General features: G+C 46.5%; 3 protein-coding genes across 4 annotated transcripts; 2 read left to right on the top strand and 1 right to left on the bottom strand.

The window, feature by feature from the left end:
* Positions 1-5,674: 5,674 nt before the first annotated feature.
* Positions 5,675-29,979, top strand: GNL2 (G protein nucleolar 2). The gene is made up of 16 exons (XM_036119067.2): positions 5,675-5,874; positions 7,561-7,645; positions 8,612-8,706; positions 10,515-10,654; positions 13,253-13,437; positions 17,093-17,159; positions 18,223-18,381; positions 18,911-19,024; positions 22,245-22,373; positions 23,065-23,169; positions 23,946-24,104; positions 24,641-24,754; positions 27,642-28,093; positions 28,395-28,474; positions 29,048-29,133; positions 29,782-29,979. The coding sequence occupies exons 1-16, from the start codon at positions 5,811-5,813 to the stop codon at positions 29,932-29,934; spliced, it is 2,187 nt and encodes a 728-aa protein (XP_035974960.1). The 5' UTR covers positions 5,675-5,810; the 3' UTR covers positions 29,935-29,979.
* Positions 29,723-38,036, bottom strand: DNALI1 (dynein axonemal light intermediate chain 1). 2 transcript variants are annotated; one of them, XM_036119070.2, is made up of 6 exons: positions 37,882-38,036; positions 37,210-37,355; positions 35,234-35,403; positions 34,090-34,268; positions 33,614-33,778; positions 29,723-31,746 (listed from the first exon to the last, which is right to left on the bottom strand). In XM_036119070.2, exons 1-6 carry the CDS (start codon positions 37,960-37,962, stop codon positions 31,711-31,713), a joined length of 777 nt encoding a protein of 258 aa, XP_035974963.1. In that variant the 5' UTR covers positions 37,963-38,036; the 3' UTR covers positions 29,723-31,710. The 2 variants fall into 2 exon arrangements, with proteins under 2 accessions (XP_035974963.1, XP_077929522.1); XM_078073396.1 differs by having other exon boundaries at positions 34,090-34,346.
* Positions 38,037-39,181: 1,145 nt separating this feature from the next.
* Positions 39,182-50,590, top strand: SNIP1 (Smad nuclear interacting protein 1). The gene is made up of 4 exons (XM_036119068.2): positions 39,182-39,496; positions 40,743-40,845; positions 47,920-48,518; positions 49,117-50,590. The coding sequence occupies exons 1-4, from the start codon at positions 39,270-39,272 to the stop codon at positions 49,379-49,381; spliced, it is 1,194 nt and encodes a 397-aa protein (XP_035974961.1). The 5' UTR covers positions 39,182-39,269; the 3' UTR covers positions 49,382-50,590.
* Positions 50,591-51,579: the final 989 nt, after the last annotated feature.

Genomic DNA, 51,579 nt, shown 5'->3' on the forward strand with positions numbered 1-51,579 from the left:
TCTGTGGAGAGCCCCCTGCTAGTCCACTAATGTATCAGCTGCACTCAGGGGTACGGCCAACCCCCTCGTTTGAATCCCCCAGGCAGAAAAAAAAAAGCAAAAACAGAACTAAATGTCCCTCCGTATTGGGACAGACAGGGTCCACTCTCAGAGGGCAGTGGCAACTGCCAGCCAGCTAGAGTCAGTTACATGCCTACTCAATGCATAGAACCTACTCCAGAGCCCTAGCATGGGGTGTGGGCAAGCTTTTTCTGCAAAGAGCCACAGAGCTACTCATCTATGTCATTGCAGTGCAAAAAAGCAGGTGTAGATCATGTGTAAACAAATGGTGGGGCTGTGTTCCAATAAAACTTTATGAGCACTGAAACTTGCATTTCATGTCATCTTCACGTGTCACAAAACATTATTATTATTTTTTAAGTAGGCTCCATACCCAGAGTGGAGCCCAACATGGGGCTTGAACTCATGACCCTGAGAAGGAGATCTGAGCTGAGATCAAGGGTCAGATGCTTAACCCACTGAGCCACCCAGTTGCCCCAACAAAACAATATTCTTACTTTGATTCTTTCAACCATTTAAAAATGCAAAGATCATTTCTAGCTTGTGGGCCATAGAAAAAAGGCAGCTGGTAGGATTTTGTGGGCAGCCTATAGTTTGCCTACCCCTGCCCTTGGAGATGAGCTACTTGGTTTATGCCTGGTGCACCAGTGAGGTGGGACAGGATGGGGGGGTACACAGCAGAAACCTGAGTCCCCACGTCCTGGGCGCCCCACGTCCAGGCATCCTGGGGATTTGCCCAGCTCTGGTTGGAAGCAAAACGATCAACTCTAAAGTCTCTCAAAGAGACCTTTAAAGCGTTTGGAAGATTCCTCCAACCTGGTTGCACACTGAGTCAGAAGGAGTGCTTTGCACCGCAAGCCCCCCCTCCCCGCCCCAATGAGGGAGTGGCAGACTTGTCATTTTCTAATCAAGCCTCTAAAAAGTCACATAAATCAAGATTTTGATCTGTTCTTCCTCTACTGCTTGAAAAGGTATTCATCCGAACTTTCTTCCACACCTCAGCCTTCGTCTCTACTTTGGGAGGCAGATTTTGTTTCCAGTCTAGACTAGACCAAACAAGGGGGCAAGAGGGTTGCAGGAGGCCAAGGAAAACCTTAGCGTCTTGCTGGGCAGAAGCCGCCTCTAGGGCAAGAATGACCTTCTGACAGACAGAGGCCCTCTGACACACTGGTTTCAGGAGTTGACTTTTCAGATTCTTTAATGTGACATTTTTCTTCTGGAAACAATCGAAGGGACCTGGTTAACATTTTTAAAAGTGTTTTCCTAAGGAAAAGGGGGGAGGTAGGCAGGAGAAGAGGGGGTAAAGAATTACACACAGATTTAGTCTAATGGCTTAAAAATCAAAAGGATCATTGGACAGATAGATATCAAGTGTAATAGGAAACACACTGATCCTGGGGAGATGACTTAATATGGGCCCTTCAGTCTCTTTGGAGCTTAAACAATTACCCACGACTTGGAATTATACTTTAAATTCCCACATTGGTGTGTGTTCTGGATCCATTTTTCGGGACGCAGCCAGCAATCTCGAGTTATCTAAACTAGGCTGAAAATTAGAAGCCATTAATAGGCTCTCATAAAATTGCTTCTCAGATTTTCATAAGCAGAATCTGCTGAGGGCCACAGGGATTCAGTGATAGGAAGGAGCAAAATGCTGCTAGTTATTTTTCTGAAGCTTAATCTAGGGATCTTTTTGAAGAGTTCCTTGCCCAGCAAGAAGATGAATGCCAAGACCAATACAGACCATGTTTTTCCCACTTAGAAGTGGTGACCAGATACATCGCTCATGTGGAGAAGCTTCCTGAGGTTCCCAGAGGTGAGCCTCTCAGCCACTTTTCATAGCCACTCAGGCCACCAGCTAGCTATACCCTTGTCCCCAAACTTCCCAGGCATCCTAGAATGAAAATGGCGCATCCCAGGCAATCTAGCCCACAAAACTCCAAGTTAACGCACCTTATTTTTCTTGCATTCCCTTATGAACTGTTGAGGTTATATGAGTGAGGACTCTCTCTTTTTGTTTTGTACAAATGACACAAAACAACAAAACCCTGAAAAATCTCTTTGGAGTGCTTCTCTGTTCTTCCAGGGTCTGAGAGCCTCTGCTTGGGGGCCAGTAAGCGTTTCACATTGAGCAGCACTCAGCCAGGGGCCTGACTCTTGGCCCCAGCTGGCGGGGGTCAATTCATCATGGACTTGCCGGAGGAGAGACACAAGAGACTGAATAGAGAAGCCTCCTCTCTCAGTTCAACTGGGAAGGATAAACCAACAAGCTGGCACTAATTAAGAGCTAATGGCCTTACAATGGAGCATTGCCAAAGGATAACGACCCTCAGGCTACAGCATAAATATCAAGACGTTTGGGGCAGAGCCAAGACATATATTTTCTGAGTACATTAGACACTGCGGCAGCCTTCCTCACCCTGGCTCTGCAAGAAAAAAGAGGATTTAAGGTAGGTGGGGAAGGAGCAGGGTTGCACTAGGGCTGCCTTCCGGTCAGTTGGTCAGAAAGCCTCAGGGTGACTTTGGGGAAAGAAACTGCTTTTCAGATCTGTAACTTTTGAGTGTACCAGCGTTACCTGAGGAGCTCATTAAAATGCATATCCTCCCCCCACCTCCCCCCTCTAGAGGGTTTGATTTCAGTAGCTCTGGGGCAAAGCCCAGGAGTCTGCATTTGTAATCAGTTTCCCCATGTGGTTCTGATGCTGGTGGTCTTCAGACCACACTTTGAAAAATGCTACTGAGGAAGCTGCTGTTACTTGCCCATTAGATCCCAAAGAAAATGTTTTTACAGAACGAAGACGAACATGAGGTCAAGCAAGATTCTCCGCTTCCTGTGAAAACGGCAGCCCCATCTTTCCTATCAGAACTTGGCACAAGGCTGTCTGAGGCTGTCTCAGAAAGGTGGCATCTCCAGCCGGTTCCTGCTGCGATCTTCTCATTCAGACCAACCTGTGGTTATTGGGAGCAAGATTCTAGGAAAGGAGGATCTAACCATAGGTCTGGAGGGAAAAGAGCAAACAGCCCATCTGCATGGTGTGTAGCATGTCTGCGATGTTTTCATATACCGTAATTCATATGACCATACTGTAACCTTTCGGTGTAGTTAACTAAATACATCTGTTTAAAAGCTGAGGAATCACAGGCCTGGAGGTGCGTCTTGCCTCCTCTGGTCACCATGACATGAGGAAGGAGGGTGAAAAATAGTCAATGTATTACAATTGCAGTGATCAGGGCAGGCAAACCAAACCAACAACTTTGGCCTGACCTTCATAGATCAAACATATTATTGGCTGGTTGAACTGAGGTTGGTTGTTGGGATCGGCAAATACTTGTAAAAGGATTGATGGATCAGATTATAAAAATAGATGGAAAGTTCGTACGAGAAACGCAGCTGAGTATGAGAACAGGAGAGAAACAACCCACCATATCATCTGGGAAAATGAAACTCCTTGGCAAGACTTCACAACAGCCTGATTCAAAATTTCATAATGAAATTATGTCTCTGATCAAAGCCTGAATGAGCTCATGGGCTGATTTTTGCCATTTGTGTTTATTCTGGTTCGAACCAAACTGAGGCATCAGAAACACATTATCCTAGGATTTTCTCCAGGAGTGGGCTATTGCAGCCGCTTTGGGGGGCCGAAGGGACAGTGTGAGAAAGAGGGGGACATCTTTGGATCCCCACTGGTCATGAAGTTGTTTCTGACTGGCTCTCAGAGACTCCCTTGGGACACCAGGTCTGGGTCAGGGCCTTTGTAGCAAAGTTGTGTTTAATCTCATGACACTTGTCCTTGGGGCAATAAAAGGGAATCTCAAGGAAGAGAAGGTCTTTCCTGCTGTTGTCCAGGATGTGACCTGCTTTTGCTCTTGAAAGAATGTTTTTTGGTTGGTTTGCTTCAGACTCAGAAAATAAAGACTCAATCATCCTCCCCTCCCCAGCACCCCACAGAGTATTCACTTTATACCAAGTTGTTTGTTTTTAGGGACTGAGCTACACCACAGGTGGGAATCCACCTCCCTCCTGCCTAACCACCTCTTCTCTGGCCTATCCTCAAGGCACAGTGATGGGCACTTCCTGATAACTTGAAGTGCGAAAAACAGAGGGAGACCTTCTTGGTTGAAGCACAGGCATCTAGAGATTTTCCGTATTTTGGCTGTAGAAATAGCAATGGCTGGGTTTTTACCTTAGTCACCCTCAGGGCAAGAAGCATTCCCATCTGCTATTGACTAAATGTTTGTGTTCCCCTAAAATTCACCCACTGAAGCTCTAATTTCCAATGTGATGCTGTGTGGCCTGTGGGAGGTAATTAGATTTAGATGAGGTCGTGAGGGTGGAGCCCCTGTGATGGGATTAGTGCCCTTATAAGAAGAGGAAGAGACCAGAGTCCTCCTTCTCTTTCCACCCTGTGAGGGAGGACATAGTGAGAAGACAGCTGTCTGCAAGCTGGGGAGAGAGTTCTAGGAATGCAACTATGCGGGCACTCTGACTTTGGACTTCCCAACCTCCAGAACTGTGACAAATAAATGTTTGTTGTTTAAGGCACTCAGTCCATGGTATTTTGTTACAACAGGCTGAGCTAAAAACACCATGTATTCATTCTTTCATTCCGTGAATATTTATTGAGTCACTACTGTGTGTCAAGTGCTATTCTAAGTCTTGGAGTTACAGCAGTGAACAAACTTACAAGGTCCCTGCTCTCAAAAAACTTACATTCCAGTTTTGGGGAAGCTCAGATAAACCTGTAAATAACATAATTTCAGCTGGTGATAAATGTCATGAAATAAATAAAACGAATAAATGCAGAAGGGCAGGAGATGGCTGATTTGGAAAGATCAGCCAGGAAAGTCTTCTCCCAGTAGAAGGGATTGCCAGATAAAATCCCGGATGCCCAGTTAAATTTGAATTTCGGATAAACTATTACTTTTTTTTTTAGTAAAGTTATGTCCCAAATATTGCATGGGACATACTTACACTAAAAATTATTGTTTATCTGAAATTCAAATTTAACTGGGTATCCTGTATTTTTATTTGCGAAATCTTGCAACCCTACCAGTAGGTGACATCCCAGCCAAGAACAGAATGACCAGAGGGAACTAGCTATGCAAAGGTTCAAGGAAGAGTGACTCAGGCGGACGGATCCAGTGTAAATGTCAGAATAATCTGAGGGAGGGAGGTACAAGTGAGGACAGATAAATAGGCAGGGGCCAGATCCTGCAGAATTCTGTAGGGATGGCTAGGAGTTTTGAGTTTCTTTCTCTTTCTCTCTTTGTGATGATGTGCGACCGGAGTTTTAAGAAGGGTGGCAAGGTCTGACTGATATTTGGTCAGGCACTTTTGGAAGGGTTAGAGGACAACCTCAGGAGATAAGTGAACTTAAGCTTGTGCCATTGACCTGGGACGTGCGGGTGGACCCACTAGGGGCTCGGGGCCGCGCGTGCCGAGCACCTAGGCGGCTGCTGGGGCGGGGCAGCTTGGCGGTTGCTAGGCAACGAAAGGGGCGGGGGCTCCAACGCTGCGTGACGGCTAAGCGGCCGGGACGGGGGCGGAGTCAGGAGAGCGGCGGCGCGCGCCGCTCGTTCGCAGGAAGTCGCACAGGGGAAGCAGGGGGCGCGAGCGGAAGTGACGTCGCCGGCGCACACGTGGTTGAGCGTGGTTCCGGAGGGTCCCTTCGGCAGGGCTTGGGAAGTTACGAGCTCGTGTACCCGTCCGAGGCCCGGTCTAGCGCTCCGGTTCCCGTCCCGTCGGCAAGATGGTGAAGCCCAAGTACAAAGGACGGAGCACCATCAACCCCTCCAAGGCCAGCACAAACCCTGGTACAGGCGGCGGGGCTCGCGGAGGGTGAAGCTTGAAGGAAGCTTGGTGGGGAGGGCTCCGAGAAGGTCGGGGGGAGGAGGGACACCCGGGCGGCGTTGCTTGGAGTGGCCTCTCGCCGAGTGGCTATTGGGGACGAGAAGGGAGAAGGTGGTTTTTTCATTCGGAGGCACTGAGGAGGGCTGACATCTTGCACGCCTCTCAGGGCCAGGTGCCAGGCCCCCGGTCTAACGTCGGGGAAAGTGAACATTCAGGCCTGGCAGCCTTGGGGCATCTCCAGTTGTGAGATGCGGAGACTGGGAAGCTCTGCGTTGGAAAGGGTAGTGATCTTGACCTCCTCTCGCGTTCCTGTGTATGTCAGCCCCTCCCCCAACGTATTTCAGTCTTGTATGATTCTAGCTTTCCAGCTCAGGGAATTGTTAGAAGTAAATTAGATAAAGTCAGATTACAAGTGGTGTTAGGGCCGACCCAGCTGACGTTTCACACTTGACCACACTTGCCTGCCACTCTTGCTTTGATCATTTAAATGAGAAAGGGTTTGTACACTTGGCTCTCGGAGTCATCCCACCTGGTAAAGGGCACAGAAAACCCTACAGTTAGATAACTAATGATCATTTCAATAAGGATGTTTTTAGAGATGTTTATGAGTTTTGCTGAGTTTCCACCTGCAGGATGAACAAGATAGTCTTTGGGGGTGTCCCTTCTATTGGGTTTAGTTAATAACACTTTGTTTTTAAATATGGTTTAAAGTTTTTGAGGACTTGAACTGATCACATCGAACGTTCTCCCTGGATTGCTGATAAATTATTCAATTTGCGTAGACTGGAATCTTAGACTGTTAGACCCAAAAAGGCCCTTAGAGGTTATGATGTGATAGGTGAAGAGGTGGAGCCAAAATGGGGAAGTGGCTCATCACAGCTGGCACAGTTGGTGAACGGTAGAGCCGCCAGGGCTGGGATTTCAGCCTGTTTTCTACTGCATCACTTCAGGAGTAGACAGGTGACTGGAAGATATCCCCAAAAGGCAAAGCCTAGGCTAGTATTAGCATGCTTATTTGTCCTTCTCTTTCTCTCTGAGATGTAAGGCAAGAATCGCTACCTACTTTGCTGTTGATTAAACAAAAACATTAGGAAATTAAGAAACTGGTACAGAAGGAACACTTAAGTATCAAAATCGTAGTCTCCGTGGTGCCTTGCACGTAGCAGGCACTCGGTATTTGCTCAACTGAGACCCCCAGGTAAGAGCACAGGTGGCGAGCTAATGCTTTTGTTTAAATTCTGGCTCTGCCATTTAGTAGCTGTGTGATCTTGGGCAAGGTGTCTGGCCACCTGTGCCTCAGTTTCTTAGCCTGAGGAATGAGGCTAATGTATCTCTCTTTGTAGGATTATTCTATGGATTACATGAGGTGATGCCTGTAATGTGGATCGCACAGTGCCACAATTAATGCTCAAAATTATTAACTCTTATCAAACTCAGTCATATTGAGAATCCAAGATTAAGTCAGCTTTGTCATACCAGGTAGCTTCCAGTGATAATAATTTTGTTGGGGTGATAGAGGGAGAGAGTAGATGTTTTGCAGCGAGGCGGCAGCTTGCCTACTTTGAGTGAGCGCGTTGGTGAGTTTGAGGCAATGGCCATACTTAAACTTGGTTATCAAATAGTTTGCGGTCTACTTCTGTCTTTCCTAGATCGAGTGCAGGGAGCAGGAGGCCAAAACATGAGGGACCGGGCCACAATCCGGCGCCTGAATATGTACCGGCAAAAGGAGCGCAGGTGAGCATTCCACGTTGTCATCCTCTCCTTTCCTTTGTGCCCTGGACTCCTAGTTGAGACCTAATCACCTTTAACGTTCCCACCCCCACATCCCCCAAATAGGAGTAGCATATTTTCAAATACCATCTGATACGGGTGCTGTTAAGATAAATGGCAAATTTTCGGTTCAAGACATGGATAGCAGGTGGTGAAATGGTGTTTGTGTAACAATACTGTACGGCCAGTGGAGGTTCTATTCCTCACAGCCTCGGCCTTCACGGATAGCACATTAAATCTCAAGTTAAATATCCCGCAAGAGAACTCTGGTTTTCTTTAACAAAACGTATAGGACTGTAGTTATGAAAGCAGCCAGGAAACTTGTTTTTTAATGCGAAACTTTAGATCACAACATTGTGGCACTTGGAAACTCATTACAACTGTGAGTTCTGCTGAGGCAGCCTCTACCACAGGGACTTGCTGAGCGTGGCATTTTGCTAGCTGGTCTTAATTTGTTTGGTAATTAGATTCTTCATCCGTTCTGAAAGATGTGTCTAAAACACAAACGTCAATGAACTTAATCTGCCTTAGTCACCTACTCTGCTGTTTGTTTTAGAATTTTGAGTTCCAGCATAAATCACCGTCTACTTAAAATCCATTTAAACCAGTCTTCAAATAATTACCCAAAAAACTTAAGTATGTGGGTTTTTTTTTTTAAAGCAAACAGTAAACAGATTTTTAAACATCAGCATTATTTGTTATTCATCCAGCAGAAATCATTACGTGCTCTGTTGCAAGAGGTTAAATGACTTTTGGACAATCTGTTTCAAATGTAGAAGTACTTTTTGTTTACTGAAATCTGTATTTCATGATCATTTAAAACCAAAAAAAGAAAAAAGCTCCTTTTGATGGAAAGAGTGTTCTGGAAACCAGGCTTTGCTCTTGCCTTTCTTCTGTCATCAACCAGAATCTGTTACTTCCTCAATTTAGGAACAGTCGTGGTAAAGTGATTAAGCCTCTGCAGTATCAGTCCACGGTGGCTTCTGGCACGGTGGCGAGAGTGGAACCAAATATTAAGTGGTTTGGTGAGTATCGGCCTCTGTCACTTCTGCTCTACCGGACGGGTGCTGTATGGAAAAGGGTAGGCTTAAAAGGTGTCTAAAGGGCAGAAGTTTGGGGGTGAGTCGAACTGTCAAAGATTATATGAGAAATGGCTGAGAAGTACCCATAGTGGGAAAAGTGCTGAGAAAAGTAGTAGTGGTGGTGGATTCCATAAATAAGTTCTTTTTGTAGGGGCACCTGGGTGGCTCAGTCGTTAAGCGTCTGCCTTCGGCTCAGGTCATGATCACGGGGTCCTGGGATTGAGCCCCACATCGGGCTCCCTGCTCCGCGGGAAGCCTGCTTCTCCCTCTCCCCCTGCTTGTATTCCCTCTCTCGCTGTGTCTCTCTCTGTCAAATAAATAAAATCTTAAAAATAAATAAATAAATAAATAAATAAATAAATAAATAAATACTTTTTGTAAAGAGCTCATCGTCGTTAATTGTAAGTGAACCCTCCTAAACAGATAAAGCCATCCTTTACATCTTAGTGAGTGGCCTTCACAGACCTGAGAACTCTCACAGCTCTTCAGTTCTGGTGGCCTGGAGAGATGGCTGTTTGAGAGAGGCCTTGCAGATATGTTGGTACCTTTAACACGAAGTGTAAGTGCAATCGTTGGCCGTTCCTTTGAAACGTTTCTTAATGGGGATTTGCACTGAGTGCCAGTGGAAGGATCTCTTGTTGGTTTTTCCCAAGAATGAATAGAAGGGGATCGGGGCTTCTTTCTTGGAAACTCCACCTTCATTTCAGTCTGGGCTTTCCCTTAGTCCCTGCTAGGTGTGTGGGCCAGTCAGATGGTCAGACCCCATTGTTTGCCCGGTGCTTGACCTCTGTGCTTGGTGGAAGGTGGCAGCTACCTTTCAGCCTGTCTTTTGACAGCATACCCTCTAGGAAGCTGCAACTCGGGGAAAGTGTCAAAGAAAAACCTTTTAGAGAGGTGTTTAGCATGGTGGCCCTATACTGGTCCCGATCACCTGCGTGTGCATTCTCGTTCTGCCATTTCTGTGACCGTGGGCAAGTTATTACGTCTCTCTGTTCATTGGTTTCCGGTCTCTAAAATGAGGCTAAAAGCAGTCCGTATCTCGTAGGACTGCTGTGGGAGTTCGGTGGGTGAACACATGTGTGGCGCTGAGAGTTGTACCCAGCCCGCAGTGAGCCCAGTGTCATCGGCACCGGATTTGTAGCCCTCGCCATCTTGGGTTCTGCATTTGTGCTCCAGCGAGCTGTTCTGTTGAATATGTGTTTCAGGCCCCCTCACTTCCCAGGTGTTCTCCAGGTAGTGTTATATAACTTTATTTGGTTCCCTTGTGTGGATTTATTGGCTAATTTAATAGTCCTTTCAGACACTCATAACCATAAAAAGCGGTAACTCTGACCCGGGTTCTGTGCTTCAGGATTCTCTGTGTAGACTGATAGATCAGCTCTGATTGGCTCCAAATTTCTTTGCCAGATATAGCAGGAAGTGTCGGATGTTTGTCAAATCTCAGTTCCATTCAGTGATGTTGATTTTTCAGTTTCATCCAGTCAGGAAATTGGGCTTGGAAAACTCTTGAAACCCTTTGTGTGTCTGGGTTGGTGGATTAGTTCATAGTCTATGAGTGCAGGAGAGGCAGTTTTTTTGTTCTTGTCCCCCCCCCTTTTAAGTTTGAAAATGGATCCATGGGATGGATGTATCGGGTGTTTGGGTAAAGCCAGGGTAATTCAAAGTCTTGCTTTTCCCTGTGTCATTGGGAAGAAGGATGCAGAAGCAAAAAGGAGTTCTTTATTAAATGGCAACATTCTTCTTTAAAACAGGAAACACACGTGTGATTAAACAGTCATCGTTACAAAAATTTCAAGAGGAAATGGGCACAGTTATGAAGGATCCATACAAAGTTGTCATGAAACAAAGCAAGTTACCCATGTCTCTTCTCCATGATCGGATCCAGCCTCATGTAAGTTGGAGGATATCCCTGGCAGTGGAATTTCTTAGGCACAGTTCATGCCAAGCCTTCTCGACCAGCTTTGTCTTTTGTTCTTCAGTAGAGAAGAGTGGCTCTTCTCATCATGCAGTACTGATGAGCTTTCCCCTTTGTTAGGGGTCTCACCTTGGTATGAAGCACATTGTGTCAGGAAGGTGCAGTACCTAGTGGATCAGAGCACAGGCTTGGGAGTCAGGCCTGACTTAATCTTTGCTCTCCCCTGACGTGTAGAGCCTTAGGTTTCTCCATGAGCTTTCACTTCCCTGGCTGTAAAGTCAAGGAAACCTACCTCCTTTGGTGATCAGATGCAGATGAGGCATTTGGCATATAGTGAGCACATAGCACACCGCCTAATAGCTAAATAGATCATGGCTATTACTAGTACTAGTTGTACATTTTTTTCTTAGGCAAACTAGTTTAAGTGGTGACTCCATCAAACTTTAGGGAAATGTAGAGTCGGGATTGGGTTGATAGGGGGGAGCCCTTTGGTGCTGTGTACTTTCAGCTTCTGTGAGACCCTTGGAATTCTTTCCAGCGAAGGAAAGGGTGCTGGTCAGATTGGTTCTTAATCGTTGGAGTTGAAGGACAGTAAGGATGGAATCGGGCTTGAAGTGGAATGAGTTTCACACATAACCAAAAAAATGGCCTAATGTTTGCACGTTTTTACTTGCATTGAATAATAATTCCCAGAAATGTAGCCAGTACATAAGCCTTGGTTCCAATGTAAGGAGGGGAAGGAAACATTGACATGCATACATGGATTAAACAGTTCAAAGAAAATTGTTTACTCGCAGAACAAAATAAAAACCAAGGCCTGGTTATTGCCTCAGGTTTTGTCAATTATGCTTTGTTTTATGACGGACTAGAAGAATGGCGCCTATTAGTGGAATGACTGTTTTCTTTCAGGGAAACACATGAGTGTAATTCATGAACCACAGACAAGTTGCTCATTTCCCTTGTTCTCTTTTGTCTGTTTTCCCTAAAGCCATCTTTTAACAAACTATTGAATCTTGTTTATGGAAGAACAGAGAGGTTTTTATTATGGATTTATTGCTTTGTTGCCCATTCCAGTTGTTCAGTGCTTCTAAAATTCAGACTTCAATCGCTGATCTGTAGGCCGAAGGGTCCACAGCTGCAGCAGTCAGCTGGGATTTTGATGCAGATTGGTACTCAGAATAAGGGAGGAGTTTTGTGCTTTGGCCTTGAAACCTTACCTGTTTATTTTAGTGCCGTATCTACTACTGGTTATAAAACTTAATTCTGAGATGGCTGCACAGTGGAGTCAAATCAGATATGCTTTAACTTTTAGCTTGTGCACATTAAAATGACTAATTCTGTAGCAATAGAGCAAAAATACTGTAACTGATTTGATTTGTGTCCTTTATTGCCTACTGCCTATAACTGCATGGTACTTGTTAATGTTTAGCTTTCCATGCACACCTCCTTGTGTACTGTGCTTTGTAGGTGATTTATGAGATTTCCAAGGATAACTTTGATCACAGTTTTCCCAGTGACATTAGTACTTAGTTCCCATGTAAAACCCGACCCTTCTGTTTGGGGATGTTCCCTTGTGGGAGGGTAGCAAGTGGGTAAAACTGAACTAAGAGGAGATGGGTTAGAGAATCTGAAAAGGTGACCATAGCTTAAGGATCTTTGGGAATTGGAGGGGAGAATCAAAGTCAGAAGCCACAGGCGTGGCTCCATCATCTGCATTTAGTAGCTGGTGCTTACAGAGGAGCTTTGTACTGCGGGGCAGAGGGCACTTTTTTTTTTTTTTTTTTGAGGGCATTCTCTGCCGGCTGTTAACATCTGTTACGTGATAGATCCTAACTCAAACTTTGACTTTTATCCTGCTTCAAAAATTCCTATGCCCGTAACTCCTTTACAGGCACAGCAAGTTCTAGTTAGTATCAGGTTCCTTTTTATCACATCTAAACTATTATTTTGGACTTTTGCTAGATGTTTTTCATCTGAAGACTTTCCATGTGCATTTAATAAAAATGTTACCTAAATTAGGGAAAATGTTATCTGAAACTAAAATGCATCTTACAAAACAAGCAATTCCTTTTAGCCATGAAAGAAATTAACTTCCAAGAAAAAGTTGGCATTTACAGTTGGTTTAAAAAAAAAACACAAATTTGAGTATGATTGTCCTTGACAAAATCTGTGAATTTGGCGAATTTTATGCACTTGTCTGAAAGCTCAAAAAAAAAAGTCTGAAAAGATAAGTTAACGTTCATCATTGTAGCCTTAATTACATTTGACTGAAGTTTATGATAAATGAAATAAAGCAGAGTTTTTGGCACCTCTTACACAACTATTCGTACTTGCTTTGACTATTTGTATTACTTTGTATTTCTCCAAGGAGGCTTACAGAATTTCAGAATTGGGGAACAAGTGCTTTTGTGATTTCAGGCTGATTTGAAACCAAGCTGCATCCATGTTGTAGTTTTTGGTACGGGTTGAGCTTTGGAAAAATAAAGGAAGAAAACCTTTCCCAGGTCGATTTTTCACTTTCGCTTTTGCTCAGCGCCTTCCTTAGCTTTATGAATAATTCTCTTTTCTCTTTAGAACTCAAAGGTGCACATTCTTGATACTGAAAGCTTTGAAACTACATTCGGCCCGAAGTCACAGAGGAAGCGACCAAACTTATTTGCTAGTGATATGCAGTCTCTTCTAGAAAACGCAGAAATGTCCACTGAGAGCTACGACCAGGGCAAGGATCGTGACCTGGTCACTGAAGACACTGGTGTCAGGTACAGTTTGAACGTTCATACCACTCTCATTTGCTCTTCTGCAACAAAACATTGTCTTTACCTTTATTTTACCCACGTGAAGCTCAGTGCTTTAACTCCTTTTTTTTTTTTTTAAAGATACTATTTATTTGACAGCATATAAGCAGGGGGAGTGGCACGGGGAGAAGGAGAAGCAGGCCCCCCAGCTCAACAGGGAGCCCGACACAGGGCTCGATCCTAGGACCCTGGGGTCATGACCTGAGCCAAAGGCAGACACTTGACTGAGCCACCTAGGCGTCCCCGGTGCTTTAACTCCCAGATTGATAGTGCTCTTCTTCCCTTTGACTAGAAAAATTTGTGAAGCTAGGGCCAGAATGAAAATAATTTGAGGTGGCTTATCTCCTCTGGGTCTCTTTTTTCACTCCCCAAATAAAAATAAATAGCTTTCTTTACTTCATTATAATAGCAGTAAAGTCTAGGAAAAGACAGTTTTGAATATATAGTTAAATTAGAAATGCAACACAAAGAAACTAAGAAGAACTCATAATCCCACTGACCATGTTACTTGTTAAAATTGTGAAGGTCAGGGCTTCCTTAAACAGAGACTCTGGACCACTGGGGATTCACGGATGGCCTTTGAGTTTCCTGTGACCCTCTGAAGATAATATGGAAAATGTACGTACAAGCATAAAGGTGGTGGTGTTTTGTTGGTCTTATATTTGTTTTGGGGAGGGGAGGAGAAGGATCGATAGCTTTGTGTTCTCATAGGAGTTCATACCCAAAGGAAGGTCAAGAATCTAGATTATTCTAGATCTTTTTTACACTCCATGTTCACTTATAAATATAATACCTTAAGACTGTATTTTAATTTGCCCTTTATTTTATTTTTTAAAAATATTTTATTTTTTTAAAGATTTTTATTTGAGAGAGAAAGTGAAAGTGAGAGAGAGAGAGAGAGATCATGAGCAGGGGGGACAGGCAGAGGGAGAAGCAGACTCCCCGCCAAGCAGGGAGCCCGATGCAGGACTTGATCTCAGGACCTTGGGATCATGACCTGAGCCAAAGGCAGATGCTTAACCAACTGAGCCACCCAGGCGCCCTAACTGGCCTTTTATTTTAGATAAATATTTAGAAAAAATATTTTTCTAAATTATTAACAATAGATTTCTGTGTCAGTACTTAATCGACAGTCCGGCTGTGGAACATTTATGCTGTTTGTAGTTTTACCCTGTGGTAAGTAAGGCTAGGGTAAAACATCAGTGTGATGGAATCTTCTTAATTCTTCCCCTAAGATATGTTCTTATGGGGAAATGACTATGTCTGAGAACAGGCGTGTTTTTGGCAGGCAGCTGCCTGGCACCCTCCGAAAGGGTTGACCAGTGTTCCCTATTCACCCTCGTGAGTGCGCCAGGTGCCTCAGCACTGAGGTGCTGTCACTTAACCGCAGCAGGGCCACCCCGGTGCTGTGGATGGCCCACGTCTAGCTGTGTGCCTCCTGCCGATGATGTCAGGCCATTTGAGGCCAGGCAAGAGAGGCAGCTCTTTTCTTCGTAGAAGTATTTGGACTTTGTGTGCTTCTGCTGATAGGAATTTTTCCTCCTCCAAAAGGTGCAGTAGATAATGGGGGAGAAGACAACCATTTTTGTTTCCAGGACACTGGATAAATGTCTGTGAGGCTAGTGGGTAAACAGATTCTCAGCCTTATCAGAAAAATACTCTTCCTATGGAAGTATAGATTATGACTCAGGTCCTGCCAATTCCTTTTCATAATCTTCCGTGACATGTCACATAGCTACAGTCACTTTTTTTTTTTAGGATTTAATTTGAGAGAGAGTGAGTGTATGGTGGTGGGTGGGGGGGAGGGATAGGGGAGAGAGAAACTCAAGCAGACTCCCATCCTGGACATGGGGACTCGATCTCACAGCCCTGAGATCATGACCTGAGCCAAAACCAAGAGTTGGATGCTTAACCGACTGCGCCATCCAGGGGCCCCTACCTGCAGTCACTTTTTAAAATATTTTTATTTTGGGGGGCACCTGGCTGGCTCAGACGTTAGAGCATGTGACCCTTGATTTCGAGGGTTGTAAGTTTGAGCCCCACATTGGGTGTAGAGATTAATTAAAAATAAAATCTTAAAATAAAAATAAAACATGCCTTTAAAAAATAATAAAATATTTTTATTTTTGAAATTTCTAAATGTTTTCATATTTTTTATGTATGATCTATGGTTTAAAAATTTTTTTAAATTTTTTATCATTTATTCATCATGATAAGTGCACTCTTTAACTCCTATCACCTCTTTCACCCATCCCCTCATCTACCTCCCCTCTGGTAACCATCAGTTTGTTCTCTAGAGTTAAGAATCTGTTTCTTGGTTTATTTCTCTCTCTCTCTCTTTTTCCCCCTTTGCTCATTTGTTTCTTAAATTCCACATATGAGTGAAGCCCTGTGGTATTTGTCTTTCTCTGACTGACTTATTTTGCGTAGCATTATACTCTCTAGCTCCATCCATGTTGTTGCAAATGGCAAGATTTCACTCTTTTTGATGGCTGAGTAATGTTCCATTGTGTGTGTGTACCGCAACTTCTTTATCCATTCACCAGTTGTTGGCCACTTGGGCTGCCTTCATAATTTGGCTGCTGTAAATCATGCTGCTATAAACATAGGGTTGCATATATCTCTTAAAAATTAGTGTTTTTGTATTCTTTGGGTGATACCCAGGAGTGCAATTACTGGATCACATGGTAGTTCTATTTTTAACTTTTTGAGGACCCTCCATTCTGTTTTGCAGAGTGGCTATACCAGTTTGCATTCCCACCAGCAGTGCACGAGGGTTCTCCTTTCTCCACATCCTTGTCAATACCTGGTGTTTCTTGAATCACTTTTTTAATTAATTTATTTTTTAAAGATTTTATTTATTTATTTGACAGAGAGAGACACAGCGAGAGAGGGAACACAAGCAGGGGGAGTGGGAGAGGGAGAAGCAGGCTTCCCGCGGAGCAGGGAGCCCGATGCGGGGCTCGATCCCAGGACCCTGGGATCATGACCTGAGCTGAAGGCAGATGCTTAACGACTGAGCCACCCAAGCGCCCCTCTTGAGTCACTTTGTTTAAATTAAATTTTTTACTGTGGTAAACTGTACATAAAATGTATCATTTCAGTCATTTTGAAGCCTGCAATTCAGTGGCATTAAGCACACCCATGTGGTTTTGCAGCCTTCACGGCTCCATGTCCGCTTCCAGAACTCTTTCATGTCATCCCAAACTGAAAGTATTTACTGTAGACAATAACTTCCCAGCGTTTGGTGGCCACCATTCTGTGTTCTGTCTCTTAGCAGTTTGACTACTCTGACTAGAGGTACTTGATGTTAGGTGCAGTCCTACAGTTTCTGTCCGTCTGGCTTATGACCAGAATGTCGCTGGGGTCATCCATGTTGTAGCCTGTGTCAGTACTTTATTCTTTTTCGTTGCTGAATAATACTCTGTTATACGTTCAACACATTTTTAATCCATCCATCCATTGATGGACATTTGGGTATAGTCACTTTTTCAATGAAATTTGCTTTTGCCCCATCTCCAAGTAGTTTTGATGCCTTTCCTGTGGCATGTGGTCAACTTCTCCCTAAACATCCTCTTTATAGGGTCCACTTGCTCACTTTGAGTGTTTTCTTATTTAGAAATGAAGCCCAAGAAGAGATTTATAAAAAGGGACAGTCCAAGAGAATATGGGGTGAGCTCTATAAGGTAAGACTTTCAGTTCCTTCTTGTTGATTGCTTCCTTTGGCTTTCATGATCTTGTATGAGAAAACTGATCTTGATATATGGAAGCTCTCTCAAATAAAGCACAAACTCCACTGCCCTCATTCCCCTCCAAAACCAGGACAGGTGTGGCTAAGCACATACTACCATTGTTCTGGATAACTGCCTTTTTTTTTTTTTTTTTTTTTTTTAAGATTTTATTTATTTATTTGACAGAGAGAGACACAACGAGAGAGGGAACACAAGCAGGGGGAGTGGGAGAGGGAGAAGCGGGCTTCCCGCTGAGCAGGGAGCCCGATGCGGAGCTCGACCCCAGGACCCTGGGATCATGACCTGAGCCAAAGGCAGACGCTTAACCATCTGAGCCACCCAGGCGTCCCCCCCCCTTTTTTTTTCTTAATAGTAAAAGCTACATTACATAGACTTTAGATTTATCATACATGGTTAGAGCTGCATGGGGGTTTTTAAGTTATTTAGTCCAGCCCTGTCATTTATAGATGAGAACACACATGTAGAAAGGTTGAATACCTTACCCAGCTCACCCAGCTGGTTCGTGGAGGAGCCTTCGCATGTCCGGAGTCCTGGTCCAGCGCTCTTCAACTTGGCTGAGTTTTGTCCACGTACTAGAGATAATCCTTGGTGACTAAAGGCTTTCAAGCACAGTCCCATAATCCAACAGTAACCTAACAGGAAAGTAGTACCCTGAAGGCAAACTACATGTTTTGGTTTTTTAAAATACATAAACCCTGTGACAGTAGAAACCTTTAGAAGTCTAAGAAGTAAATGATTTTATTCAATAATGAATAGTAGTCGCGAAGTAAGGTGGGTTATATCTAAGTTAGTTTTCCTATTTGAAATTAGACAAGTTTCTTCTACTCACAGGATGGAAAAAGTTTTGAATTCCGATCACTGGGCACTGAGATTGGCCACAACCTACCTGTGTTTTGAAGTTCTCACTGTTTTATTTTCCCTGGTTCCTTTAAATGTCCTCTGTCTCCCACTTCTCATCTGTACTAAAGCAACTCATTTTCGCCTCTTTGAATCACAGGTGATAGACTCCTCAGATGTTGTAGTTCAAGTTCTTGATGCTAGAGATCCAATGGGTACCCGTTCCCCTCACATCGAGACTTACTTGAAGAAGGAAAAACCCTGGAAACACCTTATCTTTGTTCTTAACAAATGTGACCTTGTTCCAACCTGGGCGACAGTAAGTATGCTGCTTACCCAGAACAGACTGCCAGGCCACTTGGCTCGTCGGAGGCCAAGTTCTCTGTCAATAAGGCCGTTCCTGGTTTTTGGGATTTGAGACGTTAAAGTGCTGGACTTTTTGACCTAGTAGTTGTGGGAGCATTCTCACTGAAAACAAAACTAAAATGTGCTTCACCGACCGCGAGTGGAGTCACGTTTTACCCTCTGGTGGTTGGCGAAGGGACGGCTGCGGTACCCACGGGATGGGCGGTGTGGCCCGTTCGGGAAGAGAAGGTGCCGCAGCCACAGGCCTTTTCCACATCTGTTACATTAGCGGCGTTCGGTCACACCGAAGCCGGTTTTGTAATTGTTCCGTGTTTGTCAGACAAAAAACAAAGCATTAACTGTCGTTCTTTAAAGAAATATATTTTAAAGAATTACAGCTAACATTTTCCTTAGACAGCTGTCTATGTGAAAAATGGTCTATAACTCAAGCTCTGAGTCTTCCTGGATTATGAATAAACAAGTATCTTCTCTTCCCCCTTTAGAAACGTTGGGTGGCTGTCCTCTCCCAGGATTATCCGACCCTTGCCTTCCATGCAAGTCTTACCAACCCCTTTGGCAAAGGAGCGTTTATTCAGCTTCTCCGGCAGTTTGGAAAGGTACTGGGACCTGACCTGCCTCTCCTGGAGTGTGGAGCTGTGGGTCCGTGGAAGAATGTCTCTTGCCGGTGTGCATCAGAACGTTACGCACCTCACTTCCCCCATCTTGGTAATGAGAAGTGTGGGTTTGAGAGCCGTAAAACCTCCAGAGCCTCAGGGTTATAAGGGATTTCGGAAAGTATCTTCCAGCTCAGCCAGCGCCCCTGTCTTTGACGAGCATTGCTCCCCTTTCTGCCATATCCCTGGCACCTGGCACCTGACAGTCCCTCCTCTGCCTAGGGCCGGGCCCCTCCCCACACTCCCTGTGTTTCCTGTCTTGGCTTTGCGAGGCCTGCCATGCCTCCTCCAACCTCGGGCCTGTGCAGTTTCTACACTGCCCCCCTCCCCGGGAGGCCCCCTGCTGATCCCTGGTCTGATGGCCCTTTCTCTGGGAAGCCCTGCGACCAGGTTGCCCTCGCAGATGTTCTCAGAGCTTCACGTTCTGTACCTGCAGCTTGGTGTTGGCATGTCTCGTTCCTTCTACCTGGCTTCGAACAAAGGACGTGCGTCCTCTGTCCTACCCTTCCCCACTTCCCGGAAGCGGACACTTCCAACTCTTGGCTGTTAGTTACCTCCATTATTTTCTTCCATATTTTTAATACCTGCTTACGATTCTATTTCTGATCTCCCCCAACCCATTCCCCATGCCCCACCACCTGCTGTTTTAGACACTTGCTGAGTCTCTGCTATGGAAAGTGAGGACTAAGTTTCTTACAGCTGTCCTCTCCCCACACATACTCCCCTCCCTCTGTTCTCCCTCTGTCGTTATACATCATCTGGCTAGATGACTATTTCTTTCAGCGTTTACCTTATTATGACTGTGGAATATCAGTCCCAGCTGATCCACACAGTGCTGTGATTATAATTCCTTTCTAATAGAATCTTCTGTCTTCTCTGGTGTTAATTAGCTCCTTGTCTTTTGTCACTAACGTGTCACCAAATCCTCTGGCAGAGTGGGAGCTTTGAGAGTCTTGGGGCACCTCCCTTTCAGTTGGGACTGCTGCTCCTAGGACGGCTGCAGAGTCGTCTTCCTGGGATCTCCTCCACCGTCATCCTGAGCATTCCCGTGGCTCTCTCCTGGGTTGGATCCCTTGTTCATTGGGATCAAGGGATCCAACACAGGATCTTCTTTCTTGTTTTTTTTTTCTTTCCTGGCTTACTCCTTCCTTTTAATGGAACATATTTTCCAAAAGCTTCTGGAGAAGCAGTGCTTGGAGGAGACCTTTTTTGAGACCTTGTGTTTTGGAAATACCTTTATTCTGTCTTCACACTGTTTGTCCCCAGAATGCTGAGGGCACCACTACATTGTCTTCTGGTGGCTTCTGGTGTGGCATTGAGAAAGCTGAGGCCATTGTGACTCCTGATCTGTTGTGGCTGGGATCTCTTAAAAAATTCCCGTTTTAAAGTTTCACAGTGATGTGCTTTAAGGTGAGTCTTTCACTGTTCAGGGAGTTAGGCACTGGACGGGACTTTGTCTGATGTTGTCCCGTATTATTTCTTGGGATCCCCCCGCCCTCCACCCCATCATCTGTTTTCGTTCAGGAAATTGGTTTTATCTCTTGGCTTAATTCTTGAATTTTCTTTGCTTTATTTCAATGCCTTCGTGATGTTTTGCTCTATGTTATGGGACGTTTCTCTGACTTGATCATCTAGCTGTTCTTAGCAACATTTATTTTGCCTCTCACTTTTAAGAATTGCCCTGCCCCTATTCTTGTTTCACCGATGAACTATCATCTGTTTCTGAGAAGGATAATGGTAGTGTATTTTGAAATTTTCCTTTCTCCCTACATTGACTCTGTTTCCTGCCAGTTTTTTTTGTATTTTTCTGTCTTGTACTAGTGTCACACTTTAAATTTCTGGTTATTCTTGGCTTTTTGTTCATATTTAAGGGTGAGCCACTAAAAAGCCAATGGAAATTTTGGGGGGGGGTGGGCCTATTGAATAATAGACGTCACTGTAGGGTAACTAGGTAGAAACCCAATCTTTTGTTGGAGGGCACCCTCGGTATCAGTGTCTATAGGTCTTTACTCCTGGATCTGTGACTTTCCCCATAAAGGAGTCTTCCAGTCTCCAGCTCAGGGATGTATAAGCTTGACTGCCAGGGTTCTGGGAACTCAGCGGGGGTAGGGTTGTCGATATTTAAGACTTTCAGTTAATCACACTGGGAACGCTTGCCTTCAGCTGCTGTTATCCCTAAATCTAGGTTCCCATTTAGATCTGAGAATGAAAGATATTTTCCAGAGGTGCAGGGTTTCAAAAAAAAATCAGTATCTGTAAGGCGCTGGGGCAGAGAAGCTGGGTGCCCGTGCTGGGGGACGGAGGGGTAGAGCGGCGTCACTGCTCCGCAGACGTCTTGCTAGTCTTGATTTCAGACCCCCTTAGTGGTAGCTGTCCTGCCAGTTCCTGAGGGTTTTTGTGATTCTTTGGCAGTATTTTTGCTGGATTTTTAGTTTTTCTACCTTAGCTTTTATCTTTGTAGCGGGCCAAGTTAGATACTACTTTTTAGCTGCTAGTATTTTGCCAACATCATATGTTTGTTTTTATTGTCTCATTTCCAGCTCATTCTTTGGTTTTATATGCCTGGTTCTGGGGGTTCCTATGTGTCCATTCCCACTGCTGTCATCATAGTGGAGTTTGTGGCGCGAGTGAGGCCAGTGTGGACGTTCGGTCCGCCATCTTTAATCAGAAGTCCTCAACTAGCTATAGACTGTTGTTGAGCTCTGTCTCCTTGAGACTCTCACCCAGTGGTCTAACTTCTGAGGTTGTTTTTTTCTTCTTCTGTCGTTTGTTTTTGGCAGTGAAAATGCAAAACGTATTGTGCAGAGAAAATGAGGGATAGGTCTTGGGATTGCCAGTTGGTGTATCTGTGGATGGTATTCTAAACTGATGACAAGTTCTTTCTTCCTTTGCTTCTCGACCTACATACTTTGAACCTTAAAACATTCAAGAACAATAACACATGGACAACCAAGGAAATGAGTCACCTCTGATTTATTAATAAGTGTGTGTGTGTGCAGCCCACTCAGACAATGTAGGTGGTGTGTGTCTAAGCTTTAGATCGAGTTCTAGTGACACTTTTGCCCTGTATTCTTTGTTTAATAAAAGCAAAGTAACACAACCTATTTTTCCCAGGGGATGTTCATAACTGTGTGTATGTGGTATGTATTCTTTTTTTGAACAGTTGCACACTGACAAGAAGCAGATCAGTGTCGGGTTCATTGGCTATCCAAATGTTGGCAAGAGCTCTGTGATAAACACATTGCGCTCCAAGAAAGTTTGCAACGTGGCCCCCATTGCAGGTGAAACAAAGGTACGTCCAGCTCCAGGGGGCCTTACTTATGTCTCCGTGTGTTATTTCCATGGGTGGTGGGTGTTTAGGCCGTGAAGATTTCTGTCTACTTCTTTTGAATGAAGGCCACCATTGAGAGTTTAGTCTCCAATTGATAGTTTGGAATGTACCAGAGTTGTCTCTGCCCTTTTGGGTAAAGACCGAGAGGACTTTGTATGGCACTGTGTGCCTTTGGCATGATGTGGGAGGTGCTGTTCATTTTTTTTTTTTTTTTTTTAATTTTTAAAAAATTTTTTATTGGTGCTGTTCATTTTTAAGTCTGTTTTAAATTGTCACTCCAGCCTTTTTATTTGACAAACAAAACTAACCCAAGAATATTTGGTGCCTGGGTTATGAAAGAAAAGTCAGTGTTACGGTAGATTCTGGCAGCTGGGCACAGACCCTGAAGCATAGAGTGTTTGGGGAGCGGCATGCTTCTACTGCAAGGAAGAGGAGTCAGACGGTATTAAGCTTTGAAGAGTACTCTGAAAAGTCAGGGAAAGGTTGACTTGGTATTATCTGCCTTACTTTTAGACTCTTTGCTGGTGGAAACAGTTTATACTCAGTGGAAGTGCCTCATGCAAGGCCCAAGTAGAGGAGAGACTTTGTAGCTTTGCGAGATTAGACTGAGTGTTTGACCCAGGGGAGTTTCCAGCTTTCTTTCTGACCTCAGGTCTGGCAGTATATCACCTTGATGCGTCGGATATTCCTTATCGACTGTCCAGGTGTGGTTTACCCCTCTGAAGACTCGGAGACAGACATTGTGCTGAAAGGGGTGGTGAGTATTTTTGGTCCTGACAGTCTCTTTGTTTGACCTTTGTGGGGAGCATTCTGTGGGGGAACATTGGATACCTTTGCGTTTCACTCATTGGGAAGGCAGTTTGGGGTCATCCCGTCTGAACGACTTTAGGAACACGACGCTCAGCAGGGCGGCCTCTCCATTCCACTGAAGCCTGCCTGGGGAGTCTCTGGAGCCCTGGGCAGATCTGGTCAATGTCATCCCACAAAAGAGTTTGTAGTTTACACACGGGATCCAGAGAGAAGCGGGGCCTGTTTATGTTTAGTGATCATTCATCTTCGAGGGTTTATGGGCTGAGTCATTTTGGAACTCAGGCGTTTCCTCACTTGTTTCTGAATATGACCAAAACCTTTAAATGGCTCCACTTAACCTTAGCCAGGGCTGCTGGCCATACATCGTGTGCACATTCCTCCCTTCTTTCCTTAAACTATCGAGTTCTCTTTGTGTCCTGGGATTGGCAGGCTTTTCGCTGTTTCTACAAGTGAGTAGCGTGAGACGGTCCAACTTGAGACTGCTTGCAGAACCACACAGTTAGTTTGTGGTGAGCAGGGGTCAGCGCTGAGTCCTGGGCTCTGTGGCAGTGGCCAGCGTGCAGGGACCTTTCAGCCGACTGCGGCTGGCCACCTCGGAGACCGGCCCTGCTACACTCCACTTGCATCGTGGTGTTGAAATCTATTTTCAGATGTTGTTAAAAATGTGAATTTCCCTGTTTCCATGTAAAGTCTGTAAGGCAGAAATTTCCTGTTAACATCTAGGTTCAAGTTGAAAAAATAAAGGCTCCTGAAGACCACATTGGTGCTGTACTTGAACGAGCAAAGCCGGAATATATCAGCAAGACATACAAAATTGATTCTTGGGAGAATGCTGAGGACTTTCTTGAGAAGCTGGCGTTCCGGACTGGGAAGTTACTGAAGGTGAGCGAGGGTTTGTGCAAATGTAGACCAGGACCCACGGCAGACGTGTGTATGTGCTATGGGCCTTCTTTTCTTTGGGGGGTGGGGGGGATTTTTTGTCTGTTCCATTTTAAGGATTCTGTTTATTTATTTTTAAAGATTTTATTTATTTATTTGACAGAGACAGCGAGAGAGGGAACACAAGCAGGGGGAGTGGGAGAGGGAGAAGCAGGCTTCTTGCTGAGCAGGGAGCCCGATGCAGGGCTCGATCCCAGGACCCTGGGATCATGACCTGAGCCGAAGGCAGACACTTAACGACTGAGGCACCCGGGCGCTCCTAAAGATTTTATTTTTAAGTAGTCCCTACACCCAATGTGGGGCTTGAAGGGTTGCATGCTCCACCGACTGAGCCAGCCAGGCGCCCCTGGACCCTTTTTTGTATGTGTTGTGTGAGCGGTATGAAACTTGGCAAGCAGATGGTGATGAACAACCAGGGCAGCTAAAATGCTGGGAGGTGGTTTTGTTCTTTGAATGTAACCGGTGTCTTCCTGTGACAGGGTGGAGAGCCTGACTTGCAGACTGTGGGTAAGATGGTTCTCAATGACTGGCAGAGGGGCCGGATTCCTTTCTTTGTCAAGCCGCCCAATGCGGAGCCCCCTGCAGCCTCCCAGGTAAGAGAACAGGGTGGGTCCGCCTTCTGGAAAGCGTGGTTACTGACCTAGGCCTCATGGCTTTGATTGCCTTCCTTTATGGAGCACCTGTTTTCTTTGGGGGTGTTTCCTTCCACTGTTTCCCATCCCGTAGAGTCGTTGCTATGACCTTGTCAGGGGGTAGCATTTGGAGATCAGAAAGTAGATCTCTGATAGAAGACCAAGTCTAAATACCAGTCTTTAGGGCCTTGAATGAAGAGGGCTCTAACTGTAAGTGCTCTTCCGATCCTTTGTCTTTCCTTATGCATGAGGAGCAGAGGCATTTCCAGGATTGACTTAACATTTATTTGTTAGGCCCAACCATATGCTAGGCACGGAACGTAGGAGTAAATAACACAGCCCTTGCCCTCAAGAGGCTCGTAATCAGGTGGGAAAGGAGAGTGGTACAGTTTATAGCCAGGAAAGAAGCCTTAGATTTGGGGCCTCTGGGCTGGATTGAGAAGCTTCCCTTCTGCTGCGTTTCCCTCCCCCTGGCAGTGGACTGCCACAAGGCTCCAGCTGTGGCCCTTTGCTTTTCTATTCCTAGGCTCTTTTTCAGAACTCTGCCAAGCCTTTGGAAGAGGTGGCTTTAAGTTTCGCTTCCATGCTAATGCTTTTTTGGGTTCGTGTCTGTTCCCAGAGTTTCAGTTCTCAGCTGGAAACTTCCAGTTGAATATGTTCTCCAGCATTTCAGAATCAACATACCTGAAACGATGTTAACTTTTGCCCTCTCCCCGCTAAGACCCCCAAAGAGCCAAAAAAACCCCAAACCCAATCCTCTCCCATCTTCTTCACGTGGCGTTCGTTCATTCGTTCATTCCTTCGGCACCGGTGCACTGAGGAGCTCCTGCGTGCCGGGCGCTCTGCTGGGCGCTAGCGGTCCTACAGTGGAAGCAGATGAGTCCCTGCCCCTTGCCCTTCTGTGTCTGTGGATGCTCTGGTACCGTCTCCATCCCAGCTCTGCAGTTCTCTGACACCAGTTGGGTATCCAGCAATTCAGTTCAATTCTGACATTACCTCCAAGAGTTAGCACAGACCCACAGGTTAAGGGTTCAGTCCCACAAGATGGTCCCCGCTTCAGAGGCCAGCTGCAGATGGGGTTCCCAAGTCCCTGCACTTCCGCCCAGCCAACTACAAAGTCAGAGGTTCTAAGGTTTGATAATTTGCTAAAATGACTCCTAGAACTCAGAAAAGTGGTTCATGATGGCCACTTTATTGTAGAGGGTACAGCTCAGGAATAGCCAAATGGAAGAGATGCATAGGGCCAGGTGTGGAGTTGTGGGTGGCACATCAGTTCATTCAACCCAGAAGCTCCCCAGACCCTATCCTTCAGGGCTTCTCACGGAGGTTCCGTTACATTGGCCTGATTGATTAAAATATTGGCCATCGGTGATTGAACTCCATCTCTAGCCCTCTCATCAAGTACTTGGGCTTTCTGGTGACCAGCCCCCGTTCTGAAGCGAGGCTCCACTGTGAGCATCTCATCAGCATAAACTCCGGGCTGGTGGAAAGGGGTTTGTTATGAAGAACGACAGACACCCCTTTTTTACTCAGGAAATACCAAGGGGTTTAGAGCTTTTGTGCCAAGACCAGACATATATTCTGACACCACAGGGAGGCAGACAGGAAACAGATAAATAGAGAATGTCAGGAAGCACTGCTTACTGTGAGGAAGACAAAACCAGGGTAATGGCCTTGGGAGATGGAGGCGTGTTCTCGTATGTGGGGTGAGTGGGGGTGGCCTCTGAGGAAGTGGCATTTTGGCAGAGACCTTAATGGTACGAGGCAGGAGCCGAGGGCCTGTCTTGAGGGGAGAGCGGGACAGGTGAAGGTGGTGGCACACCCGGAGCGCCCGAGGCGGGAGCCGCCTGCCATGGCCCGAGCGCTGGGGGGAAGTCATGGGGCTGGACCCCGATGCCAGGGGCAGGAGACATGGCGGGAGACATGGCGGGAAGCAGCTGGGGGGTGCATTGGTGCGTTAGCCACCAGGGGTGAGGAAGGAGGAGGTGTGGCAGGGTCTGTTGTGACCCTGTGTGCACACAGCGGGGTTAGCTTGAACTCTTCCTCCATGTCTGGTCATTGAGTTTTAGATCATTAGTTCCCCCAGGCTGCGATTTTCTTTTTTACTTTCTGGTAGTGGCTGAAACTCTTTCAGAATCCAAAAGCTAAAAACTTAGCTTTGGAAAAAGGTATAAAAATGGACCTACAAATTTTGTATACAATTTCCTGAATTTTCTGGATTCCTGATTTATTGAGCACTTTGTGTAGCCACTCTTGCCTTCGGAAAATCACCGGAAGTTCCGTGAGTCTCAGCTGTAAGGATAAAATGATACTACAAATGCGAAGCACCAGGATAAAGCCTGGCACCCACTTCTCCTTTGCTGTTACCTCAGAGAGGCGGGTCGTTTCAGTGTCCCCCCACATCTCGGCTCCTTCTGGCCTCACCTCACCAGCTTCCCTCCTTTCCTGCCTTTCCTCCAGGGGCCTCCCTGGCACCCCCCGCTGAGTGCTCTGCTTTCCCTCTAGAGCAGTTGTGTGGGCCCTCTTGGGTGTGCCTATCTCCACAGCCCCATCCGTTCCCCTCCTTGGGGAGGGTGCATGGCGGATGGTTTGAGTGGTTCAATACTCACAGCGGGCTCATCCTCTGGAACCGCAGCTTAATGCCTCTGATCTCTGAGTAGCGGCTTCTGGGTGTAATGCACCTCGGCCTACGGTAGATGAACACCGTGACTCCAGGGTGGGGGTTTTCAGTTCTTTCCCTTAGTCCCGAGAAGAGGACTGCCTCCTTGAGAGCAAGCTGTCCAGAAATGGTTTTTATTTTCTGATCCCATTTCTCTCCCCCGCCTGCACCCCTCTTTGGCCTGAATAGCTCCCATCCTCCTCATCTTTGGAAGTTGCCACAGAGACAAGCCAGAAGAACACAGAAGAGGAAGTCGCAGCAGCTGTAGGTGAAGCCGCAGAGCCTGTCACTGAGAAGGAGAAAGAGAACAGTCACTGTGACACCGACTCAGAAATGCAGCAGATTCTGGCACGGGTTCGGCAGAACTTCGGCAAAATCAATGTCGTGCCTCAGTTTTCTGGGGATGACCTGGTCCCTCTGGAGATGTCCGATATCGATGAAGCGCTTGAGAGCTTTTCCGAAGAGGAGGAGGAGGAGGAACAGAAGCAACCAGGAGGCGAGGAAGGGGAGTCTTGCCCGGAGTCCCAGGAAGAACACGTGGCAAATGACACCAAGGCAGTTATTAAAGCACTGGATGAAAAGATTGCTAAATATCAGAAGTTTTTAAACAAAGCCAAAGCTAAGAAGTTTTCAGCAGTCAGGTAGTATCCTCGTCTTCTCACAAATTGTGGTTTGCTCGTTCCTTTCTGAGACACTTGCCATGGGGACTGCAGCAGTATTTTTCTGGGAGGTGGAAGGGAGTTAATGCCATTTTTTAGGAAGTGGTCTGTCCATTTCTAAGCTGCAGCTCCCTGAAGTATGAGCAGCGTAGGTCTGCCTCTGACCAAGGCCCAGGGAGCTGCCGGGACTGCGGGGCGTTGCCTCCTGCCCCTGGGTTGGCACCTGATTTGGGCAGCTGAGGGGAGTGATGGGCAGCTTTGTTACTTGGCTTTTCTGTTGCAGAATATCCAAGGGACTAAGTGAAAAGGTTTTTGCAAAATCTGAAGAACAAAGAGCAGCTGAAGAAGTTGTAGAAGACACAGGTAAAGTTAAATTCGTCATACCGCTTAGGTGTGGTGTGCATCTTTAAAACTGTGGGAAATGTAACTTTAATCTCTAAATTTGGAGAGTGTGCTGTCACCCGCACAGGTGCTTATCATTACTGGCAGATGACCCTGTTCTATATGCTGTTTGTCGTACAGCTTAGATTATTCACTTTTCATTCTGCACATTTCTTGGGATTAATTCGGGAAGCTTCCTGTAAAAAGAGTCCATTAGTAACCTTACAATCTAGGGGTGGGTCAGCCAGATTTTTTTGTGGGAGGTGGGATGGGTCAGGTATCTATTCTTTACTCCATTGGACTCACAGCTTCTATGTGGAAAGTGTGTTTCCGTGGCATAAATGCAAACCCTGGCGTGGCCTGCAAGGGCCTCCTGGCTTGGCGCCCTCCTGGCCACCCCCTGCTTTCCTCTGCACCGTGCCTGCCACACTCCATGTTCACTGGCCTTCTTCCTCCAACACATCAAGCTCATTCCTACCTTAGCATTCACACACAAAGTTTTGAAAGTTTGAAAGTCCTGTTTCTTCTCTGTGTGTTCGTGTGTTGTGTTTCCAGCACCTACCAAAAAGGGAAAGAAGAGGAAGGCACAGAGGGAAGAGGACCATCCAAATAAAACTCGCAGGATGCTTACATCTAGGGAAGTACGTGGTTTTGGTCTTAAACATCACCCAGGAAGTGGAGAGGAGAAACCAGTTTCCTAAGAGACACACTTTCCAAAACTGGTGGTCTGGAGTTGAATTCTCGAAACCCCAGTTCTAGGTGACCTAGTTGAGATCAGTTCCATAGGATCAAGAGTCGGCCCAGTGGATGGCGGTCCTTGAGTTCTCGATCGCTGTCCTCAAACATGTGGACTATCCTCTAGAAGGGTGTGCTGGTTTTCTGTGGTGAGCAGAGCTGTGTAGGCAGATGGATCCCTGCCGTCAGCTTTGTAACTGGGCTCATCAGAGCTGGGGTGGGCCCTCCTGGGAAGAGAAGAGCTTGTTCCTGGAAGTGTTCACCCTTAGAGGACCACTTGTCAGGAGTGTAGAAGAAGAGATTCCAGCAGGGAGGACGGACCAAACGACAGTCTAGAATGGGGCGTGTCACGAGTTACGGTGGAAGGGCACACTTGGGTCTGTGAGGGGAGCCCTTGCTTGTTACTAGCGCTGCTTCTAGTTCTTGGGGGAGCAGCACAGGAAGGGAGCACAGAGAAACAGAGGGGCCTCTTCTGTGACTTTGCCATGATTGATTGGTTTTTTTTTTGGTCTTTTGGTTTTTTTTTTTTTTTTTCCTTTTGCCATTGTTTACAGCGGAGGCGAGCAGCGCGGCAGCAGCAATCCAGGAAAGTTGGTGTGCGTTACTATGAAACCCACAACGTGAAAAATAGGAACCGGAACAAAAAGAAGACCAATGACTCAGAAGGACAGAAACACAGACACAAAAAATTCAAACATAAGCAGTAACGTTTTAAAAGTTTATTAAATTATACAAAAATATACAATGAGAAACTGTTCCTTCTCTTCAAGCCCAGTCGGCATTTCCAAGGCCATGATGCATTTGTTCTGAGGTTTGACAGTTGAAACCCTTCACCGGTGCTGGTGAAAATAAAGTCCCTACACCCCCAAGGCTTTAGGTGATGGGGTCCAGTGGCACTTCCGACACTTAAATGAGCCCTCTTAGTTCCTCCAGAGCGTACCCATGGCATGCAGATCTCTGACAGATACCGAGATGAGGTCTACAGAATGGAAAGGGTGGAATTCCTTTTATACTGGCAGTTAGTTTGGAACAGAGGTGTGAAAACAAGAAAATCTCAAGGATGTAGTGTATGTGGCCCAGGCTTTAAAATAGGAGGGAAAAATGCCACTTCAGCTGTCCCTCCCAGTCTGTTAGATGGACGCAGTGAGGACACAGGTACTTTACTGTCAGGGAGTCCCGGGACTGGCACATCTCAACAAACAGAGTTCTTTCCCATGAAAACGGCAGCCCAGACAGGTGATTTTAGTGGAGTCTTAGAATGCCTCAGGACACCGGGACGGGATAACAGCTGGCTTCCAGTCTGAGATGAGAGGCACAGGGCATGTTTGACCCGGCATCCAGCTCTTCTTTTCGGCCTGCCCTTCTTTCAGGGAGCCTTGGAACCTCAACAGGGATGATGTTCGGTGAGAGCTCCCCTAAGGAGGGTCCTTCTTGACACCTCCTCGGGAATACTGCGCAACTTGCGGCGCTCCAGCTGAGCGGACACGTGCGTGCCTTCCTACGTGTTGCTCGTGCAGCGTGCGTGAAGGATGGCAGTCACTCATCTTGCTGCGCTAGCCCACCCTGGACTGCCCTAAATGAAAGATCTGTGTTGCTCACTTACTCTTCTGGGTCTACGAAACCAGGAGCAGCCCTGGGCCTCTGAACTTTGAGTTTAACTTAGGAGGAATAGTAAAATGCAGTCTACAGGCCATAGCCTCCTCATTAATAATTAGAGCTGCATGTGAGGTTTGGGTACCTCTCCAGTTGTTCATCAAACATAGCTAGTTAGAGGGGTATAGGGTCAGGGTGTGATTTTCTGCAGAGTAAGATGAACAAACCAAATCAGGGCTCCTGAGGTGCAGGCCCCTCACAGTGGACCTCGTGACTTGTGTTTCTTCCCAGTAAACATTTACTTTCTCAGAAGCCCTGGCTTTGGCTGCCATTGCTGCCTCACCTGGGCAGTCTGAGACTAGGGAAGAGGCTGGGGTGGGCTTGGCGGGCAGGGGTAGAATGACCTAGTATAAACACACAACTCCAGCATGAGTCACTAGACCCGCACCAGGGTAGGGATGGTGAAAGACCTCAAGGGAAAGACTGAGGCCACACAGCAGCCCAAGGTCAGATACAAGATGCATCATGGACCAGAAATGGGACAGGGAGGCGGCTCATTCGGCTAGAAATAATTGATAGTATGGAGCAGTGGTGGGAAGGCAGTTTCACCTGCGAGGGATATGGCAGAAAGCCTTACTTTCTGAGTTGGCAAATCCCAAGGTTGGCCACATACAGAGACCGTCGGCTGCACCACCTTCCACTGCCCAGCCAGGAGCCTGGCTGCCAGACCTAAGTGTTCCTTGCCACTGGGGCCACGTGTGACTTCTGACAAACGTGTAGGTGGGGACCAGGGGGAGGGTATGGCCTGTTCACTCAGGAAACTAGCTTTTTTTTATTACAACAGGCTTAGGATGGGGTAGCAGTGCTTGCCGAGACCCATGTGGAAATGATCACTTCTTTGGTGCAATAATGCCTTCCAGTTGGGCCTGAAAAACAAAAACAAACTCCATTAATAACTTGAAGCTTGCAGCCTTCAGCTGAGAGGTGATAAAGTCCCTGGGAAGAAGAATCCAATGCTGCCCCGCCAAGTGTTTTTCCCTCCATTCCCAATTCTGTATTTCCTAGATTAGCTGGTTTCGGGCTTGGCATCCAGTCTTGCTACATTAGGAGAAACCAGAGCTGTCCTGGTTTCCATACAATAATGGCTCTGCATAAAATATAAAGCACTGAAAAGGAAATTGAATAAAAGTTGTTGAAATAGTGGTTTTTTATGGCTCAGATTTCAGGCCTGAAATGCTAAGGTAAACATCTGGCTCTCTGGTTCGGGATCCTGGGAGCTCTGTGCTGGGACGAGAGGTTTTGGAAACAGCCATTTTTCAGCCACTTAGACAACTTGACACCCAATTAGAGAAAATTGCTACCAGTAAGTAGGGAGCTGTCCATCTTGTATGTAAAGCTTAAGACACTTGGGAGTTATTTACTCTGCTCCTCCGGCAGCCAGTAAAACAATTTACTATCATGGTATGTGGACAGATCTTTAAGTAGGTCTATCCTGGGGACAGCAAGCACTGCTTTATTTGCAGTGCAGCTTGGAGCCAATAAAAATAACTCACTTCTAAAGAGTCCTTCACCCTGGGGATGACAAGGTTGCTTGGAAATGTTAGAAAGATGCCAAGGTGTTCCGCTTTGCTCCTGCTGCTGGTACTGTAGGAGGAACTGAGGAACTCGGGCTTATGATAAAGGAACATGGCAGATAAGGCACGCAGCTTCAGAAGCTGCTAAGTAAACAGATTCATGTCTGGCTGTGAAGTTTCTAGCTTTTCTTTGTTAAACTCAGCAACAGGAAAACCTGTTGTCCTGCACTAGCAGTTCATACAAGCCCTTCCTTATCTCAAGTGCCTGTCCTCCTTGGAGCCCCAAGAAGCCTGCCAGTCACAAGAATGTAAGCTTTCCATGAGACTAGGGAGGAAAGGGAGACAGCATCCAGGGGCCCCTCTGACCAGGGCCATGGAAGACTGCCACCAAACATCAACAGGTCCTATATCTAGAACAATGGTTCTCAAACTTCAGTAAGCACCAGAATCGCCTGCAGACCTTGTTAGGCTGTTGCCCCAACCCCAACGTTTCTGATTCAGTCGATCTGGGATGGGCCCAATGACTTGTATTTCTAAAAGTTCCCCGGTGATGATGCTGGTCTAGGGCCCAGCCTTAGAGAAGTTTCAGATCCCACAGAGAGCCTGGAGTTTCACACGCCTGGCCCCGCTCCAGCTCAGCTGGTTAAATGTAAACCACTGGCAAAGGGACTTTGAGGAAAAACACCTACCGTTGAGCTCCTCTGACCACACACCTGGGGAAGGTTCCTAATTTGAAATGGTTCTTCCCTCTCAAAGGGCCTTCCCTGCCCATCCCAAATGCCATGCCTCAGAAGGGCTGCAGGCAGGAAAGGCCTCCCATGAAAGCCTGCTGAAGAGATCCAGTCCATGCTAGGAAGGCTCCAAAATATCAGCTGTCATGGGAGAGAAGTTCCACTTTCTGCCATATCCACCTCTCCTGGAGGAGGGGCAACTTTTTTTCAAGGGAAAACAAACCCTCCACTGCAGAGCCGGGCTGAGGTGTTGTGGGAATCCAGGGCCAGATGCACGCAGAAGCTGCATAGTGAACCCTCACCCCCGCCCCCACATCAGCTCCCTTCACTCCTTCACTCCTTCACTCCTTGTCAGTGCGCGGGGACAAGTCTGCTGAATCCTCTGTAGGAAACGGAGCCGCCTGGCCCCCTGCACGGCTGGGGGGCGGCAGGCAGGAGCCCCTCCACCTGGGCCTGCTGTGGGGGAGGTTGGGGAGCGGGGGGCCCACCTTCAGCTGCTGATTCGTGCGCTTGAGGAACTGAATCTCCTCGTTGTGCTTCTTCTCCTCCACCAGTCTCCTCTCGATCTCCCGCTTCTCGGTGGCCTCACACTTGGCCTTCTGCTCGTTCACTTGCCTCTCCAAATCTCTCTTTTCTGTTTCCAATTCTGCAATCTGAGGACGGAAACTCGGGTCATCCTGGGCCTCCGCCAAGAGGACAGGGCGGTGTGAGTGCCTGGGTGGAGGGGACCTGGGATGCAGCCGCCCAGGCTGAGGGTGCCAGGGTCTGTGCTGCCACCCAGTGGGAGGCTGGTGACTGGCAAGCACCAGGCGGGCCCGTGCACTCTGAACCCAGGGGTCCCCACTGACTGGATGGCCAGGGCCCCCTCGGAGGCCAGACTTTCGTCTGGAATGGCAACCCTGTGGTCCTGAGCTGGACAGAAGAGTTCCCGGAGGGCGGAGGCCTCGTGGTCAGCCCCACTCACTTTCCTCTCCATGTCGGACTTCCCCTGCTCGGCCTGCAGCGCCTTCCTCATGCCGAAGGCCACGCTGCTCTCGTACAAGGTCTGATAGGCGGCGATGGTCATGCGGATCTCGTCCCGGACTCGCAGCAACAGCAACCCCCTCTCCGCACAGTTGATGGTGACCTCTCGGATCAGCTCGTCTTCCAAAGCGCACAACAAGGAGTTCAGGAGGGCAGGCGGGAGGGAGACTGCACCACGTCTGGGGCTCACCGCCCTTCCTACCGGGGACGGGGTAGCGTGTGTCCTCCCCACTCGGAGACAGAGGCCCCAGGAGCCTTGCCAGACAACTGCTGCTCTGAAGGTGGCACGTGGGAGGATGGGCAGTCGGCGAGCCCAGGGCAGAGGGAGACAGGAGCCCTCGGGTTTGCTTGTAGCTGGGAGGCTCCCCTTACCGACCCGCAGGTAGAAACCCCAGGGTACGAGTCAGAGAAATCGGACTTTTCAGTCTGAGGATGGTGGCTGCTTTAAGGCAGCTGGGAAATCCTGTGTGCCCCGGTGGCTGGACGGGCTTGGGGCTGCCAACAGTAGGAATCAGAGCTTGCCCACACATCTCTTCCATGGGTGCTGACCATCGTCATCCTCAGACTGAAGGGAGCCTGCTGGCCGCAGGTTTGGCAGCAGTTTGAATGTCAGAGTCCGCACGGGCCAGTGAGTTTGGGCTGGGGGACAGCCATTTGACACTATCACTTAAATCTTTTGTGACTGTCAGTTAATAGCAAATTATCCCGAAATATTTTTCTGGGCCAAGGGCTGAATGTTGATGGATGGATATAAATACAGAACATTTAGCCTTTCTGATTAAAAAACTAACATGCTTATTATTAAAAAACTATTTTTTTAAAATTCAAAATGGAAGTTCTCGTCTTCAAACATTTGCTAAGAGGTTAGGAACTGGGGGGTCAGGTTGGCTGGCAGATGACGGGGATGGGGGTGCATTTAGCAGATCCTGGGGCGGGGGTTGGGGAGGGGGAGAAAAAACGATTCCAGGATGGGGTGGGCTTCAGCTCAGGGATACTCAGGGCTTGGGTTTGTGCTCAAGGGGAAGGGCAGGAGGTGGGAGAGGACCGCGTATCCCCCCAACGCCAGCCCGCGCCAGGCCACTCACCGAAACACTGCGAGTAGAGCTCCCTGCGCACGGGGCAGATGCCGGTCTCTCTGGCCTGCCGCTGCTGCAGCTTCAGGTCCAGCTGCTCCTGGAGATGCACCACATCCATCCTGGTGCTGGGGGTGCTGGACACCTGCTGGATCCATAGCTGTGTGTCCTCCACCCATTCCCTGTGGCACAGACACAGCCAGGCTGAGCAAACCTACAGCTAGAGGGGCCTCGGGACGTGAGCAGAGATGGCCCTTTGGGTTCTCTGCCTGAGCAGGAACAAAGGGGCAGCTCTGTCACCAACCCACCAGAAGCTTCCATCCCTCTCTCTTCCTTGGGGAGTGTGGGGCTCCATAGCCACACCCACTAAGCCGCCTCCACGGGGCCTCTACCTGGGAGCTGGGCAATCTCTACCCTCCTACGGCTGTCTGTGAAATCATCACCCATGTTCCAGATCTTACCCTCCTAATGGGTTGAGGACAGATTCATAGACCTTATTGCTTGATTGGAAAAGAAGGCCCAGTGAGAATTCCCCACTGACTTGTGGGGTGGGAGACACAGGGCACCATAAACCTTGTGCCAGCCAGAAAGGGGCAAAAGTGTGCAGTGGGGAGCTTCCTGAAGGCGTGCAACTATGTGGTCCCCTCCCCGCTCATCCACCCCCCGCCCCCCAATAAACCTTGTGTCAGAGGCTTGGCCAGCTTCCGGAATCACAAGGAGGGAGCCGGAGGGTAGAATCACCATGGGGAGAGGATTTCCATTTATTGACAGGAGGGAATCACCTGAAAAATCCCCCCTCCCTTCTTTGGCTTCCATCTCGGACGAGACGGCAGTCACTCTTTTCATTACAGTCTTAGAAACTGTGCTGTCAACTTATTACATAAAAATAGTTGACTAAGCATGACAGATAGTGATACACGTGGCTGCAGAAGGAGGGAGCAGGGTAAGGGGATGGTGAAGAAGAGAGAAGGTGCTCTTTTATAAGGATTCTCAAGGAAGGCCCCCTTGAGGAAATCACGTTTGAGCAAGACCTGAGTAAAGAGACGGAAGGGGATGAGGTGGACATTGGGGGAAGAGTATCCTTGGCAGTAAGAACAGCAACTGTCAAGGCCCTGAGGTGGAAGGGTGATGGAAGTATTCCAGAGACAGCAGAGGCCCCTGTGGCATCAGCACACTGAACAAGAAGGAGAATAACAGGAGACGAGATCATGGATATATGAGGGGCCAGATCGTGCCAACTCTTGCAGGTCATTGTAAGGACTTTGGATTTTAGTTGGAGTGACATGGGAAGCCATTAAAGAGTTCCTGGCAGAAGACTGGCATGATCTGGCTTAGGATTTTGGGGCTGTTTGGAGAATAGATTGTAGGGGCAAAGAATGCAAGCAAGGTTTTCAGATAGGAGACCACTGTAGGTGACAAACAGTGATGAGGACAAAATGGTGGAAGCAGAGGGGGTGGAAAGTGGTTAGATTTGGGATATAAATTTGAAGGTAGAGCCAAAATAATTTGATGAAGGATAGGACATGTGATGTGAGAGACCAAAAGGAATGAAGGGTGGCCTGAGCCACTTGTAGAAAGAAGACTGGGGATGAGTAGGTTGGGAGAGGGGGACATCATGATTTAGTTTGGACATGCTGAGTTTGAGATGCCCAGGAGACACCTTCATGAAGATAATGAGGAAGCTGTAAAATACATGGGTCTGGAGTTTAGAGGAAAGGACAGGGCTGGAAATACACATTTGGGAGCCATCAGCATGTAGGTGGTATTTAAAGCCAGGAGCCTGTTTGAGCACTCAGGAAAAGAGGAGGATAGAGAAGAGGTCTCCACCCACCCTTCCAGGATCCAGCCATCTGCAAGCTCTAGGAGTTCTGGGATGCTGGGAGGAAATCCTGGCCAGGAACAGAGAGACAGGGTGCCTCTTCCTACATTCCCAAGTTCTGGGATGCAAAGCCTGGGCCTTCTCGAAGCCACTGCACCTATGTTTTTACCTTGGGGGTAGGATGGCATTCAAGATTTCTTCTGCCTGCTTTGTAGGATCTGGGACACAAGAAGTTGAGGGGAGCTTGGTCTTTGGTGGCTGTGGGACTGGACCGGAGGGTCCAGGCTGCTGGGGGCTGACTTTCAGGGGCCGTGCCTGAGAAGAATGGACAAGTTAGGGCAGGAGGTGATTCAGACACTGAACTCCACATATCCAAGCCCTCTGGGTTGCCCCAGGTCTTCTAAACACCCTTCCCCTCTTCCCAGCTCACTTTCCCCATCTCTCTTCTCAGAAGTTATGTCTTAGCTGAAGGAAGCCATGAAGTCTTTGGTCCCATCCTAGCCCAAGGCCTGTATCTCCTGGAACCAATGTTTCTGGCACAGGTGCTCAGCCCTCTAGTGATGGAGCGAGCAAGCACTACCAGATCTATTCTTGGACCAGACTACTATGAAAAAGAGTGAGCCCCATCCATCTTTGTGACTTCCTTCCTCATCCTAAATCTGCTCTCTGGGGTCACCCATCTGCGCTTCTTGTGCCGCTCTCCCATCTTCCTTCCCCCGTCCCAATTCCCTTTGCTCCCAGTTGCTGCAGCCCACGTCTCTCGGGACCCGGGATCCTTATCGCAGGGATCTTTCCCCATTGGAGCTTCCGGGCTCCCCCGCCCCCTAAGACCCGTCCTTACTTTGGGGCTCCGCTTCTCCGTATTCCGGCTCACCAACACCGGGGTGTCATACTTGAGCAGAGAGTCCGCAGGGGGGATCATGGCGGCGACGGTGGTAGTAGCCCGGCCGCGGCCCCTCGAGTGTGCGCCTTGTTTGCCGTCACCATGGAAACCTCCTCTCCCCTCCCCGTGGCCTGGGCGGGGTTTCGGAGTGGGGCGGGGCCAGCAGCACGGAGTTTCCGCTCAGCCTCCGTGAAAAATTCTCCTTGTGCTTACCTTATCTGGGTTCCTGCTCACCAGGTCGCCTTGATACTCTTGGAAACATGCAAAACAGGAGTTCGAGTCCCTGCGCTGCATCTCGCTCGCAATTTGAATGAGGTGGCAGATCCCCTTAGCTGACCCCCAATTTTGTCACCTGCAAAATGGGAGTCATGTGACTCCTCAATGAAGGCTTGGGGAAGATTCCCAGAGGAAGGCACCTGGAGTTCCCAGGTTTTAAAAAGTATTTGTTTTGGGGGCGTCCGGCTGGCTCAGTCAGTGGAGCGTGAGACTTTTGATCTGGGGGTAGTGAGTTCAAGCCCCACCACTGGCTGTAGAGATGACTTGAAAATAAAAATATTTTAAAGAAAGTGTTTTTAGGGGGCGCCTGGGTGGCTCAGTCCTTGAGCGTCTGCCTTCGGCTCAGGTCATGATGTCAGGGTCCTGGGATCGAGCCCCGCATTGGGCTCCCTGCTCGGCAGGAGGCCTGCTTCTCCCTCACCCACTCCCCCTGCTTGTGTTCCCTCTCTCGCTGTCTCTCTCTCTGTCAAATAAATAAATAAAATCTTAAAAAAAAAAGTGTTTTTAGTTAAATGTTGAAATGACAGCATAACAAAGTTCAAGAAGAGAGGGGGGCATACTAATGACTTGCCCATGGGCTACTATCTGTGATTGCTTTTCCCTCTCTCCTTAACTTCCTATTTCCAAACCTAAATGTAATCACAGTTTGCGCACCATTATTTATCCCGCTTCTTTCCTTGAACAAATCAGGGATTCCTCCATCTGTCACAGAGCTTATAAACAGCGTTACGAATGGCGACAGACCATTCATCAGTTGCCTAAACAGTTTCCTACTGCTGGGCATTCAGATTGTCTCCGTATTTAGTAATTACTAATAATGCGGCAACAAACAGCCTCGAGGGGAGCTTTTTCCCAGAAGTTCCTTTTTGACACTTAAAACTCCCGCCACCCGAGCCGGTCCTGACAGCCCCGCCCGCTGCAGGGTCGTAGTCACGTGCTTAGCTCCCCCTCTAGGGTTTCTGGGAGAGCGCGCACCCGGAAGCGGAAGTCCAGGGGTCAAGTCCGTCATTTCCCTCAGCGAGAGGAGCGCAACGGGTCTCTTTTTTCCTTAGCTCGGCTCGTATCTCAGCATGAAGGAGGTAAAGAGCGAGCGGGAGCGGGGGAGCCGGCGGAGGCACCGCGACGGGGACGTGGTGGCGGCGGCGGTGGTGGTGAAGGTGAAGCAGGAGCGCCTCAGCCCGGAAGCCGCGCCTCCCGCCCACCGCCGCCCAGATTCCTCCGGCGGTAGCGCGTCCCCTCCGGCCGGCGAGCCGGGCCGCCCTGGTCACCGCGGGAACCGAGCCCGAGGAGGTAGCCGGTAAGTGGAAAGGCGCCCGGGATGGACTTGGGTCTGGCTCTTCGAGAAAAGACAGGGCTAGCGTCAGAAGCACACCTTGAATGCTGCGCGCTGCAGCTTGGATTTAATCTTAAGGTGGTGGAAGTGAGCCGGTGGTGCTTGTGCTGAAGAATGTTTACTCTGGTACCTGTCACTTGCGTTAAGCGCCTGATGCCTAATGGGTAGGATCCCGCCTCTTCATCTCTGTGCCCAGCTCTTGGCCGAGTAGGGCCCAGCAGATAGCACTGATCGAGTTGAAATAAAAGGATTTCCCCATCTGCCTGCAAATGGAGTGCTGGCGTTGACTTTCTAATTATCTGCCCCAAAAGGTTTCCACGTTGAGAGCCTAGGCGATCTACCTGGTAGGGATTTGGAAGAAAGCTGGACGCGTTAATTTATTCCTTCAGCATAGTTTTACTGCATGCTAAAGACTGCCCTAGGTACAGGGGCCTCAAGGGTGAACAAGATAGATTGTCTTCGCCCTGGCGAAATTGATGTGCTCTCGCCTTGAGACAAAATAACAAGCAGATAAAATAGTTTCAGTTAGTAACAAGTATTAGATTAAAGAAGAGGTTAAAACAGGAGTGTGATAGAGTTTGAAGGGAAGTGAGAGAAGGCCTTCTCTGAAAAGGTGCCATTTGAGTTGAGACCCGAATTATAAGAATAATCTAGCCTCGTAAAGATCCAGGCTGAGGAAACAATGCGTGCAAAGAACCTGAAGCAGAATTAATGTGATTGTTCTAGAAATAGGGGGGACAATTGTCTATTGATCAAGGACAGTGGTAGGAGTGAGGTGGGAGAGGGAGGAGATAGAGCCAGAGGACTCCCTGATGGATTGATGTGGTTGTGGCGGGTGGGAGTGGGGAGCTATTGGTGGTGAGAGAAAAAACAGTCAAGGGTGTTTTCTAGGTTTTTGTCTTGAGGAACAGGGTGGATGGTGGTACCAGCTACTGAGATGGCAGAGACTGTGGGAGGAAAGGGTTTTGAGGGGTTGGGAAGCGAGAGTTACGCTCTGTGAGAAGGTTCAGTAGGCAGCCATGTATGTGGGTCTGGAACGCAAGGAAGACGTCAGGGCCGGAGAGTGAAGCTCCCGCCTCCATTAATATGAAAAGCAGAGCCCTTCACAAATGTGCTGTTTGTGTTAGTAGGTAAGCCTGATACTTGAAGTGAATTTATATGGGGGAAGGGAAATTGAGATAAAACCCTGTGTGTACCATGCTCTGAAAAGGTCCCCAGCCAAAAAGAAAAACAAGTCCTCAGGGAGAAGAAGCAAGTCTCCTCGGAGTAAGAGAAGCCGAAGTCCTCACCACTCAACAGTCAAAGTGAAACAGGTAAGTGGATTGAGATGTTTGGATACCAGGTCCAAATCTAGAACCTCTTCCCGTCATAACAAATACATAATCATATGTGTTTACCTGTATCTGCAATGGGTTTTTCTAGAAACTGGGTTTTTTTTTTTTTTCCTGCTTGTTTTGTTAAACTTTTTTTATTTTGAGGTAATTGTTGATTTACATTCCGTGGTTAAAAAAAAATACAGAGGTATACTCTTTACTCTATTTTTCCCACTGGTAACATCTTACAGAATTCCAGTACAATATCACAGGGAGAATACTGACATCGCTATAGTCAAGATACAGAACATTTCCATCACCACAAGGATCCATCATGCTGCCCTTGTGTAGTCTTACCCACTTCTCTCCCACCCTTACCCCTCAAGTCCTGGCAACTTCTAATCTGTTCTCTATCTCTATAATGTTGTCACTTCAAGAACGTTATGTAAATGGAATCATACATGTAACCTTTAGGGATTGGCTTTTTTCGCTCAGTGCAGTTCTTTGGAGATTCACTCAGGTTGTTGTATCTGTCAGTAGCTCATTCCTTTTTATTGCTGAGTGATACTCAGTTTTGTGGATTTAACCATTTGCCCATTAAAGAACATCTGGGTTGTTTCCATTTTTTGGCTGTTATATATAAGGTTGCTATGTAACATTTGTGTACAGGTTTTTGTGTGAACACCTCTTCATTTTTCTGGGATGAATGCCCAGGAGTGCAATTGTTAGATTGTATGGTAATTGCACGCCAAACTGAGTGGCTATGTTAGTTTGCTAGGGCTTCCATAACAAAGTACCACAGACTGGATACCTTAAACAACGGAAATTAATTTTCTCACAACTCTGGAGGCTAAAGTCCAAGATCAGGGTGTCAGCAGGTTTTGTTTCTTCTGAGGCCTCTTTCCTTGGCTTGCACATGCTACCTTCTTGTCTGTGTCCTCACGTGGCCATTCCTCTGTGGGCTTATATCCTTGGTGTCTCTTCCTCTTCATATAAGGACACCAGTCATACTGGATTAGGGATTTGCTGTCATCTTAACTTAATCACGTCTTTAAAGACCTTATCTCAATAAAAAACAAAAGCAAAAGCAAAAAACCCCACAAAAATGGTTACATTCTGAGAACGGTGGTTGGGAAACCTCGACATATGAATTTGGGGGGGACACGATTCAGTCCTTAACAGTGACTCTACCATTTTACATTCCCACCTGTATTGTGCATGATGCAGTTTTTCTGCATCCTCATCAGCATTTGGTATTGATGTTATTTTTTGTTTCAGCCATTCCAATAGATGTGTAGTGATACTGTGATTTTATTTACTTTTTATTTTTAATTTTAAGTAGGTTCCACACACATCGTGGGGCTTGAACTCACAACCCTGAGATCTAAAGTCCCATGCTCTACCAGCTGAGCCAGCCAGGTGCCCATCTCATTGTGATTTTACCTCTCATTGTGATTTTAATTTGCATTTCCCTTTGAGCTTTTTCTCATCTGCTTACTTGCCCTCTGTATATCCTCTCAGGTGAAATATCGCTTCATAATCTCTTGCCTATTTTCTACTTGGATTTTTTTGCTTTCTTAACTGTTCTGTTTGTAGAGTTCTATGTTACTAGACCATTTTGGGTACATGGTTTGCAAATAGTTCTCTCCAATTTGTAGTTTGTCTTTTTCTTCACTCAGCAGGGGTTTTCTCAGAGTAAAAATGTTAAATTGTCATGAAGTCCAGTTTATCAATTTTTCCTTTTTTTTAAGTTTTTTTCATTATTTTTAAAAGATTTTATTTATTTATTTGTCAGAGAGAGCATGTGCACAAGCAGGGAGAACGACAGGCAGAGGGAGAAGCAGGCTTCCTGCTGAGCAAGGAGCCCATTGGGCTCAATCCCAGGACTCTGGGATCATGACCTGAGCTGAAGGCAGAGGCTTAAGTGACTGAGCCACCCAGGTGTCCCTCCACTTTGCTTTTTATGGATTGTGCTTTTGGTGTCATGTCTAAGAACTTTTTGCCTAACTCTAGATCCCGAAGGTATGTTTTTTCCTCAAGGTTTTACATTTAAGTCCATGATTTATTTTGAGTTTGTTTTGATATAAGGCGTGAGCCTTGGGTTAAGGTTCATTTTTTTTGCCTATGAATGTTCACTTGCTGTGGCACCATTTTTTGAAAAGGCTGTCTTTCTTCCCTTGAATTGCTTTTGCTTCTTCATCAAAAATCAGTTGGGAATATGTGTGTGGGTTTATTTCTGCTTCTCTATTTTGTTCCATTGATCTCTGTCATTCTGCCAGTACCACACAGTCTTGATTACTGTCGCTATATAGTAAGTCTTGAAATTGGGTGGACGAGTTCTTCTCCTTTTCTTCTTAAAAATTGTTTAGCTATACTAGTTCCTTTGCCTTTCCATATACATTTTAGAACAATCTTGTCTATATAAAAAAAAATCTTGCTAGAATTTGGGTAGAAATTGCAGGAAGCTGTATTTCAGAGAATTGGCTTTTTTGTTCTTGTTGTTAAAGAATGAATGAATGAATGTATTTATTTATTTATTTATTTGAAGATTTTATTTATTTGACAGAGAGACACAGCGAGAGAGGGAACACAAGCAGGGGGAGTGGGAGAGGGAGAAGCAGGCTTCCCGCGGAGCAGGGAGCCCGATGCGGGGCTCGATCCCAGAACCCTGGGACCATGACCTGAGCCGAAGGCAGACGCTTAACGACTGAGCCACCCAGACGCCCCAAAGAATTTATTTATTTGACAGAGATAGAGTGAGACAGCGTGCGTGCACAAGCACGGGGAGCGGCAGGCAGATTGAGAGGGAGAAGCAGGCTCGCCACTGAGCAGGGAGCCCGATGCCGGGCTCGATCCCAGGACGCTGGGATCATGACCTGAGCCGAAGGCAGACGCTTAACCGACTGAGCCACATAAGCGCCCCAAAAATTGGCTTTTTATCATATCAAATCTTCCAATCCATGAACACTGTATAAGTCATTTATTTAGATCTTTGATTTTTTTTCTTCAGCGTTTGTAGTTTTTAGCACTTAAGTTCTATATATGTTTTATTAGATTTACACAAAGTTTTTTCTTTGGGGGAATGATTATAAGTGATACTTTAAATTTTGGTCCACATGTTCGTTGCTAATCTATAGAAGTATAATTGATTTTTCTGTGTTTTTCTTATATCCTGTGACCTCATTGAACTCAACTTATTTAGTCCAGGAGGGTTTTTTGTAGATTCTTGGGATTTTTTTTACATAGACAGTCATATCTTCACATAGGGACAGTTTTATTTCTTTCTTTACAATCTCTATGCATTGTATTTCCTTGTCTTGCTTTATTGTACTAACTAGGACTTCCAGCACTGTGTTGAATGAGAGTAGTGAGAGCAGATACCCTTGCTTTGCCCCTTATCTTGAGAGACAAGCATTCAATCTTTTTAAAGAAACTCTGTGTTACAGTGTGCAGATAGACATTAAGAAAATGGATTTTTGGGGCGCCTGGGTGGCTCAGTTGTTGAGCGTCTGCCTTCGGCTCAGGTCATGATCCCGGGGTCCTGGGATCGAGCCCCACATCGGGCTCCCTGCTCGGCGGGAAGCCTGCTTCTCCCTCCTCCGCTCCGCCTCCTTGTGTTCCCTCTCTCGCTGTCTCTCTCTCTCTCTGTCAAATAAATAAATAAAATATTAAAAAAAAAAAAGAAAAAAGAAAATGGATATTCCAGGGCGCCTGGGTGGCTCAGTCGTTAAGCGTCTGCCTTTGGCTCAGGTCATGATCCCAGGGTCCTGGGATCGAGCCCCACATCGGGCTCCCTGCTCGGTGGGAAGCCTGCTTCTCCCTCCTCCACTCCCCCTGCTTGTGTTCCCTCTCTCGCTGTCTCTCTCTCTCTCAAATAAATAAATAAAATATTTTAAAAAAAAGAAAAAAGAAAATGGATTTTCCGGGGTGCCTGGGTGGCTCAGTCGTTAAGCGTCTGCCTTTGGCTCAGGTCATGATCCCAGGGTCCTGGGATCGAGCCCCACATTGGGCTCCCTGCTTGGCGGGAAGCCTGCTTCTCCCTCTCCCACTCCCCCTGCTTGTGTTCCCTCTCTCGCTGTGTCTCTCTGTGAAATAAATAAATAAAATCTTAAAAAAAGAAAATGGATTTTCCTGTTATTTTGAGAGACTGTGGGCCAGCTTTTTAGTATCTTAAAGATATAAAGCCAGACAGCCTGGGTGGTGTGCAGTGTGAATTGATCAGGTACTGCTTTAGCTATCTCAGAATGCAGCTCCCAGAACCACACCACCCAGATGAGGCCTGTCATCCACTTGTGGTTTTTTTCGTTTTTTTGGTTTTTGTTTTTTTCCAGTGTACAACTGGCAGCTCTTTACTTGTGGTTTCTAAATGAACGTTTTACAATAAATCCTGGGACTTTTAGAATGGAGCTTTTCTTTTCTTTCTTTCTTTTTTTTTAGAGATGTTATTTATGTATTTGTCAGAGAGAGAGAGAATTGCAGAGTGAGCACAAGCAGGGGGAGCAGCAGGCAGAGGGAGAAGCAGGCTCTCTGCTGAATAAAGAGCCCAATGCGGGACTCCATTCCAGGACCCTGGGATCATGACCTGAGCCCAAGGCAGATACCTAACCGACTGAGCCACCCAGGCGTCCCTAAAATGGAACTTTTCTGTGCTTATTGCTGTTTTGATGTATCTTCATTTGCTTATCTATGTTAACTTCCCTCCTTACCTCAAATTATCTCCTTAAAAGCTAATTTCTGTGTGTTAATCAGCTGGAAACTTGGAAATGGCTCTCAAGCAAAAGGGCTTGACTGGCGGTTGACACTAAGTGACTTTCTTTTTTTTTTTTTTTTTTTTTTTTTAAAGATTTTTTTTTTTTATTTATTTGAGACAGAATGAGAGAGAGAGCACATGAGAGGGGGGGAGGGTCAGAGGGAGAAGCAGGCTCCCTGCCGAGCAGGGAGCCCGATGCGGGACTCGATCCAGGGACTCCAGGATCATGACCTGAGCCGAAGGCAGTCGCTTAACCAACTGAGCCACCCAGGCGCCCGACTTTCACATGGGTTAATCCTAAGGAGGAATGCACGCAGCCTCTGACTTAAGCATCACTTGTGCTTGCAGGCATTCTCTTCTCTACACCTGAACCACAATTTAAAAAATAAATTTATTGATTGCGTGCTCATTGTAATAACGCAGAAGCATATAAAGTAAAAAGTGAGAGTATGGGATATGTAGTGTATGTTTACTTCTCCCATTATCCCCCAAATTGCAGGCTCCCCCCCCCAAAAAATCACCGAAGTCCCCAGAGGCAACCATTCTAATAACTTGATATTTATACTTCAAGACTCTATTATACTTATGTTCTCCTTTTTTCCTTTGTTTTAGTATGCATCTCTGTGTGTTTTCCATGCAAAGTTTTTAATTCAAAAAAGGAACCATGGGGCGCCTGGATGGCTCAGTTGGTTAAGCCTCTGCCTTCGGCTTGGGTTATGATCCCAGGGTCCTGGGATCAAGCCCTGCAATGGGCTGTCTGCTCAGCAGGGAGCCTGCTTCTCCCTCTGCCCCTCCCGCTGCTCATGCTTTCTCTCTCTCTCTCTCAAATAAATAAAATCTTTTTAAAAAATTTTTAAAAAGGAACCATGTAATATATATTATCCTACTTACCAGTAATTGAAATCTTAGTTATTTTGTGTTATTTGGTTATATGATTAGTCATATCCTTTTCCACAGTTTTTACTAATTTTGGCTGGTCTACCCATCTTTATTTACTTACCCTGTGCGATGGGGTGGGGCAGGGGCAGAGGGAGAGAGAATCTCCAGCAGACTTCCCACTGAGCATGGAGCCCGATATGGGGCTCAATCTCACGACCCTGAGATCATGACCTGAGCTGAAATCAAGAGTTGGACGCTTAACTGACTGAGCCACCTAGGAGCCACGGTCTATGCCTCTTTAAAATGAGGACTGAAAATAATTGGTCATTGGAATAGTGGATGTACAGTCTTACGGGGATTAGAATACAAGGGAGGTGGGGGTGATGACCTAGAGTCTGTGGCTTCTTTTAGTGACTCATTTAATGAGGGATAAAGGGCATAATGAGATTAGTTTGGTAGGTGGTGTTGGCAAGCTTGTGAGTATCTTAAGGTAGGAGGGATGGGGGTCTGAGCCTCCCTCTTGATGCTTGTCTTTGGAGGCTAGGAAGTCTAGAAAAACTGAGTCCTGCTCTGAGCAAGCAGGCCTGTACTTGACCCCTGTGTGTAGCAGGGAGAAAGCCTTGGGAGCAGGGGAGGCAGTGAGATTTCAGTGCTCAGGATTTCCTCTTTATCTTTTCCAGGTGGGGTAGCCTTGCTCATAACGTGCAAGACTCCCTCTTGAACTCTGATGTTTTGGTTATTAGTAAGGATAAGTTTATTATATTCATGTGTTCATTAGATACTTATTTCCTAGGAAAATTATTAATATCCTTTGCCCATTTTTTTTCTGTTGAATTGTCTTTCTTACTGATTTATTTTCTTATTGGTATATTAATAGATGTTATGTGTTGCAGTTTCTACAAGGCTGATTTTCAATACTGAGTCTTTTCCAAGAAACCATGATATGTTTATTAATTTTTTTCAGATCTTTAAAAAAGTATCAATAAATTTTTACAGGTTTCTTACATGTCTTACATACTTCTTAAGTGTCTTCCTTGGTATTGAACAATTTTTGTTACTGTTGAAATGAGATCTTTTAAAATTATTACATTTTCATTTTTGATGTAAGAGAAAACTAGTTTTTTTTCTTTACATGTTTATCTTGTACATGACTACTTAGCTCTGTTAGTTCTGTTTTCTGTATATGCTTCCCAATGAGTGTGCCTATAGCTCCTCAAGTTTCTAGGGCTCTGAACCTGGACTTGCAGCGTTAGAACTGTAGTCGGGTGACAGTGTGAAAATAGTTTGTGTAGCCTTGCAAGGGAATACAACCACGACTGCTAACCTTGTTTCTGTGGGACATTTTGCTCTGAATGCCAAAGTCCAAATCACAAATGGCTTTTTGAATGCATCTTGTTCACAGAATGTGGACTGCCTTTCATTTACTGGATCTCTTTGAATTTCAGGAACGTGAGGATCATCCCCGGAGAGGACGGGAGGAACGGCAGCACCGGGAATCATCGGGCCAGGAACACAGGCGAGCTAGAAACAGTGACCACGACAGACACAGGGGCCATTCCCACCAGAGGAGAAGCTCTAATGAGAGGCCTGGGAGTGGGCAGGCTCAGGGACGGGACCGAGACATTCAGAATCTACAGGTTCAGGACGCAGAGCGGGAGTTTTACAACGCCCGAAGACGGGAGAATCGCCAGAAGAACGAAGTTAGTGCTGGTGGTAATGAGTCTCAGGAGTTGGTTCCCCGACCTGGTGGCAACAGTAAAGACAAAGAGGCACCCGCTAAAGAAAAGCCAAGCTTTGAACTCTCTGGGGCACTTCTTGAGGACACCAACACCTTCCGGGGTGTCGTCATTAAGTATAGTGAGCCCCCAGAAGCACGTATCCCCAAAAAACGATGGCGCCTCTACCCCTTTAAAAATGACGAGGTGCTTCCTGTCATGTACATCCATCGGCAGAGCGCCTACCTCCTGGGCCGGCACCGCCGCATAGCGGACATCCCAATTGATCATCCCTCCTGCTCAAAACAACACGCGGTCTTTCAGTATCGGTGAGTGTGCGTTTGCAGGAAGAACCAGAAGTGCGTGTAGAAGCTGAGAGTCTCAGGATTACTAACATTTGTGTACACGTGTATGCAGAAGAATCCCATACTCCTCAGATCTAATCTTCGTTTTAGGATTATGAATCTAACCACTCTTTGAATAATCACTTACATGTGTTTAAAAGGATCACATTTGGTGTCAGAGATCCAGATTTTGAATCCTGCCTTGACTCTGACATCAAAATCCACTACTTTATTCCCGTTGGGACAGGAGCTAAAATATGTTGAAATATAGGTTTATCTTGATTATAAACAACACAAAACGTATTTTCTTAATCATGGCAAGAGTTCTTGGATTCTGATTTAAAATTTTTAATCTACCACGAATTTCCCTCCCCTACTCCCTCAGCAACCAGTTCTCGCCTTTTCTATTAAGTATATTTAACTTGCTCCCAATTTCCAGATCAAAGGCCATACCTTCCCCTTGATTTCCTAGAGTTTGGACTTGAACTGTGTTCAAGCCAGGTAATTTACATCGTGTAGGCAAAATGCTGGATGGTCTGAGGTGGGATTTTGCTCACAAGTTTCTCTCTTTTATCTCTGCTAGGCTTGTGGAATATACCCGTGCTGATGGGACAGTTGGCCGAAGGGTGAGGCCCTACATCATTGACCTTGGCTCAGGCAATGGAACGTTCTTGAACAACAAGCGCATCGAGCCACAGAGATACTATGAACTAAAGGAAAAGGATGTACTTAAATTTGGGTTCAGCAGCAGAGAGTATGTCCTGCTTCACGAGTCCTCCGACACCTCTGAAGTAGACAGGAAAGAAGATGAGGATGACGAGGAGGAGGAGGAAGTATCTGACAGCTAGCAAACTAACAGCTCAAACTCTGGAAAGACCTTTCTTTAAAGGTTTTGGGATTGAGTCAGAGAGCACCATGGTTCTCTCTGTAATGCCTCTTAATGCCTTAAGTCTTTCCTCTGTTGCTGACCACCTTCTGTTATGGTATAAGAAAACTGACTTCTGTTTGGTTGAACTTTTTTCTGTGGCACATCAGCCCCTTGCCTGTGGGCATTTGTTTTCAAAACAGTCTCACCCAACACATCGTGTTTCAGTAGAAGCATCGTGGCTTTAGTTGGTGCTTTCAGAACTGCTGCCTAGGAAACTACAAACCCTTGGTTCAAGGGGAATTGTGGCTTGTTCTCTTTGTACAGTTACTTTATTTATATAGTTGTTAAGCTTTGTGGACTGGGTTTGTTTTTGTTTTTGGGGCAAACCCCTGAACAGAGAATCTTACTAAGCTTTGGTTGTCACCAAAACAGCCTCCATTATATACCAAAGCTTTGACCTGGTTGAGCTCTTGAGTCACAGAAGTTGATTTTGCACTTCATTTTTGGGGGGTGGGAATTTACCACATGACCTCATTATTAACTGTTGGACTTAAACAGATGCTTTATGGAATCTGCTGAAGCCTACAACTGTACAGGAAGATCCTGGCTACCGCCAGTGGGTGCTGATATAACGTCATGAGAGGCTAAAATGGGTCATGGATCGGTTTCCTGTGAGAGAATTCTGATTTCTCCATAGAGCATGTACATAACAATTTTGATCATCATATCTGTTCAACTTTGCATTTTTATTCAAATGTTATCTCTTTCCTTCTTTGCAAAACAGTGTCATTTATGTAGCACGGTCCTTGCTTTATTCTAACAATGTATGTATATGTGTAAAGGAGGTTGTATAGTTGACACATTTCATCTTTTTAAAAAAATGTTCATAGAGGTTGTATTTACTTTCCCAAGGCCGGAAAGCAAGGGAGTTGCCCTGTTTCCTAATTTTCCACAGAGGAATATGTGTAAGTAGCAAAGTCATAACTACTTACATATACTGTGTGTGTGTGTGTGTTGTGTGTGTGTGTGTGTGTGTATAAAAGTGTGAGTGAAAGAGCTGCATACTGATTTTCATATGAGAATGTTTTGTGATGTAAATAGGCGAAGGCCTCCCTGCATTTGAATAGCAGGTTTTCATTTGTATGTATTTTTGGGATAAAAAATAATAAAATTTGTAAATATAGCCCCATTTCAAAGGGTTATCTTTTCTTGGCAGAGGACCTTGTGTTTATAGGTCCATTTGCAGCTACAGGAATCTTTGTATCAGTATTTTTGAGGTAAACATAGGTAGTTGCAGAGGGTGTGCTGGGGCGAGACCAGGAAATAGGGAAGTTGGGGCCAGCAGCAGCTCTGGAAGCCAGACCTTCACACATCAGCAAGTGAGTGCTGGTCCTATGGAAGCAGCAGTGTTTTCTGAATTGGCAGCGAAGGGGTTTTCCTTTCCAGAATAGTGCGTTGGGGCAGGTTCTACATAGCAGCTCTTGTACCAGTTGATCCCTGTCACTGCTATGTTGCCCTTGGGTGGTGGTGGCTTGGGAGGCGGGGGGGAGGTGATGCAACTGGGTGCTGCTGCCCACCATTCCTCTTGGAAACTTGTGATGCTGTGAGATTGTCTTTCTCCCACCTACCCACAGTAGGTCCCACCTACCCATGTGGACTCAAGCCTAAGTGCTGACTAGTGTGGGGAGGGGCAGCTGACTAGTGTTTGTGCAAAAGAAAGGAAAAGATCCCCTTAAAGAGTGAATACTCAGTGAGGTCAGTTAGATGTAGGGAAGCTCTAACGAGAGCCATTAGCATTCCCCCCCACCCATGTGCTACACACTGGCCACTGTGACTGCTACTTTCCTAATTTTCCTATCTGCTGTAGACCCCCTATTGCATATGTGCATGTCTGAAAGGTAGGTTTTGCTTTGATGGATCTGGACCAATGGCTTTGTCTTTCTGGGATGAGGCAGTAATCTGGCCTCCAGGGCCTCCTGTTCAGTTTGTGCTCCTACTACTGCTTCCAGGTAGCCTTGGGCTTTGCCACAAACACCATCCTGCTGGGCAGCATGATAGGTGACCACTTGGCCTACATTCTTCAGTAAGAGGTCCCAATTGTGAAGTAAACTTGTTTTAGTGGAGGAATAGCTTCTTGCGTTAAGAGATTCTAAATGCCGAACATCTGGGAAGGTGCCC

Source organism: Halichoerus grypus, chromosome 5, assembly GCF_964656455.1.
Source record: "Halichoerus grypus chromosome 5, mHalGry1.hap1.1, whole genome shotgun sequence".
NCBI lineage: Eukaryota > Metazoa > Chordata > Mammalia > Carnivora > Phocidae > Halichoerus > Halichoerus grypus.

Bases quoted from the DNA above. Each gene is read 5' to 3' on its own strand.
- SNIP1 (XM_036119068.2), top strand. From the start codon at position 39,270: ATGAAGGAGGTAAAGAGCGAGCGGGAGCGGGGGAGCCGGCGGAGGCAC. The intron at 39,497-40,742 runs GTAAGTGGAAAG...TGCTCTGAAAAG, and splicing joins CGAGCCCGAGGAGGTAGCCG to GTCCCCAGCCAAAAAGAAAA. The intron at 48,519-49,116 runs GTGAGTGTGCGT...TATCTCTGCTAG, and splicing joins CACGCGGTCTTTCAGTATCG to GCTTGTGGAATATACCCGTG.
- GNL2 (XM_036119067.2), top strand. From the start codon at position 5,811: ATGGTGAAGCCCAAGTACAAAGGACGGAGCACCATCAACCCCTCCAAG. The intron at 7,646-8,611 runs GTGAGCATTCCA...TCCTCAATTTAG, and splicing joins TACCGGCAAAAGGAGCGCAG to GAACAGTCGTGGTAAAGTGA. The intron at 17,160-18,222 runs GTAAGACTTTCA...TTTGAATCACAG, and splicing joins TATGGGGTGAGCTCTATAAG to GTGATAGACTCCTCAGATGT.
- DNALI1 (XM_078073396.1), bottom strand. From the start codon at position 37,962: ATGATCCCCCCTGCGGACTCTCTGCTCAAGTATGACACCCCGGTGTTG. The intron at 35,404-37,209 runs GTAAAAACATAG...TCTGTGCCACAG, and splicing joins AATGCCATCCTACCCCCAAG to GGAATGGGTGGAGGACACAC. The intron at 31,747-33,613 runs GTGGGCCCCCCG...TTTGTTTTTCAG, and splicing joins GCACGAATCAGCAGCTGAAG to GCCCAACTGGAAGGCATTAT.